Here is a 53,365-nt window from a genome sequence, read left to right on the forward strand (position 1 = left end):
GGCCCCCTTTTATGCCCAATTGCTTGCTTAAGCCACGAGTTTCGTCACTATCCAACTTCCAGCCCAACCATGTCCGTATGTTCTTCTCCTTTATAAACTGGATGGGGGATGGTCCACTTGTTCTTGTCGCCAACGTTGTTGTCGTCTAGTCACGTCTGCTGCTGACAAGCGTCTGTTGTGCACAGCGCTCCCCATATCGAATGTCCTCGGCTCCCAGGAATGAGCCGCCCACTACTTATGTACCAGCCCAGCGCCCCGAACTCCCCCTCCGCAGGCAGGCTGCACTGCATGGCGCATTTTGCGACGCCATTGTCCTGCTGTAGGTACTATTTTTGTGTCGCACAATTTACTGCACTTCCTGGCTATGGCAAACAACAAAAAACAACGTACACCGGGGACAGAAGGAGCTCTGCAGGGCCAAAGGGGCCGAAGGACGCGCGCATTGTCTCGATAATTACCCATGTCCCCTGGTGCGGCGACGAGGCTAGCGACTCCCAACTCCCAGCTCCCAACTCCCGACTGCTGACTGCTGACCCTTGGCCCCGTTTTCTATCTATCAACAACTTCTCGAACAAAAGTTGGGCACGTTCGCCACAGACGGAGCGACAGGACGAGAGGTGGTTAGGGGAACAGTCCACCGAACTTTCCAGCTAGGACATGTCAAAAATACACTCATTGGGTCCACTTAAAAACGCTTAAAGACAGTACAGGTTGGGATTTGAAAATGTTGAGACATTCAAGGGCTGCGACAACTCGAGTAGTTTCTCTTTAAATTGCTGGCAGTAACTTCTGGACAATAATTTTGACTAGAATCAATTGAAGTGGTTTTAAGAGATTTAGCTTGTAACTAGGAGGTTCCATCTTACCGTACACCTAAAGACGACATTGTGACTTTCGATTACATACTTCCATGTATATTTGGTTACTTAAGTCCTGACACCTTATAGTCATTTAATATACCGAATATAAGCAACTTGCTAAATTTGTTGGTTATCTAAGCAGTCATATGCTTAGACATCGTCGGACCTGAATACTGAATGATGTTCGTCCATGAAAGAGGCTTAAAAAATGCCTTCAAAGTCCCCTCATAAGGGATTTTAATGTACATTCCATACATACTATATATATATGTTTAATATTTTTGCGTAGAAAAGGCAATTTAAGCCTGTTTGTGTGCTGGCATTTGTCTGTTGTCTCCATATCAAAATCATAAGCCGATTATAAAGGCAATTTCTATATCATACGTTGTTCAAATATTTTGTAAGATTGTGTGTATATTTATATTGCTGTTGTTGTTGTTGTTGTTATTATGAGTCTGCTTTCACATTCGAACTTTGGCTTCTGTCAATTTTTATTTTTATTATTTTTTTGCGATTTGGGCTGTGCAACCAATTTATACGCCAGCACCCCAGTTGCCATCATGCTCAGTCTCCTGCCTTGTTAACATGCTAAATACTATATAATTCCTCTTTATTGGGAGACGGCAACCTGTTATGTATGTGAAAAATGCAAACATTTCCCATGCATATCAATTTTTCAGTTTTAATAGTCACTCAATGAAAATTTGATATTCCGGAAAAGGCTGAAATTAGAGACATTCAAAATATTAAACCTAAGGGTTTGAATGCTCTATATTTCTTTAGATTTATGATTTAAGTAGATGAACAATGTAAGCACCATACAATGTATTGTATTCATAATTAGAATTACCTTAAGAAAAGCCAGAAAGCTCCTTTTGCGGAAAACTGCTGAAGGAATTTTGCCGTTGGCCATGTCAATGGCGCACAAAATATGCAGCTCGGACTGATAAGGAGCGAGAGTTCCAAAAAGACGAGACCACGAAGCCAGGACCAGGACCAGGACCAGGACTAAAACGAGCGCCAGGACCAAGACCATTTATAACAAAGAGAGCTGACAGGGAGTGTGCTGAGCAGAGGAGCGTCCTCCTCCCGCTACTATTGTGATGCAAGAATTAATGCACCAGACGTGTCGCTGCAGGGAGGAAAGGGGTGAATAGGGCCTCCTGTCACACACAAAGGACACTCGCTGCCGAGGAGAGGAGGAGTGGGGAAGCGGCTCACACAAAACAAACGATGTGGTTGCAAATTAGTAGTAAACCACCAACTACATCAAGCGTGAGAGATCCAGGGCTACACTGGCTCGACTCCCCGGGGGAAAATGGAATAAGTCAGCCCAACCACTCGGTCGGGGAAAAGAGCCACGCCCACGCTCCCAGGACTTTGCACAAATAGAATTATTCCGTGCGTCCTGCAGGCGGATGCATGACAGACAGGAGACGAGCCGGAGCTGCAGCACAAAGTTCCCAAGCCGGTTATATGGCCAATCGTGGTACACTCTTTCCCAAAGATCCTCTTTATAGAGTACAACCTGCAGGGTACAAGAGCAACTAAGAGACAGGAGAAGAAATTTCTGACTCCTTAAAATTCAAATAATATTGAGCACCATCCAATTTGATTTAGCAATTCTTTTATCGACTACATGGGTCCGATATATCAAGCAGTATAGCTTTTACGAAAGATTTTCAATATATCCTTTCATAATATTTGACTTTAAGAAAAGTTTTCTATATTTTAAGCCAAGTTAAATTGTCTTTGCGAAGGATTCCACATCTAGAGTATCTGCTGGTGCATCTGAAATCTTGTTCTTCCTCTCCCAGCATCGCTTTCTCTGGCGAGATATTGTTGCCTTAGCAACTCGTGAAGTGAGATGGTTGCTGCTGCTGCTGCTGCTGCCTTCAGTGCTGCGTTTACTGGGCAGTTGTTAGTGGGCAGGATAACGTGTGACAAGGCCGCAGGAACGCTGCCTCCCTGCATCCTAGGGGAGTGGAGTGGAGGGGCAGGAGTGTTCGGAGCAGGAAGTACCGGATGTCACCGGATGTGGAGCTGGCCGTGTGTGTGTGTGTGAGTCTCATGTCGTGTGACTTTGGTCATGGTTATGACTCCTGACTCCGTCTCAGGTGTGCCCCTTGACTGTGTCCTTCCACCTTTCCCTTCTGTGTAGGTGAACCTTTGGACCAATCCCCCCCGACAATTGTTCCTTTGTTTAGCGGCGCTGTCAGTTAAATGTCAACAGGATGTGTGAAACTATAGTAATTTGTTAACTAAGAGTCTATTGCCTCGGCTGCTTAAGATTGTCATATCGTCCTGAAGACTGCATCCGAATTATTATATGCAGCCTCCTCTGATTAAGGTACAACAATTGGCATATTATGGTTATATTAAACCCTTGAATTGAATACATATCAACTCTAAACTAAGTTAAGGTCTCGATCCCAACATATATTCAAGAGTTTCAATGAAGTCTACTCGATTTAGCGTTAAATTTAGGCACAGGACTCGAAATATTACATTGTGCCTCCCATGGATTTCCTCCATATTCGCGACATATACACACTTTGCAGCCGGGAAGCTATTAGCACGACTCAAAGCAATAATTAATTAATTATAGGAAATGAAATGCCGCAAAGTTTCTCACCTAGCGAGTGAATTTCCAAAATTCCAATTTCCCACGCCACGCAAAAATGTTGGGCACATTGCCAAGTGCCACCTGTGTATATCCCTTCCCGATTCCCTCGCTTTCTCTATTATTTTGTCAAATGTATATTTATTACCGGAAATGTAAAACAACATTGTTGAGGCCTGTGCCGCAGGAGTGGAGCTGGTGGGGCAACCGGTGGAGATACGTGAATGGCGACCGAAATGACAGCGGTGGCAACAGATGCCAAATAAGTTGGGTTGGAAGCGAGGTTTGGCACTGGGATGGCTGCTCTGCAATGGACAATTTTAATGGGAAATGATTTTAATTGATTTTTCGCTCGACATTTTGTTATTACAACTTAAATGAGATTTCTGACTCTGAGCGAATGATTGTCCTGGCGTTGTATGGTTTAAAATATTAAAAAGAGGAAAAATAAGGAGCAGTTCCATTACTCTATATATTTTTATTAAATATTATTAATCGGGTTCTTTTCTGTCAGTTTGATGAAAGAATCATTTCGTTTATTAATCTGTTTTAAATATTGTTTAATCAAAATTATATGCTACGTATTTTTCACATTATTTCCCATTACCAAATATTACTGAAAAGGAACCATCAGGGTTGTGTGCTGTGAGGATTAGCCTTGGCGGAATTTTAGGAGAGGCGTCCTCCTGCGTTTCCGTGTTATGGTTATTTGTTCAAACAGATGCTGCAGTTAGTGGTTGTTATTGTTGCTTCCGTAATTTGTTCAAATGTGGTCGCCATCGATTTTTGTTGAGAAATGTATTCTATGGCACGATTTGAGAGCAGCATAGCTTTATCCTGTCATTTCGAATCGTTGAGGATCTTAAGGAAATATTTACCAAGGCTGGGGGAAATTAAGTTGATTAGTTTTATAAAATAAAAGTAAAAACATTTTCTACATAGTATATATTTATTTTTGTTTGCTTTTCTAATGCTCGACCTAATCAGTAAACGGCACCAGTTGAAAAGTAAGCCTTTATATACTGGTTTTTGGCTAAAATATCTCGCCAAAACCACAACCACCTCTGGAGCGGAATAAAAACAACTGAACATATGCAAATTATATGTAATTAAAATGTAAAAAGTTAGAATAAATGAACCGCCACTGCCGAAAGTGGTTTATGCACCTCACACAAGCCACTTTCCATGCTAAATTTCGGTGCGACCGCAGTATATATTTATAAACATTTATCCGAATTTAACGCGCAGCCTGCTGTGCTCTACGCAGTTAAATATATATGTACGTGTATGTGTGCGGAATGATATCGTCATTTTGGCCAGGGGCTGCACATCCGCTTGCGGCGGACCACAAACGCTGCGGCTGCTTGGGCGATACGCCCACAACAGCATCCACTCCAGATCCTGACGCCACCCGTGGCTTAACCAACCGATTGCCTTTTGTTGCAGGTTCGCGTCAACAAGCAAGCTGAAATGTCAATGACCATCGACCGTCACATTTATCAAGCCATCAAAGCCCTGATTTTTACCGACATCTCGGTCTCTCTTTTGTTTATTTCGTAATTAAAAGTGAGGACCCTCCAGCCCAGCACTTGATCTGGCTTAAAATGTTAAAAGATTCGTGTGTAATAATAAATTAACTCATTTATCTAGGAAGGCTGTCCGTGTTGCCAAGCAAAAATTTATTTGAATATTTAATTATTATTATATTTAATCAATCATTTCTTATCTTAAAACTTTAGGCCTTGTAATTATAAAACATTATTAAAGATGCGTCACGAAATCAGAAGTTATTTAGAGTTGAAGATGCAATTATCACGTTTATATTGGTTTGGTTTTTGGTTTATACATTTTTAAAATTGATATATGAATCCAAATATTTGTAGATTTTCACAGAATTTAGGCAAAATATATGCTCTTATTTACATAGGTATTAGAACTAGAAATGTTTATGATTTGTTTCCATTTTAACTTTATATGTGAGCCATTAAGTATTTTTTTTTTTTCAACCCGAAAGTTTATCTATCCTCTAAGACTTTTATAGAAAATTTTCTATGTTAAATCAATTTAAAGAATAATTAATTTTTGCTAAAAATACCAAAGATTTAATGTATAAATAATATTCCTATGGAAATACCTTTATAGCTTGACATCAGATATTTGTTGTAAGCCTTTTTGGTACTTTGAAAAAGACAATCAGCGCATTAACAACAACCGAATGCAGTCCTCAATACATATACATAGAAACAAGTGCTGCAAGTTTTGTGTGCTTTGGGCACTATGGAAATTCAATTACTTTATTTTGCTGGTCTTCATCCGATTTTCGCCACCACCCCCCATATGTTTGTATGCCATGTGCCAGCCGCAAAACAAACTCGGCCAGCAGTCCTGCATCCCCGTATCCGTGCATCCCCGTATCCCAACCCAGGCACAGTTGCAACAGCACCTGTCAGTTGCTCTAAACACCAAACATTTTCAAGTTTCCTTTTTTTACACGCTCGCGAAATTACGTTGAAATTTTCACCCGGCGCTGAAAGAAACGGCAAAGGCAGAGTAGAGGGCGGCGGGCGGAGAGCGTGTTGGAAAAAAAGAGTGTTTGAGAACAGGAAAAATGGCGGTGTGCAGACAGGAAAAAGGAAACCCATCTCTGGCCCATTTCGAAACTTATGCCCATTGCACACATTTGCGGCTCTTCGCATGAGCGCGCAACTTTTTCTTTCTGAGAACTCCCCAAGAACTCCCAAATTTTTTGCTCTGTCCCTTTTCTGGCGGTCTGTCGGGTTTCTCCTTTGGTCCATTTCTATGGCGGTTCGCTTTTAGCTGGAAATCTTTTTTGGCGTATCCAGTGTTATCTGTGAGCTGCAACAGAGCTAGACTTGGAGATGAGCGCGTGAGATCAAGGGGTTCTTCACTTGATTATTAATATTTAATATATTAGTTTAAACTATCTAGAAATTTACTATAAGTAATACTGCAAATTGTATGAATTGTAGATAATATTAAAAAATAATCATTTTCGGATTAAAGATTAATAGGGATATTAATTTATATTAACAGAGATGACAGACAGACAAATAATATAAATTATTTTTATCCTTTGTCATCTGATCATTATTAGAGCAATTTCAGAACAATTTTATTTTATTTATATTAATTTAATTTTTAAATCAATTTATTTACCTATTCCTCCGTGTTGACACCTAATTCAAATACCATTTGGTGTAATTTCTAATTTCCATCCTATATGGAGAACTTTCTGCTAATAAAACTTAAACTAAACTCGTACATTGCCTGAGCAGAGTTGAGAATGCACTTGTGGGAGCTTGTCTTTCAATTACTCACTCAATGCCATCCCTAATTGGGGACTAGTTTCGGGGCCAGAGAGGAGGACCTCGTACTCCCAGTATGTTGCGGGCTGTTTGGCAAGAAAGACAAATGCGTTTGTGAGCATAGGCAAGAAATGCGGTTTCTGGGGAAGGAGGATGCCCGCTGACTGGCTTCTGTCGGTGTTTTTAGCTTTTAGTTAAATAGAACTCTATTCGGTATCTGGGCCTGTGTGTGCATTTGTGCTGCATTTTGCTACAGTTTTCGGCACTTGGACTGATTGGCAAAATGTCAGCCCTAAAACAAGTGGGTAAGAAAAGTGTGATATTCGAAAATCGTTTCGTTTTGGTGAAAATCGGTTTGCCTCATTTCATTAGGTGCGTCATGATTTCGAAACTTTCATTCGAGATATGCATGTTTTTCTAAAGGATTGACTTACGAAAGATGTCCATTTATTTTATACTTTTTATAGCCTTGCAGCCAAAATTCTGGAACCTAAAAGCAATGGTTAAAAACAAACTTGAATTTCTTATAGAGTTGAAAGTCAGAGATTTAAAGTCCAGAATTAATGTAAATAAGCGAAATACCAACTTCAATCTTTGTTACAAAAAGCACTGCATACTTGTTGGCGGAAAAGAAAAAGAAACGAATTAGGCCCTATCTCGTCAGAAGATGCATTTCACTTATCTTTGACAAAAAGAACGAAAATAAAAAGTAAAGCAAGTTCTATCCGCATTTTAAACAGCTACAAAACTTAATTATGTAGCATTTACAGTATGAAATAAACCTCCTGTTGCCTTTCGGGATAATTACGGAACACGAAACAACAACACAAAGGCGGCAAAGAAACAAAAATGTCGCCCAACAACAACAAATAACTGCAACTACTTAGCAACATTATACACTTCCGTGCCAGCATCAGGATCTGAAAAACCAACCCAAAACGTAATTATTGTTGCGGTAAATGCCAAACCCCCACTTCTGCTCAACCACAGACCAGGCTTTTTTCATTTCTTTATAAAAAAAAAAAGTAAAAAAGAAATATTTCAACTGATAGAATGTTGAATACCCAGCAATATAATTTCATCTTATTTGAATGTGTTTGTCTTTATATTATTTAAATTATACCTTCTTAAAAACAATTCTATAAATTATATTTTATATTACTTTCGTTATTTTATTAATTCATTTTGAAGGATGTGTCAATGTTACCAGAAACCTGTAATCCTTAATTTCACATTCTAGGTAATAGATAACTGAACAATATCACATTAATAGCATTACAGCGGTTTTAGGTATAGCGCGTATAGCGTATTCTCTCGAACTTTATAGCATAGTTCCTTGTTTAACAGCACTCAGTTGATCTTTAACATCCTTAAATAAATAAACAATTAATAAGTTTAAATATTTAGTTTATTATTATTATATTAATATACAAATGGAAACGCAGGCCAATTAGTCTGAACTTGACAATTTGGATCCTGTGCTCCCCATATACCCTTAGATAGATTATAAGTGAGGGGTAAAGAGAGAGTCGGAAAAACAAGCGGACTGTGGGGGTGCGACAGAGGGCGAGAGAGAGGACGCGAAAGAGAGGTGTATATGGCGGCGTGTCGCGAAAATTAATCCATTTGCTGTGACAATGACTTTTATGCGGTTTCCAGCAACGCGGCGCCGGCCACCGCCATCCGGAATCAGCGGCCTGGAAGCTACCACTGCCGGACAGTTGGCCAAGTCAAGCCGCAGGCCGAATGCGGGCCGGGGTGAGTGGGACCCCAAAAAGAAAAAAAAACTGCTGGCCGCTCCACAATGCTGCTGCGACATGTAAATATTTGGTGACATTTATAAAAAATGCTCTCGGACAGCCGCGAGCTTCCCATTTTGACCGAGCGCGAAGCCTTATCAAAGCAATTATCTCTAAGATGCCTCGTCGTCGAGTTTAACGCCCGTCTTCCTCTCCTGGCCCTAACGGCACAGTGGGCCTTAACCTTCTTGAATCAGGAGCTTTGGTTTTAAGAGAGAGCAAGTGGGTTAATATATTTCAATGTTTATAATAATTATAAAAATAATTTGAAATAGAAATCTTTAGGTTTTGGAAATCACTAAAAAAAGTATAAATGTCAAATAAGATACTAAACTCAAAATTATTTTGTGCTTAGTTTCTTAAGGAAATTTCTTAAACAGATTTAAAACCTTAGTGGGTTTTGTAACATCCCAATACATTCGCATATTTACCACTGTGCCTCGTTGACAATGAGAGAGACCGGCGTCTGCCAAAGCGACCCTTCTCCTTCCTAGTCCGGTCCGCTTCCATTGTTTGATTTGGAACAGTAACAGAGACAAAGTACATAACATTTTTCTTGATTTTCCCTATCTCTTTTCCAGCCACCATTTTTGCGGCGGATTTAGCAAATGCCGAAAATTGTCAAATGTTGCGGTCAATTTGTGAGGTCAAAACGAAGTGAAGCGAAACGAGGTGATTTGATGGGTGGATAAGAATAGCTATCTTTTTTTTATATTTTTTTTTTTTATATAATTGTATAAGCTCTAGACTGCATTTTGGAATTAATCTAGGTGATAAGCGAGCTAAACAAAATAAAATTTATAGAACAATTAGAAGATGAGATAACTGAAAAGTCCTTTGACTTGAATGTTTAAATAAATGTATTCCTCAAAATAAATAAATGTATAGTTTAATGTTTTATGTGAATTCATACTTATCAAGTTTATTGGCAGACTTAGGATTAATACAAGATCTTTCGGACTTTATTTACATTGTACCTGGTTCTTTTGGTGGCTGGATCAACCGAAAATATTCTGCTTGATGGCAGCCCAAATACCCTTTCCCCGCTTCGGGGTCAGATCGTTCTCAATTTCCTTGTTGTACTGCTCACGGAGCAGAGGGTCTGTGGGCCCCCAGTTTTTCTTGGGAGTAAAAGCGCCTCGAATTTTCTGGCCCAGAGACTGACCTGGGTCCCGGATAATGGCCACAATCATCCAAATCGGCAATTGCAGTATGCCAAACGCAGTGATCGTCCAGCCAATACCTGTAAGGGAGCACCATCAGCTTGTATTATTTTGGAAATTCTTCTAAACTCACCATACGCCCAATTGGGGTAGACAATGTTGTTGTAGGTCAGAGGCTCGTAAGTCGCATAGAAGTATATCAGAATAACGGTCATGATCAGCGGCGTGATTATGCTCCAGCACAGTCTCCAGTAGAGGCCGACCTTGCGGCCCAGCATGAACTCGATGTCCTTGCACAGGCGATCTGTGCCGTAGATCCATCCAAGCGTGTACAGTTCGGCAATGCCCAGAACCAATGCTATCATCGATGCACCAAAAAAGTCCACCAAGGTCAGCATGTATTGGCCGCCCTTAAAGAAAAGGAATCAAAAAAGAAACTTATTATAGGGAGTCTTGAAAAGGTCTAGGAAAACGGAAGAATTATATCGTTAAATATACCTTGAATCCTTCAAATTGTATTCGTAATATCTTACCGGCGTAATGTACATTAGTCCAATCACAAAGCTGACGACCGCAATCAGCAGTGAGCACTGCCACTGCTTGAAGTTGGGGAATCGATCCCGGATAGCGGTCACCGAGCAAGAGGTCATGGCTATATTCGATCCGATGCCCAACACAAAGAGCATAAGGAAGAACAACACCGAAAAGATCTGGGGCAGCTGCTTGAACTTGGCGATGGCATCGGGATACGAGATGAAGGCCAGTCCGGCGCCGCCCTTCACCACGCTGCCGATGTCGTCGGTGCCGATTTCGTGGGCCAGGTGGCCGAGGATTCCGAATATCGTAAACCCAGCAAGCAGGGAGGTCATCGTGTCCAGGGCCGTCACGATCGAAGCATCACGGTGCACATTGTGACCGAACTTGTTGAAGGAGGAGTACATGATGATGTTGCCGAAGCAGACGGACAGCGAGTAGAAGCACTGGGTCACAGCAGCGTACCAGACCTTCGGATCCAGGATCTTGCCCCACTGCGGCTTGATGAAGTAGTAGATGCCGTCCAGGGAACCCGGCAGGGTCACGGCTCGCACTAAAAGGACGCCCATAATCACGTATGGGAAAATGGCGAGGAAGTATGAGGCCTTTCCCGAACTCTTGACCCCACGCCGAATGATCAGGAAAACGCAGGCCCAGGCGACAAAGAGTCCGATGACTAGCTCCCAGTTGGGCAGACCGATGCCATCCTCGATGTTGGGGGTCTCGTGCAATACCTCCTTGCTAGAACGATTGAACAGTACCAAATTAGCAGACTTAAAGCCAGGTTCAAGCCACCACCAATAAAAATGAGTTAGGTAAAACCATCACCGATTTCATCATCATGCGGCTGTGACACCTTCCCATAAATTTCCTGCCTGAAAGGAGCTCTTAATTTTGAAACTCTCGGAAGTAAACTTAAGCTCAAGAGAACATTTTAAAACCAAAACTGAAAAATCTGCATACATTTAGCGTCACACCCGCACAATTCCAGAAACTTAGCACTTACACAAAGTACCACTCCGAACTGGTGATCAGCCGATCGTTTTGTGATTTTACTGAGGAATTTTGCGGACGCTGATTTTCGCTTTCCACTTGAGACCAATTGGTTGCATCGGGGGCTGAGTTTATGCAGTTGCTACCCCATTCCTCCCGGCATGCGGCCCAGGGTAGGGGGTTTTGGAATGACTCAAAGAAATATCGACCAATAATCGCTACCAGGGCGGCGTAGTAAGTGTTGAGCATAAACACCTGGAAGGCCTGACCGGCTCCAACACCTTTTAATTTCATTAAAGTTAGGTAAATAGTTAGGTAAATAATAGGTTAACACAAATTAAATGAGAAAGCGTAATGAGTTGTGGGTTGATTAGGATAATAATAAAGATTCTTGGTAGATACAAAGTAAATATGTTAGTGGGGTGATGAATAAAATTGAACTAACGTTTTGTAGTAGTTGGTGAAGATCGGGAAGCAATTAAACATGCGATTAAGTCACTGGATGAAACAATTTGATGAAATAACATTAAACTTTAAAATTTATGAAACTCTTTTGCATGTTGCGAATGGGAGAATAGAATCAATCCCTCCTTGAGAGCGAAATGCAGATGGGGTACGGATTTAAAGTGCACGGTTTGTAAAGACTGTACTAGTATGTTATTTTTTTGGAATCACATTTATTGCCAAGTGATTTCAGGTTTAAGTTGAAGGTTTTACATTGTTGTGATTGAGTGATTCCATCTGCGGCAATGGAAACTCCTCGGCAATTGACTGCCCATACTGACAATTGAATGGAACCGAACTCGGCTCTGTTTGGCTGTTGCAATCGCATCGGTCTATTGCAGTGCCACACAATTGATGGCAATATAGGCGCCATAATTGCCGGGAGAGGGATGCGGGTGCTCATTCAATTAGTAGAGCAATAAAGCGGACGTTCTTTGTTGTACTGGCCATAAACTTGAGTTCGCGCCGGGATTGTGCGATAAGATTACCCACTGTGCATACACACACCACCCACACACATGCACAAAATACCGAAAAAAACCGAAAACACCGAAAACATGCCGCTGCAACACCACTATAACCCACAATGACACAGGTCCCGGTCCAACCACAGGGAGGGAGGACGGGTACGGGTACAAGCCACTTACAGAAAATACAACTCGGCGGAGGCCACCGGCTTCTGCTCGGCCAGCCTCTCCATATCCACGGGGCTGGCCAACAGGGAGGTGTTGCCCAGGCTGGAGGCCACGCAGTGGGACTGCCACTCCGGCCGGCACTCGGACCAGGGCAGCGGCGAGCGGAACGACTCGAACAGGTAGCGCAGGGTTATGCCCATTATGGCCACATAGTAGGTGGTCACCATGGATATAGATATCACCTGGCCGATTCCGACGCCTACAGATGCGGTTGCGTTCATGGGATATACGTATGAGACACGCAGGTCGGTTGATGAACAGAATGACGATGTACTTTCTGCCGTTCGCTGTTGCCATGCTCTTGGCTGAATGGGATAATACGGTTTTATTGGGCCCCTAACTGATCGCTTTCAACGTTCTATCTTTACAGTGGCATGCACATTGCATAAACTGATTTTTGGGGAATTGTTAAGAGCCGAGTTTCTGTTTTTTTTGCTCATCAAAAATATATTAACACATTTAATTTGGATAAATTCAAAGGACAGTTATTACTTAAGTAGTCACTTTAAATATAATATTTTATATATAATATTTTATTCAGTCCTTCACACTTTAAAAGAGCATGGCAACCGAGAACCTAGTGCAGTGTTCTTGCAACCACTTACCTTTCATGGCAGGACACAAATCGAACACCTTTACCGAGCCGCGGCTGGAGAACTGGCCAATTACCATTTCCAGATAGTAAATCGGTTTGCCAATCAGGAACAGCACAATGAGATATGGAATGAGAAAGGCGCCGCCGCCATTGTCGAGGGCGGTGAAAGGGAAGCGCCACACGTTACCCAGGCCCACGGACATGGCAATGCAGGACATCAGGAACTCCACGCCCTTGCCCCAGGTGGCCCGTTCCTCTGGCAATTTGCTTGACTCCAGATCGTCGATATTATCCCGTGGTGCTGCAGTATTGCTGGCCTACGGAACGATGATTAGTTGACTCATGGATTATTTGCCGCATTCTCGTACCGAAATGTCCATTGTGCTGGCGGTGCTGCGTCCATCGTCGCCCACAAAGGCTGGATTTCGATGATTCCTGTGGGATGCGTCCATTATGGCCTGGAAAATGTCAGCAAAGCGTTCTATTACCGAGGAATTGTGGAGCAGAACTAATAGACACTTTTTGGCAGTGCTTTGTTGAAGCTGTATAACTGACAATCAGAGACGTCCAACGGATCTTGAAGATAAGAAATGATGTCACTATCACGAGCCAGATAAGCCAAAGTGGCTAGACTGATCTAGAGAGAGATGGATGCCCTTTAAATACTCAAATTATGGTAATTATGTCAGGCGTCATGTTTTTATAATTATTCACTTCAAAAAGGCGTCAAAATATGGGAATATTTTGGGCCAAAAATGTATATACAAAATGTAAAACTGCTTGATAATCTTCAATAATATTTAAGTCTTTTAATGAGCTGAATAAGTTTTCATACTGTCTTTTTACTTTTGTAAAATTCTTTGTTTTGTAATTAAAATAATAACATACAAAAATGTACGATATTTTATAGCCAAAACTCTTTCCATAAACAGATTGCAATCGAAAACACACGTGTTGTTGGTTTTCTAAGATAAGGTTGCATCTTAAATGACTATGACACAATGCCAATAAATGATATAATAAACTTATTAACAGTTTACACTTTTATAATATCAGGAAAATCAGGGAAGTCTAGTTTTTTTTTATTAAATTAGAGATAAAGATGTTTAAGCACTTAACACATTGTTGGTTTTATTTATTTAGCTCAGTTGTTAATTTCTGTGGGCGATAAAACAGTTTAGCCGTGAATGTGTTAAATAACTTAATATTTACTCTATGCATGTTTACATTTTTCTTGGTAAGTCATATACGAACGTATGTCGGAGTTGTGGGAACCGGTTGGTATAAGCGCAAAATATTGACACGTCTCGTTTGGATTAATTTAGAATTATTAATTGAAGGGGAGGAGCACGTTTCTCAATTGCAATGTTATTGTCAATTCAATTTCAATTAATTGCCTATACCAAAACCATGATTCATAATATTCAAAATAATTCGAAATGTGCACTCTTTCGACGTAAAGAATTTATTGATAATTTCTGTGAAAATAAGTTGAGAGAAAACATATTTTAAAGCAACAACTCTGATGTGTTACTGATTTTAAAAATAGCTTCTTCTGTAAAACTGAAGGCCCTTAGAAACCGAGAGTATGAACTGCCTTCTACCGACGACTGGGTTTCCAATTGTCTCAAGCTTGAAACAAAAAAGTGAATCCCCCATCCATCACTGTGATTACAAACAAGATGGGATTACCTGAAATAAGTAGGTATACAAGTGGCTCGGATCCGTAATGAAATATTTGCATTCAGTTTTTTTTTGTTTCTCTTATTAGCAAACTGGTTTTCAGATCTAGTAAGAAATTCTGGGTTCTTTTGAGCAGACGTTGAAACAAACAAATGATTTCCCCATAAGATGACTCACAAATAAAATTATATTCCCCCGGCTATTTTTCAGTTCTTCTAGTGGAATAAAGAGAATGTCGTTAGTGACGTCAGGAATACCAGTCAGCCGAGATGAGTTTTAAGCAGTTTCAACTAGTTTTCATTTGGGTTTTGAAGATTTTGAGATAAATCAAATATAATTAAAAGATTGGCTTAGTCCGGCTTATACTTTAATTTTTATATTTCAATTACTTAGTGGATAGAGTAATCATTAAGTCTAACCACAGTCTGCAAATAAGTTATAAATAAATAAACCTATTCAAATTTACTTCGTTCGAACAACAAACACTTCAGTTTACTACCGTCAGGGCATTAGCATGCAAAAACGTGTTTTCATATGGCCAACTTGTTGCGCTCGCTGCCAAAACAAATAGACGGTAACGATCGTGGACAAATCACGAATATGTCCATATATATGGTATGCATCAAAGTTTATTAGTTTGATGCCCACGTTGCGTATACGTCATTAAGCGTTAGGGGGGAAAGGTCAACTTGTCGAGTTTCCCATACTATATTTCGATGATTTAACCAATGAATGGGATCATTGCGTTTACATGCATATAAATAATTTAACTTCCGCAGAAAAAATGTATTTCGTTTTTTAAACCATTTGTTTTTAATACCACTAATTACAATTACTTTATTTTGACTTTAATGTGTCTCCCTGCAAATGTCTAATCAGCATCAGAGATCGAGTGGCTTCGTTTCTGTATAAATGCCTTTAACAATACCGTTTACCTAACAAAGGAAATATCGCATTCAAAAGTTTTTAAAGTGATTGCCAAGTACTTGATTATGAGAAAATATTAATTTAAAGAGTATTTGATGACTCTGTCATTTATTGGCCTTCGGTTAACATTCCGGCTTAAGATAAATTTGAAACTGAGTTGTTCATTAAGGCTTTGACTTGAATACTTTGACTTGAATAAAAAAAAGCATGGCCATGATTTATATAAATAAAACACAAGAACTTAAGCTATAGCTTTGGGAAGCCAAAGTTTTTAATTTGTTATTAATTAACCAAGATAAAACAAATAAAATAAATGAATGAACTATTTTAAGATGAAAAGGAAATCCATATCCTTGGACAGCTTTAGTAGAGCTTTACCTTCTGTTGTTCTATCAAGTTATAAGGGTCAATTCCGCAGGATCTATTCAGACCGTTTTTTGCACACCTTCCCTTCGGTTCACTTCACTTCGCGGCAATTGAGTTTGTGGCGATTTGTAGACTTTTGTTTTGTTTTGGTCGACGATGCAGGTAGGTTATGGTAAGGTAACATGCGGCTAAAACTGCTTTGAACCGGCTGTAAGCGTAGTTTTTCAATTAAAACTCTACGCCCAGACAAGGCTGCGTATTTTCAAATGCTAATGTTTTGATATTATTGTTGGGGTAACCCGACGACTTGACTGTTGCGCATCTGCACACGCGATTTTGGTAAAGTTTCCGAACCGAAATAAGCCGAGAGCCTCCAAGAAACCCGTTATTATTGCATTAGGCTTTTGGCAACTGGTCGCTGAGCGCGCGTTTACCGAGCTCACGTGAGCCAAAAAGTTGAAAGAAATAAATCCAAAACGAGACCTAAAAGCCAAGAAACCAAGCAGCCAAAACGCCAAAAAGCCAGGCCGAGTGACAGTAGCCAACTGAATGAGCCAGGGCAAGGTTTCGATGGTTTTATTGTGAACTTGACTCTAGAGCCGTCGGCGTTTGCAGCCATATAACCATATAGCTGGCTGGCTATATAGGTGAAAGCTCGGCCTGCTGTTTGACAGCCATTGGGTTGTGTTATACGCTAACGATCTTCTTAGCAGCTAGTCAAAGTCTCAGCTAAATGATCGAAAATGTCGTAGGTTTATGCATTGGCTTTAACCAAATGAAAATATATTTTCATCTCAAAATCGGGTTAGAGTAGAGTCAGTTGCTCTCCTCCTATAGGTTAATAGTTAAATTTTCTTAAAGTACCATTGTCCAAAGCCTGAGCTAGCCGCCTTGGGTTTTCTTGGAGCTCCAGGCTATGCACTTACACTTTTCTCATTACACCCAGACTCACATAAACACGGAGCCATTGTTCTTATTCGGGCAGTAGGAGCAAAGGCAGCTCAGCAGCTAAGCAAAACAACACAAATTGTTATGATAAAAGTTTTTATCAAGTTTTCGTTTCGTTTTTGTGTGTCGTCATCGTCTTGGTCTACGTCTAGCTCTCTCGTTGATTTTCTCCATAAGATAAGGGAAGACCAGGCAAGTGCGATGGAAGGGTAAGTTCTCCATTGGCTGCACTAGGAAAAATATTATAAAAATGTATGATATATAAAATATATTATAGATCAAGGCTGCAAGTTTTACATAATCAGTATCCAATACTGATCTACTTCAGCTTAAACCACATTCAATTTCTTACATAATCAAATTATATTATTTTTCAAAGTGCATCTAGAAAATGCATAAAATAAAGCCCCCGGGGTATTTGGTCCAGCAAAGGTGGTGTGGGGTGGTTTGTCTCATAAAATGTTAACTACTTGCAAAAATACTGCTAACTGGTAAAACTTTAAGCCAAAAATCATTAAGTCTGCACAGAGAATTTCACCGAGGCCGGAAGGAAGCGAAGGAGTGAGACGCAGGCCAAGGGATCGGAGGAAAGAAGTTTGCTTGTTTTATGCTACAAAATTGGTTGCATGGCCATTTTGTGGCTCATACCGAGTCTCACTGTGGGACTTTCCACACGCCCTTTTCTGATGCAACGTCCACTGTTCTCGTGTTGGTCTCGGTTTTGCCATTATGACTGGGGCCTTGGGGGTGACAAAACTGAGCCATATCCAAACTGGTCAGTCCGCAGAGCTCATTCGATGGTGCGTTGCTATGTGTAAGCACATTTCTCTGCATCTTCCCCAACCTCTCACTCTCTCTCTCTCTCTCTGGTGCACAACTTTTTAATTGCAATTAAAAACTAAGCAAAAGTCTTGGCTAAGAAAATGCTCAATCTCTGGCTTAGATGTTGTGGTTCCTTCAAAATTAAAAGAAGGGAGCTGGAGCGGAGACTGTGAGCGAAACCCATATAGTTGGAAATTTGTATTTTAACAATATTTTAAATATTCAAAGGCTAGACTAGGGATTTCAGGTGTTCCTGAACTAGTCCGCAGTTCCTGTCCCAATTTTTCGACTTCCTTTTTCCGCCAGAAGCTGCAGTGGCCAGAGAACCATCAAAGGCTCCTTTGACTTTTGCGGCAAGGCCAGTAATCATTTCGGTCCCGCCAAATGTCTCTATCCGCTCGCCTCTGGCTACTCACATGTTATGTGGAAGGTAATCTCCTTTATTACTGCGGCAACTTTGACGGAGGAGCTGCGGCGAGTTCCTGAGCATAAAACGGGATTTCCAGAGGCTAGTTGGGACTCGGGTCCGTGGGCGTTTACAGCTTTTGCATTACAAACTGTGAGCATTAGCCAAATTTTTATTTGTTGTGTTAGAGAGCCATAAAAAAAGTTTCCCGCAAATTACACATCGGTCTAATCTCATAAATGTTCCAGGCTGAGCACTAATTGAATACGACACTCATTAGGTGCAATAGCTTCTTTAAACAAAAACTAACACATCAAGAGGAGAAGTAAAAGAAGGCGATCTTTCATTTATTATTAAATTTAAATTCAAAAATACAGAAGATTATTTCCTTTCACGAATATAAGCAACATTCTGTAATAATAAATTATGCATTTCTACTCGCATCATTAGTCAGTCACTTGCAACTGTTTGGCCGCAAATCGGAGAAGCCAGAAGCTCTCAAAGAAACAGTAGAAGTGGAGTAGCTCCTGCCACTGAAAGGGGCAACTAAAAAGCCGCCATTTTTCTGGCTTGTTTGACAATTGTTGCGGTCGGAGCATGGAACATGGAGCTCGGAACATGGCCGCCATTCATCGTCCGTTCGTGCGGAGCAGCAGCCGGATGCAGCAGCAGATGTTGAACGTGACCATGACAACGATTCCACTTCATACACTGCAGCGTTTCAGAAATTTTGAAAGGGTTCTTTGGGTCCTCGAAAATGAATTTTTTATATTTTAAAATCGAATATAAAATAATAAACTTTTTAAGATATTATTTCTATTTATATGACGACTTTGAATTGTAATTTAATTATTATATTTACTTATTATTTTCTCTCAGTGCCTTATTGGATTCGCAACGGGATCCTGACCAGCGTCCCCGACCACTAATGCCGTGCTAGTTGTTATAGCTGTTGTTCGACTCAAAGAGGCATGCAATGCAAGTTGTTATAGTTAGCTGACTCTTGTGGTGCGTGCAGCTCGCAACTTTTCCGCCGCGTGTCAGATGAGCTCAGGACTCCCAAGAAGGGCGACTTTTCATCACAAAAATCGCTGTATACACACCTTAAATTTGCTTATCTGAGGGCGGGGCAACCCCCAAAAGTTGAAAGGATTCCCTCAGACAAAGCAATCGTTTTTTTTTTTGTTGGAGCAGAGCCCTTTTTAAGTTTCATTTTCATTTAATTGTTTTCGGCACGTTGAGTGTGAAAATTGAAATGTGTCTGAAGGCGTTGGAGCTGTCAAGGGTTAAGGCGCGAGGTAGAATCCGAGCTCGCTTCGGTGCATCGCCAGACGACGACTTTTGTCTTCTACAGCCTTTGATGGGGCTCGCCTAATTAGCATCGGGCCAAGGCAAATTGCTTGTTAATTAAATAACGTCAAAACATGAAAAGGATTTCACCTTTTTTTCCTTTCTCTCCCGAAAAACGGTTCAAGTGGCATCGAACCCATTGACAGGCACTCAAGGTTTCAAATGGAAAGGAAAAATTGTCAAATGTTATTATATTATTTTTAAATTGACTGAACTTTATTTTCACTTATTTTCATTTATTTTTAGTACGGAATTTACCTTCTAAAAATATATTGAAGAGAATTTGAGAAATTCAGCAGCCAAAATTAAAGACAACACGGAATCCGCGGACTGTTAAGAGAATAATTGTTGAACGCCAAGCACAAGGAAAGAAAAAAATATCTAAATAAAAACAGTATTTAGCCAGCTAAAAAAGGATCTCGTGAACTTCTCAAATGAAAATACTATAAACTTGGAGAATGCCAAAGGCTCTGTATGCTATTTTCATGTCTAAGGATTAAAAAAAAAATGTAATATTAAATGCATAAAATCTTAAAGGTCCGTGCTTTTTAATTAAGCAACGAAATCCGTAAAATTTGTTCCTCTCCTACTTGTATCAAGTCTTAATTTTTTCCAGCAATAATCTTCATTGAAGAACGCACTAAGAACCCTGCACTTGAAGCATACTTTCCCCAAGTCCGAGTTGAGGAAACCTCTCCCACGAATATACCAACTGAAGAAGTTCCCAATGGCGTCTGCCCCTCTGTCCCAAAGCCAATAAACTGCATAACCCGACTGTAAACTGCTTTCGATTGCGCCATGGAGTGGCTCAGTGTTTTGCCCGGACTGTGAGGGCAATTTTATGTCAGCTGCAGTGCAATATGCAAAAGGAGGCGGTGGCCCCGAATTTCGGATTTCCAAAGCGTCCATTGTCGCGGGTCATTAGGGACACGCGATGCCTGCAACTAGTGCGAGGAAATCGTAAAATCGAAACCATAAAGAGTGCGGGCCCAGAGGAAGAGGTCCGGAGTCGAGCCAACTGCGAAATTTAAGCCACAATTGATGGGCAGGAAAATGTTTAGGAATGGCGGATGGTAGAGCAGGCCAATCGTTGGCCAAACATTGCATTCGTAATTTTTGAATGGCATGAAACTATAAACAATTATGAGGAAAATGACCAAATTTAAAGTAAATTTGATTATTTTTATGATTTAATTTTTTAACATATTTTAAATCTCTTTCTTTGATAATTCTACTAATTGCTCTTTGAAGCTGCAAACTAAGATTTTTCAAAGGGAGATTAGAGTAAACAAGTGCACAAATTAGCATTTTAAATTAAACCTAATAATGTTTATTAAGCGTATTTTGATAGATTTGGGGCACTTCTTACAGAAGCATGTTGTTGCAACGCACACCCGCTATCATGGGGCGCTCCTTGGGTCCGGCGATGTACTTTTCCCACACTTGGACAAACTCGCTTTGCTTTTGAGAGTACATCGCCGCCTGCTTGCAGAGCTCCTTGCTAAAGTTGTTATCCGAGCAGAAAACGGGCCCTCCGATGTGGATGTGGCTATTTGTGATATAGATATTCTGGATCTGCTGGGTTGAGCTGGACAAAACTGGACAGGACTTTGGTTTCCCATAAAGAGGCTGCGCCGATTCAGCTAAGAAGCCCGTTCCCTGCCTAACCATCATCGATTCTTCGGAATGCTCCAAAGTCTGCTCCAAGTTCTCATCCGCGGATTGAACACTTTCCTGGCTACTGGAACTTTTGATCACCCTTAGCTCGTGCAGTAACTCGCTCATCTCCAAACAGTGAGTTTGGAGAACGCTTAGCTGCTCTTTCATAGCTGCATTCTCTTCCACCATCACTTGAGTTTGTTGAGAAGGATGAAGTTTCTGCTCTACGGCAGAATCATCCGCGTGGTCAGACTTCATCGTTTTGCGGCCCTTTATGTAATCCTTGGCCTTTCTCTCGGCCAATTGAAAAAGCTTGGACAGACCAAAGGTTAGTATGAGTATTACCCAGAAGCTTTTTGCAAATTCAAAGGAATCGCTAAAAGAACTTGGAACTGAGGGCTTGTGGCTTACGTCTGGCTCAAATGTAATCTTGGGTAGTTCTGAAAATAATAACGACAATAGAAAACTACTGTTTAGCTTTGTGACAATTGATTGATCAGTTCGTTTTATAATACAAATAATTAAAGAACGTCTATTAGTATCATCCAACTTACCTGTGTAGAGTTCTACGCGATAATCTTTGGCAGCGCGTTTCTGGATCTCAACCGCATGCTGCAGACAAAGCACAGCCCAGGATGAAAGGGCCATTGCAAAAAGGAACAGAAAACTAATGTTTTCAAACATGTTTTCCCAAAAATTTTATTGGTCTTTACTATAACGTGTGCCGAGTCGTTTGGAGAATGTGGAAACGAATAACAAGTTCAAGAGAATGTTGAAGTTAAACATCTAAGCTGCTCTGATTGTTTGAAAATAGAATGATTTTGGGAAACCTGAATTGACAGAATAATTAATTTGAATTATTTTTACGATTTTAAAAGTGTCAAAAAGAAGGCACCCGATGAAGTTAAATTAGACTACCGAATGCAGAGTTATTTGGTCAATCTTCATTCATTCGAAATTCATAATAAAGAAAAATAAAGCAGTTGTATTTTTATAAATCATTTGAGGTAAACCAAGTCCACTACTACTGCTCCCTGAAAACCAACTACCGGCAGAGACTGATCCCAGTTTCCTTGGCTTGACTGCGTGATTACGTATTTCAAGTTTACCGAGTGTATTGTGAGATGCCTGGGCTGCCTCATATTTCCTCACCTTTCTGCTGGGCCAGCATCTGTCGCTGTCGTTGCCATGAGCGCCCTGATGATGCTATTGCTGTTTGTGTGTGAAGCAGCAGGTGCATGGATCTAAACGTTGCCCCGTTCAGTTTCCTAATGCGAGTATGAATGTGTGGGCGAGTGTGCATGAAACTCAATTCAAAAATACTTAACAAACATTTATTTGAATTTTTACCATTCCGTCCCTTTTCATTCTTCGCAGCTTCAAATGCGTTGCTCTCGCAGTTGTTGTAATAAAAATGCAAATAACTCGAACTCGAATGGGTTTGGTTGGTCGTATGCAAAGTGCCAAAAGCTAGAAAAATCCCTCCCCCGTTCCGAGTGCGCCTGCGCTCCTGCGTATTTTCAGTTTCGTTCACGAACATGAACATAATTTTAATGCCAATTCAATTTAATGGTTCATTTCATATGAAAATTGTAAAAAGTCATTGCTGCTCTGGCCGAAAAAATGACTGAGGAAACCCGTTCAGAGCTCCTTCGAATATTTTGTAGCTGTTGTTGCCTGGCACTCTGGCATTTGTCATGCGTGATTTTTAGGTTGGTAGCTCAGGGAGCAAAAAGCAAGGGCTTCGGGACGTAGTTTTCACAATTGTGTTGATGCAGCTGCGGGCAACAAAGCAATTTTGCCATATATGTACTTGATTTTATTTATTTTATTTTCAAATATATATTCTTTGTGCCTTTGCTGGGACGGAAAGTATGCAATATTAAATGTACTGTGGAAAAATCTTAACTAAACATATTTTATCTTAAAGGAAATTTTAAGAAATATTGCTATTAAATCCTAAACCATCCAGTGTCTCGGAAAGATCATGGTTCCCCTTTCCCCATCACGTATAAAATATGCAAAATTGTATTTGCATTTTGATTTCACCAAGCCATACATACTATACGTGACACGTTCCTTCATCAATCTATTATAGATAAGGATATTTATGATTGAAAAGAAAACCCACTTCCATCATTCTTTTCCAGTTGCAGTTTTCAATTTCTTTTTAACACTTGTTTGACTTCAATTTCAAATAATATACAATTATCCTAAAGGCGCTGTCAGTTCCAACAGTTATTACAATTGTTGGAGAGGATTCGCTTATAATAGTGTTATTGAGGCTTATAATTCATAATTATAAAATATTTATAAAATAATACTTAACTAAAAACCCAAAAAATCTAATAACATGTCAACACTTGAAGGCATCACTTAATTTTCTTTGAGTGACTCCGGAAACGCTAAGCAAAGGACATTCTTGGGTTGAGTTTTTCAATTTGATGCAGCCAAACAAACGACTTTCACAAGTAGACGGGGCATACACGCATATTTTCGTAAACTTTTCTTTTTTTACGATATGGTTCAGAGTGTCCTGGTTTCAGGAAGCCAGAATCGTTGCAGGCATTGCAGGGTTTTCTTAGCAATTTGCGTGCCGCATTCTTTTTGCTTTTTTGATGCAAAGCTGAGAGGTAAAAACTGGGATTTCAAAAACCTGGACCTCAAAAAATATTGAGGTTGTGTCTACGTATCAGGTACTAGATTAGCTAGTCATTGAAATTTGGCTAGTAAAAATAATACCACCTTTATTCTAATTTTTAGTTGAATTCCCTTGAAATGAATTTTTATTTTATTCCCAAATTCTGCTGCCTTCATCCAACTCTTTGGACCAGAAACACATTGCTCCGCTACTCCATTGCGGCCTTAAAACTTTAAATGGCTCTAAGTAGGAAATGCCTGGGAAATATGCGCCAAGCTAATGGATTTTTTTTCTTTGGGTTTTTCTTTTTTTTGGTGGAGGTCGGATTGGGAGCTCGTTGTTGGACTAATGGAAGCGTCGACGACGACCTTAAAAATGTAAATAAACGTTTCTCTCGTTTTGTTGTTCACGGGTTGGCTACCTTGCGCTTAACCCCTTGAAGCATCCAGCACACACATACACTTATTCAGATACCCCGGGGCCGCGGGCAGAGGGTCCTGTTTGGCCGCTTTTAATGCCGCGTAAATTTTGCAGGATAATCCAATAAAGAGATTTTCGTTGTGGCTGTTGCCGTGGGGTGCACACAAAAAAACGTTAAAGAACAAAACAAAAACCCAGACATTTTCAATGCGACACCAAGAGCTTTAAAAAACGATGCGTCTGTGTGAGTGAAAACAATTGTTGTGACCCTCGGCGGCGGAATGCATAAATTCTATATGTGAATGAATCACAGCTTCGTTTTGGTTTTAATTTACCTCCCAGACATTGACCTGATTACAAATTTCATAAATTTCTCTTCTATTCATTTAACTAGGTTAAAAATGGCCAATTAAAGGATACATTTTATTTTAAAAACATCATTTTTCTAAGCCTTATTGGCTTATAACATTCATGTTTATCATACTATTGTACTAGAATTTATTTATGAAATAAAGTCTTTAATCAATTACTATAAATGCACACTACAGAATAATTCAATTTGTTTGAAAAGGCCCGCAAGTGGACTTCACTTCCACTCAAAATCCTCAATGGCACAGAACTGCTTTAAAATCAACACGAGTGGATTTTTTAAAACATTCACCAATGAACACACTCCACAAATATATACATACGAGTAATAAAAAGAGCATGAAATAACAAAAACAGCCGTTCACACACACACACAAATTGTTTTCAACAACAAAAACCCACTGGAGCGTGAGTACGTCAATATTCATATTACTCATACGCACAGTTGAGCAAACAACCAACTACGCTCAGCGCAAGACAAAGAGATGCCAAGGTTGCTATATTATTTTTTTTTTTGTTCTCACAGTTTCATTATAGAAGCTAATTTATTGGAAAAAATTTTAAATCAATTTGTAGAAGAGGCGACAAAGAAAAATCAACAGGAAAATGCAAATTTGAAGTTTGTTTGGAATTTCTAGTATGCTACATCATTCAAATTTTATAAATAAACTAATTTTAGTTACATTCTAATAATTGCATGTATGTGTACCTTGAAAATGTCGCCGGTCACTTCTAAATAAAGTCAAACGCCATGGACGAAATTGCTACTGGTTTTCCCATTTCATTTCTGGTTAAAGTCTTACATTTGCCAGTTACCAAGGCAAAACAAATAGCAAGCGGAGCGTGTTGCGCAAAATTCCTTGCCTTACTCCAAGGGGAAAGCGAAAGAAATCAATAAATTTCAAAGGAAATAATTAAGCAAGTAATTGACTTGGATTTCTTTTAGGAATTCCTCCATAAATCTCCACCAGCTAAGCTAGCACACAGTATACCGATCCTGAATGCGAGAAGGGTGGCATCCTCGTCGTCATCTCCTCCTTGTTAGTTATATGGTGTTTGGGAAAGCAGGCCAAGAAGGATTTCCAGATTAAGCATGTGTTGGGATTGAAGCTGCGTTTCAAAAATGTAAGCAAGTGTGTGAAAAATTGTCTTTGAATTGATAGAATTTTAGTTATATGAGCTTACTTAATTTATTTATAGGTATAAGTGTTTGTATATTTAATACATAATATATACAAAATTCTTAAAATTGTAAAATACTTTTTTACCATCATGGGATCAGGGTTTGGTGTTAAAATACAATATCGCAATTACTAAACTCATAAATAACCCAATTTCCTTACCCATCTTAACCCAAATTAAATATATAATAAGACAAGAGAGTTATCCTTCAGTTTTTCCTTTCATGATCCGCACTGTACTTACCCCAATGTGTGGGTTCGTATGTAACAAAATGCAATCGCATCTTGGGTGTGCGGCGGAAATAAGGACGGCAGCATCTATTTTACAATTTCAACACGAGTGGAATGCGCCACACTTACACTTGCTGCTGCTGGCATTCCTTGCTCCAGCTCCGAGGATACGGGATACATATGGGCGGGGAACTTTAGATATAAATAGACGGAGCCAGATCCAATGCCAAAGTCGTCTGCCGAAATTAAAGCCAAAGGCATCTGGGCAAATATGTTTGCCTGGTCAAAGCCGAAAGCCATGGAATATTTGCTCACTTTTGTCAGCCGGCGTGCGGGAGTCACAGCTCCGGACAAGTGTTGATTGCTTGGTCAGAAAGAATTTCCGTTTAACTCCCTAAAAAGATTTCACATTCTCAAATCGAGTGTGCTTTGTTTACGGCAATTAAGCCTTTTATAATATCATTTAGATATGGTTAGATTTACAAGCACTTTAAGCCAGTATTTTTATTTTAATTCTTAAAATTATTGAAGCGTCACAGTTATTGGATTTGTTAATTGTAAATTTAATTGAGCTCACACGATTTTCCGTGGACCGTGGCCAACCCTCATCAGATACCCTCGCCCTCGCCATTTCTGTCAAATTGTAATTTATACTGGAGAGAGCACAGACAGCGACAGCGACAACGACAACGCTGGCGACTGGAGCTTAACTTTTACAATGCATCAATAAATTACATTATCCTTAATTTCCCGCGTTTTTCCGGTCAACACAGCACAAGCGACACTTAACCCGCCCGCAGCTCTGTCCATTGCCGCCCGCTGAGCCAGCAATACGCAACTATCACGGCGTGGCGTGGGTTAAGGCTGCGGGGGTTAACTACTTATATGTATAACCAAGAGGAGGCGGAGAAGAAGCGTTCAAGAAAAGTGCAATAATTGTGGAAAGTAAGTTGCGTTAAAGCAGATGCGCAGAAAATTCGGAAAAGAAGCTACTTATTAAATTTAATTTTAAGCAAGGGAAAATTCCAAGCCAATTTTCGACAGTTTTATTAAAATAATCGATGAACCCAGTTACTTGAAATATTTTAAAAAGCTTCTACAAGTAGAGACTGTTTATATTGAATAAGTCTGTAGCTAATCACCCGTTTAAACACCTAGAGATGCGCAGAATAGTTTGCAAGCTTACATCGAAAATTCTAGAACAGCGATTCTGCCTCGACGATTGCGCGATTATCTGATATTGAATGAGTTTTGGGGCAGTGCCCCGAGCACTTAGCACATAATTACATTGAGTAGTTCGAGTGCATGTGCGCGTATTTCTATGGAGCTCAGCACATAATAGGTGCGGGTAGAACAGGGCGAGTTATGGACCGAGTAGTAAACCTTAATTAAGCCACGCTATGTTGCATTTATCAGATGTTGTGTGCTGGCCGACGCATATTGAATATTTGACCAATCGAACTCCCATCTAACTCTCCGACAACGCCGTTCCAATAAAGGATGATTTTGGGCTAATGAGTTTATGTTTGCCAACCAGCTTTTACTTAGGGGATACACACTGAACCTAAGCTTTTTGAGTAGGTGAATATATATTTTCTCGAAGATACTACAATACCTGTCATAAAATATTCAAAATTTAATAAAAAGTGTGCCAGCAAAAAGTACACAATGCAATCATTCCTACAATCGGAACACTGCTCTCAAGAGTCTTATTTTGAATATAGTTGCAAGTTGCAACTTAACATTTACGACTCTTTTAAATCCCGCCCAAAGGGAACTGACAACGGTCTGATTGTGTCCTTTGTCCTTGTGAATTTGAGTATTTTATTTTAATGCCGACAACGAAGTCAAAAACAACTTGTTATCGATGTCTGTCACTGTGTCATGCTTTCTTGCGAAAGGGTCTTTAAGGACATTCGCTGTCATTGTTGCGGGATTGCTCGGCTCGTTGTCCTTGCCCGGCCGTTGCCATTCGTCTACTTCACGCATGGTTGACTTTTCGGGTTAAATTAATTAAGCGTGTGCGTTTTTATTGATGACTGAATCCTTGACATAGCCTCCGTTTGTTCTTTTATGAAACGATTACGTATTTTCCCATTTCCACAGAAATTAGATAACGAAACAAATAAGTGTATCTCTATAAAAATGGGTGGGTTAATAACTCGAATAAGTCAAACCCAACAAAGCCACACCGAACTGAAAATTTCGAAATTAAAACCACCGCATAGCAGGCAGGCAGGCAGGCAGAAAGGGCAGAGGGAACTGCGCCGGCGTTTGTTTTTTGCACTTCGTATATTTTGACTGCAGCAGAAGTTTGGCATAAAATTTACTAATTTTATAATGTGGCAGGCAGACATTTATTTCGACGCTAATTACAAACATTTAAACTTTTAATTAGTTTTCAAACAAGCAGCGCAAAAATGCAAAACGAACGCGTCGAATGCGTGGAAGAAGAAAACTCTCCGTCGGCAAGGAAAACTCTACGATATATAAACGCAAGTGAAGCTTGTTTACTGGAGATCTCTGAACTTATTATTGTTGTTTTCTGATGGTATGCTAATTTTAGCTTATTTCTATTGAAAATACAGAGACAAGTCACTGCGTCGTCGATGGCCAGAGCAAGACATACAAATAAAGGGGAAGATAATGGAAATAAAAATAAGCATGAAAATGCCATAAACAAATCCCAGCACTGATTGCCACTCAAACGAGAATGGAAATTGGCTACAAGCAAATGGCCATAAGCAGCTACAAAAATGCTTGGGGGAGTTCAAGGCGAAAAACATAGTAAAATGGTATTTAGAGAGAGTGAAACTAGGAAAAACTTTGAGTAAATTAAAGTCAAAAGCCATATAACAATGCGATACAATTTTCCTATTTCCCTCTATTCTTAGACCGTTACTCGTATTTCTTTTATAAATAGAGGTAAAAGAAACTTATATTTCAAAGTCTGGAATGCTTTGCCTTTCCCTCTCCCTAAAATGAATTTCCCTCTTTTATCATTGTCACTCTTCGATTCAGTTTTGTCAAATTAATAAAATTGAATTCTGTTCCAAAGTCCTAAATTTAATATCCCCCAAGTTCATTACAAATGCTTGTCAATTACACGAGTAAGTAGAAGGGAATCCGCCCACACACAAAATCTGAAATGGAATGGACATGAATAAATTATGGGAATATTTGGTGGCACCACCTGGCCACAGATTCCCTTGGCCAGAAGTCATAAAAGTATTAATGCCGTTTTAAGTACTTCCGCAGCGAAAACTAAACATACTATACACATTCGTACTACATATGTGCATAAGGGAGTATGTACAGTTGAACGAGATAGCGAAAAATGCAAAGCGCACTAATTCTAACTGCAGCATAAATTAAAGCTCTCATGAATAATAATTCAAGACAGTTGGGCAAGGGAAATAACCACCAGAAGCAACAACAACAACAACAACAAGAGCAGCATCAGAGAAGCAGAAGCAGAACCTCACCCTCCCACCAGCAATAATAGCAGGAAAAGCAGGAAAAACAGACGATGAGCGTCAGAAAGCCACTTGAGTAAATGCGTTAGCGTTGTGTTCCCAATATATATTCCGCCATCAAAACACGAGGATTTTATTCGTTGTAATTATAACAATATACTAAGAAACAAATTCCTTTTGATAGGCATTCTGATGGGACCTTGAACTGCATAAGAAATTGTTAAGAATTTATATAGTAGACTCAATATGGAAGTCATGTATTCATTATAAAAAGAAATAACTAATTGTTTATGCCAATCTCACAACTAAACCCCAGCAATTATAAAACAAATAACTTAAAATTTTTAATATTTTTATTTTTTATATTTTTCCAAAAGCAATTTGCTAGTTGACATCGTTTCTGGGAACAGCGCTTGCTCCTGCTGCTCTGCTTGTGTCGCAAAAAGCCAACCAAATTTTATAGCTGTTGTCATTATTTCATGTGCAGTGCCATATAGTCACGCTCCCACCTCAACCCCCGGCCAGCCATATGGCCCCTCTGGCCAGACGCCCACACACGTTGATCATACGCAGTGTTGTGCTTAAAAATTTCAAATGCATGGCACTTTGGTTCAGAGGCAGCACCACCAGCAACAGCAGCAGCAGCCAGGCATCTCGTGCTCACTCAGACAGCAACTACAAAAACATTAACAACACCAACAAGGACTATTTTCATGTGTCTGCTGCTGCTGCTGTTGTTGTTGTTGCCAGTGGGCTTCTGTTGGTTTTTCTATGCGATTTTCATATTTATTTATATGTTTTTACGCTGGCTAAACTACAAGTACAAGTGCACACTTGGCTGACACGGAAAACGGGTGCCGGGTCGGATCGGGCGCTTGAAATTGCCCTCAGACAGTAGACTCCCCCTGCTTGCCACCCAAAATCCGGCTCTCTTGATCGTCTGTGCATTAATTTAAATGTAGTGTTTGGCGAGCCAATTTAATGGCGAGTCATTAGTTGTTGTCTGCAGGCGGTTGGGCTTTCAGGCAAAAAAAAATACATAAAAAAGGATTAGTTTACATAAAGAAATGACTCTCTTCTGAAAGTCTAAACTGAGATGCTTGGCAAGTGTGACGAATATATTGTGTTCAAACTTATTTAAAGGCTTATGGCAATTAGACTTAAGTAAGGGCGGTTTAATAACCCCAATCATCTCTTTGGTCTCGCAACCAGCTTCAAAGTTAATCATACGCCGCTTAAAATTACAAATCACCGACATCACCAGGCTTTGCCATGCTGAACGGCTGCAGGGATAATAACAGAGAGCCTTTTGGCTCAGAATTAAATTTCCCCCTTTCCTCTGCAAAAGTGTTTTTAACTGTGAACATTTAACGGTAATTATTGCAACACTGTGGCACATTTTAAGTGCTTTCGCGGCAAACTCCTTACCCGACTCGACTCGGCCAAGTTGATGGTCAACACCTGGACAGCAGCCAATGGCCACCTGGGCTGCATAAATTTCCGGCTCAGCGTTTTACTTAATCCCGTCTATTTTGCAAAAGGATTATCAAGGCAACTTTTTAATTCGCCAGCCCAAGTAGCCTCTGCAACATCGTCGCCGTCTGTCGTGATGTCAGCAGTTTTCTGCGGTGGCCTTTTAATGAGCCTCCACTTTAGTCCTTCCCGTCCTGCGCCGTCCTGCGCCGTCCTGCGCCGTCCGCATCACGATTTTCAGGTAGCATCATCAAGGAGCTTTTAATGCCAATTGAGGGCCCATTTGATGCGTGGCCAACTGAGCGTGCACGGGAACTTGCCAACTTTTGCCACCAGGCGCGAAGATAATAATTTGAAATGATGGATTAAAGTAGCTGTTAAATTGAAGGAGGTAAGGCACACGGAGAGGAGACTTTGGGAGTTCTCGGAAATAGAAAAATGGGAATACTATATTTTTTATTCTAAATAAATTCTCATTTATTTTTCACTTAACTCTTGGACAAAGTTCTATATTAATTTTAAACCTTAGCTTTAAGTAATACCAAATTATGTTATGATTTTTCTCACTGTCTCCAGACATTTGGAATTTTTTCGCCTTAAAGTGAACTTATTCCTTTTGGTATTTTATTCCTTGGGCAAAATCAAATATTGCAAATATGTACCATTCGCAGATGGCAAACAAATAAATCTTTTAATTGTTGAATTCTTTTCAAAAAGCTTATTGGATTTGGTTATAACCACCACATTCCGAGTACAAACTTGCAAATGCTTACTCACATATCAGGAATTGCTCAGAAATTGGCAGCAGCCCGAATTCCTCTCTGTACACAGCATTATTCAATATGATGGACTTAAGTAGCCGTTAAATTGAAGTGGGTAAAAAGGGGAAAGATAAATGTTTGCTTACTTCGGCGAGAGTGTGTGTGCGGCTTAAGCTTAATACGGCATTCAATCAATTCCTGCGTCACAGGACCGAACCGCATACGGCCTTGCGGGCCGCCTTATCCTGTCGATGTCCCGCCGTTTCAATATTGTCGTTTGCATTTGCCAGAGAGGCTGAGAGGAGAGCGGGAAACGGACGAGTCATTATCCTTTCACGCAAGGCAAAACGTTGCTTCGACTCCTCCGTTTCACATTTTTTCGTTTGGGCATTTATTTATTTATTTATTGTCATGCTTGTTTATTGTTTTGCTTTTGATTGGCTTCGGCTTTGGGCCCTATTCTCAAACAATGCCTTGAACGAATAAAGTTTATTAGCTTTGTATTGAAATGAGTGGGCTGGGAGCTCGAAGATAAGTTTGAAGACTGTTTCGATAATATTTTGCAGTCAAAACAAAACAAGGCTGAGTTAAGGCTTGTTTTAACATAAAATTCGGGATGATTACAGTCTATTTGGAGATAAAATTGGTTAAATTTCCAGTTAAAGGTAAAGGTTCAGTTTGTTAATTTGTTCTTCCAAAAATCGACCTGTAAATTTATGAAAATCAACAGTGTTAAAACCCAAATTAATGCCACCCGTCTCATTCATTTTGTTGGATCCTCTTAAACTTCCTGTAATTATCTGCAAGGACTTTTTTGTTTTACGGGAATTACAACAACACACATCCATGTACAATGGGGCGTAATACGAAAATGGAACAAATATGTATTTATATTCGGAAATCACATATTTCCGGTGAGCTCTCTGTCGGTCGACGTGCCATTAATGAGCAGCAAAATTAAATTTCACTCTCGAAATTACTCAAAAAGGATGAAAAAATATTTTCTGCACACAAAAAGACTTGTTAATGCTCTCGGTAAAGGGATCTATATTTTTTCTTCTGGTAAAGTCAGCTTTAGAGAGCCATCGTAGACCATTAAAAGTATTTATATAATTTATCAGGAGATACATTTAAAAAATGAGAATAATACCTTATTTTTTCAAAAGATATATAATTAAAATCCTTGTCAGGCTCAGGAGCTTTATTTTATTTTTTATAGAACATTCTACTTATATCGTTGCACTTATTCATACTTTTTCTTTTTAACTTTTCAGTCTACTTTATTTTTCAGTTATTTAACTTGTGGATATACCCTTGCTTCCCTTTATATTAAGTGGAATTTATGCAAAATATTACAGGAACAACAAAATTGGGCATTGTGCGTACGTGAGCGGATGTATGTGTGTTTATTTATTTTCCAATGGCATAATATAAAATATCCTGTTGTCGGCTCTCACATGCCTATTGTCATAAATAACCCATTTTGAAGGTGTGTTTGTGCGGGTGTTATGGGTGGGCTGGGAGCATTTTTGTGACTGGCTTAAATTTGTTGCGTTATTTGCGTCATTTCCGAGGCAAATCAAAAAAAAGGGGAAAATACCAAGGCCAGACAGTGCAAAGCAAAAAAAGAAAAAATGGTATGATGAAAGGAGCTACAATGTGTGGGTGGATTGTGCAAAGTGTGTGCTTAATCAGCCAATCAATTTTATATACATATTTTAACACTTGAAGGGGTTGGTAAAGAACGAAATTCCAATGCCGCTTCAGCCCCCCGGGCAGCAGAAAAATGCGTATAGAAACATTCCATGAAAAACACAATACATCAATTGATATAAATGCATTCTAATATTTAAAGTAACTTTTCGATTTGAAGGTTTTTTCTTTAAACCGAAATTATATAGTACAACAAAATAGAATGCTCTATAGTCCGACTTGCATAGCTTAGCTATGTAACAAAATATTTTAATATAAAATTGTACCCTGTCTGACATCAAGTTTATTAACCTAATCCTTATTTGCAAAACAGTTTACTATTTATCCACCTTTGTATATGGAGATTCGCCTGCACATATGGAATACAAAAAAGCACATCCCCATAAAGTCGCCTTGCTTAGTGGCATGTCGAAGGGACCCTATGGGACCTGCTAAAGTGCAGCCACTTAGCAGGGCTCTGTGGCTGCAGCTGGCCTCGCCTAAAACATCGAACGTTAACGTATTTATGGCTGCACTCAGCCTGACAGCCGCCAACTGCATTGGCGTACTGAGGGAGAGGGTGGTGGCTATAGCATTTAAAGGCAAACATAACTTAAAGGGATCGTCTTAAATTTGTGGAGCCAACAGTATGCCAAGGGGGGAGGGGCAATTATACCAGCTTCCTGCTCTCGGAGCCAACATGGCGAAAATGTATTTGTTTTCCTCTTTTTTTTTAAGCATTTCGTAACATTTCCGCCTTTTTGCATTCAATTTAATTTAACATAAACATTTATATGCTTATATTATTATCCGAGGCACACGCAGCAGCGCAGCTGCTGTTGTGCACTGTGCAGAAGCGTTTCATGCTTGAAATGCGCATACGTAGCGTATACGTAATATGAAATTTTGTAACGGACTGAAGGGGTTAATTCAGTTAAGGGGTGCCAGCGGGGCGGGCACGGGGGCGTGCATGTTTATGGGGGAAAAAAGTATTCACTACAAATTTTGTGTGCACACCACTTGCAACAACAACAACAACAACAGTCGAACGAGGACGGGAACAACAACAACTTAAATCTTAAGTAGCTCAACTTGTTTATTTATCGATGCAGAAGTTAATGCGGGGCAGAGCGGCCTGAGGGGGGTCGTTTTGTTGCTTGAAAAATGCAGCAATGAGTCAACTCATTGTTGCTAGCGAGGGCCCCAGCATTATTTACAGTCGTAATTGCTAGCGACATTCCTAGGCGAGTCACAGAACGCTTAAATATTTAAGGAAAAGGAGTGAGTTCTGTAAAAAAAGCAACTATATTCAATTAAAAGCGGAATCAATAGCTTTAAAAAATGTAATTGTTTGGTATCGAAATAAACCGTGAGTGAAGATCCATAAACGCGACCTAGAAACTAAAATGTAGAGCTTTAATTTGGGAATCGGGAGAGGCTTTTTCCAGAATGTGAAAAAGAGCCTTTTAAGATATGTATATTAAGATAGGCTACATATGACCAGATATGGAAACAGGACATACAGACCAACTGAAGCTGCAGCATGCACTAGAAATGGTTTTAAATTTTCCAAGCACGTTCTAGCGACATAAACAACAAAACACGACTCTGTTATTTGTCCTCTGATATGCACAATGAAATAAAATATCATTTTTTAATATCTCTCTCGTTTGTGCTATTGTCTAGTGTCTTCTGAAACCAAGAATTTATCTTTGAATAAATTGCCTTTCATGGATGACAATACCCTTGTAATATTTTTTAATTTTCCCCTGTCTTTAAAATAGTTTATAGTTTTAATATATCAAAACAATTGAAGTAGTATTAATATATTTATTTTGTTACAGTATAAATACATAAATTAATCTATAAAACACCCTTTGATGAGCTAGTGTCCAAAATAAGTTTGCCAAACCTGCGCGCCAAGCGTGTTCTCAAACGATACACTCCATACTGAAATATAGAACAAACAACCAGAAGAACCAACACTATGCTTGAAACTACAGCAGCTTTTGCGGGCTTAGAATAATTCAGGAATTTATAAATGGTGGTACGTCCCTTACTGAAATTAGAATCGAAATAAAAATAAAGAAAATAAATTCAAAGAACTGTTCTTACAAGTCTACCCCGCCCGCCAAATAATAGATGATCGTGAATCCCAAATAGATCAAGCAAAAGCCTACTGGGTAAACAAAGTGCAGAAGTCGGGCTGGCTGAGCCACCACAAAATTATCGACTGTGAGGACGATAAGCGGCAAGGCATGGGTCCAGATATTGTAGAGGATGGAGACACATGTCGGATTTTTTCGTACCCGAGCGCTTGGATATATGAGTGCCCAATAGGCAAACGTCACCACATGTTCTGTGCACAGGGTAATCCAGAAGCAGGCCCAATAGCACTTGATCGCCCAACTCGAGGGAACTGAAAGAGAAATACCATAAAAGTGAATATCGTTCAGTTATTTGAAGAACCAGGTTACCCCACGACTCCTTCTGGCAGTGATATACTGTCTGTAGAATAGCAGAGTAAGCACTGGTAAACGCGCACATGAAAAAGCACCAATTCGTTAGGTAGATGAAACAATGGCCTCTCTGAAAGTGTATCACCGTATAAGAGACGGACCCGGATCCAAAAAAGACGCCCAGAAGGCAGCGGTAAACCAAAAAGATGTGCGACTTGGGCTCTGACTGCCACTGAAAGATTGGAAAGCACTTGATAAAAGCATCGTGAAGAGTTCAATTTACTAACCTGGGATCGCAGAAAATGGAAGGGCGAATCGTGCTGAAGGCCAAATCGCTTACCATGGAACTCTTCCCTCAGACTCAAGGGCTCTTGCGAATGGTTGTAACCTTCCATACAACAGATTTGTATTAGATTTGTGAAAATTTCACTCCCCTGTATCCCCAATAAGTCAACGTCAAAATGACTCTTCGCTCATGGCCTGCATCGGCACCGACTGGACTCCTTATCTTTTCGGGCACACGGCCCGCCTGCATAATTAACAGATATGTGTACGCGACTCGGCGGGGGATTCCCCATTGCGCACATGTCGCTGGCGCGGTCGTCCGTGTTTCCCATTCAAAGATTAAGGTGGCTGAAAGCAAGCTGAAGAGCAGGATGTCATCCGGAGCCAGGCAGACTCTTTTAATTGGGAAACACTTCGCTGGGCTGTAGACGGCAATTAAAAAGCTATTAAAAGTGAAAACAAAGTAGCGAAGATACTGTGAGATGGGACATTTTCAGACTGAAAATATAAATTAACGTAATAAAGTAAGCCAAAACCATTTTAATTTGCTAAATAATGTGGATCTTTTGTTTACCTTGAGTTAAATTATACTGCGGCTCTTTATCAAAATTAGTTGGCAAAGTCTTATTCGGCATAGCGACATAAGTCCGCCGCCATAAGTTCGCCCAGTACATTTGGTCCGCGAAATTATGGCGTTTTTTTCCGGCGATCTTATGTCGCCGAAAAGCGTCATAAGTTCGCGCGAAATTATGGCGTTCAAAAATTACTTGCGGCGGACTTATGACTCTTCAAAGCGCCATAAGTTCGCCAAAGAAAAAACGACATAATTTCGCCAGCCGCGATCTTATGTCGCCAAAAAGCGTCATAAGTTCGCGCGAAATTATGGCGTTCAAAAATTACTTGCGGCGGACTTATGACGCTTCAAAGCGCCATAAGTTCGCCACAGAAAAAACGACATAATTTCGCCAGCCGCGATCTTATGTCGCCGAAAAGCGTCATAAGATCGCGCGAATTTATGTATGTATACATACATATGTTCATACATTTATTTCATTTGTTTGTACATTGTAAATATGTACAACCTGTAAAAATACAAAAAATACCAAAATTTTAGTTTTCTGGCCGATTTTTATATGAAAACACTGCTATGTAAACATTGTATTATGAAAAATTTGTTTTGGACTTAAAGTTTTTTTTGTGTACATATATGTACATATATATAAAACTTTAAATCCAAAAAAAAACCTAAATATAAATTTTCATAATACAATGTTTACATAGCAGTATTTTAATATAAAAATCGGCCAGAAAACTAAAATTTTGGTATTTTTTTATATTTTTAAGAGCATTTTTATATTTAATTTTTCGAATGAAAAACAAACGAAATGATTTCCCTCTTTCTAAAAAATCTTCTCTAATAAGTTGCTTTTCAAGAAAATATAAAGTTATTTATACGAAAACGTAAGGTAAAAACATAGAAAATCTTGTACCGTTCGCGATGTAACGTTACAAATCGGTTTATAATATAATATATATCATAATATGTAATATTTTGAATTGAAGTGTACTGAATTTGTATTATAATGAAATAATGGGAAAAAATATGACCATTTTCTTAAATGTTTTTTTGCACGATCGATGCATTTGACCAGTACTAATTGTATTATAAAAGGCAAGCTTTAGGGAATTGTCACATTTAAATTATTTGCAGAAAACAATGCATCGCAAACGGTACAGAAAACATAAGTCTTGTTTGACTTCAGCCTGAAAAACTAAAATCACAATAAAATACTGTTGCTTTCCATTCATGAAAGTTATTTTTATTTTATAGGGTCTTCCCACACATCGTCAAAGCAAAGGTTTAGCAGTGCCGAATTTACCCAAATGGACCGCCGTTAGAACACATTAAAATCTAACCACGGTTTGTTTGGCGATAGTTAGGCGATAGTTTTTCGGTGCAACTCTGAAAATTTGACCATCACTACGAAAGTGTATACACACTTGGCGAGGAACAAATGAAATATGGAATTTAAAATGTGGCGCCAAAGCTACAAGCATGCCCAAAATAGTTGTTAGCGTTTTTTCTGTATATTCTTGCCCCAATATGTCCCCAATTGTTACTATTTAATATAAACCGCCGGCCTCTATCTTATTTTAAAGATTTTGGATGCCTATACCACCTATAGACACTCTTCGGGGAATTTGCTGTTTATTAAAGAAAAATCATTAGAAAAACTAAAATTCCTTGTCATTTAATTCATTTAAATTTAGTGCAGATAAATTCTGACGCAATCTGTGCCTTTTGCTGATGTACAACAGCCAAAATAGTTGGTAAATGCTCTATTTCAAATTTGCAACTGCCAATTCGACAGTCTTTGTTTACGTTTTCATGAGCCGTAGCTGATCGATCAGCTGTTCGGATGGTGAATGTGCTTTGACGGTGTGTGGGAACACGAGTTTCACATTTGTGAAAAATCCCAAACGTTCCTCACAAATGTGCTGTGTGGGAAGACAGTATTAGAAGCTAATTTCAGATTTGTAACGTTACATCGCGAACGGTACAAGATTTTTATATGTTTTTACCTCACGTTTTTGTATGAATAACTTCATATTTTTTTGAAAAGCAACTTATTGTGTACTTAATAGATATCAAAGAGAAATTGTTGTAGAAAACATTTTGTTTGTTTTACATGCAAAAACTGAAATATAAAAATCACTTAAAAATACCATAAAATACCAAAATTTTCGTTTTCTGGCCGATATAATGGTTATTGATGTATGTACATACATGTTCATACATACATACGTACATCCAAATTGCGAAATGATGTATTTTTTCCTATGGCGAACTTATGGCGCTTTGAAGCGTCATAAGTCCGCCGCAAGTAATTTTTAAACGCCATAATTTCGCGCGAACTTATGACGCTTTTCGGCGACATAAGATCGCGGCTGGCGAAATTATGTCGTTTTTTCTGTGGCGAACTTATGGCGCTTTGAAGCGTCATAAGTCCGCCGCAAGTAATTTTTGAACGCCATAATTTCGGGCATAGCGACATAAGTCCGCCGCCATAAGTTCGCCCAGTACATTTGGTCCGCGAAATTATGGCGTTTTTTTCCGGCGATCTTATGTCGCCGAAAAGCGTCATAAGTTCGCGCGAAATTATGGCGTTCAAAAATTACTTGCGGCGGACTTATGACTCTTCAAAGCGCCATAAGTTCGCCAAAGAAAAAACGACATAATTTCGCCAGCCGCGATCTTATGTCGCCAAAAAGCGTCATAAGTTCGCGCGAAATTATGGCGTTCAAAAATTACTTGCGGCGGACTTATGACGCTTCAAAGCGCCATAAGTTCGCCACAGAAAAAACGACATAATTTCGCCAGCCGCGATCTTATGTCGCCGAAAAGCGTCATAAGATCGCGCGAATTTATGTATGTATACATACATATGTTCATACATTTATTTCATTTGTTTGTACATTGTAAATATGTACAACCTGTAAAAATACAAAAAATACCAAAATTTTAGTTTTCTGGCCGATTTTTATATGAAAACACTGCTATGTAAACATTGTATTATGAAAAATTTGTTTTGGACTTAAAGTTTTTTTTGTGTACATATATGTACATATATATAAAACTTTAAATCCAAAAAAAAACCTAAATATAAATTTTCATAATACAATGTTTACATAGCAGTATTTTAATATAAAAATCGGCCAGAAAACTAAAATTTTGGTATTTTTTTATATTTTTAAGAGCATTTTTATATTTAATTTTTCGAATGAAAAACAAACGAAATGATTTCCCTCTTTCTAAAAAATCTTCTCTAATAAGTTGCTTTTCAAGAAAATATAAAGTTATTTATACGAAAACGTAAGGTAAAAACATAGAAAATCTTGTACCGTTCGCGATGTAACGTTACAAATCGGTTTATAATATAATATATATCATAATATGTAATATTTTGAATTGAAGTGTACTGAATTTGTATTATAATGAAATAATGGGAAAAAATATGACCATTTTCTTAAATGTTTTTTTGCACGATCGATGCATTTGACCAGTACTAATTGTATTATAAAAGGCAAGCTTTAGGGAATTGTCACATTTAAATTATTTGCAGAAAACAATGCATCGCAAACGGTACAGAAAACATAAGTCTTGTTTGACTTCAGCCTGAAAAACTAAAATCACAATAAAATACTGTTGCTTTCCATTCATGAAAGTTATTTTTATTTTATAGGGTCTTCCCACACATCGTCAAAGCAAAGGTTTAGCAGTGCCGAATTTACCCAAATGGACCGCCGTTAGAACACATTAAAATCTAACCACGGTTTGTTTGGCGATAGTTAGGCGATAGTTTTTCGGTGCAACTCTGAAAATTTGACCATCACTACGAAAGTGTATACACACTTGGCGAGGAACAAATGAAATATGGAATTTAAAATGTGGCGCCAAAGCTACAAGCATGCCCAAAATAGTTGTTAGCGTTTTTTCTGTATATTCTTGCCCCAATATGTCCCCAATTGTTACTATTTAATATAAACCGCCGGCCTCTATCTTATTTTAAAGATTTTGGATGCCTATACCACCTATAGACACTCTTCGGGGAATTTGCTGTTTATTAAAGAAAAATCATTAGAAAAACTAAAATTCCTTGTCATTTAATTCATTTAAATTTAGTGCAGATAAATTCTGACGCAATCTGTGCCTTTTGCTGATGTACAACAGCCAAAATAGTTGGTAAATGCTCTATTTCAAATTTGCAACTGCCAATTCGACAGTCTTTGTTTACGTTTTCATGAGCCGTAGCTGATCGATCAGCTGTTCGGATGGTGAATGTGCTTTGACGGTGTGTGGGAACACGAGTTTCACATTTGTGAAAAATCCCAAACGTTCCTCACAAATGTGCTGTGTGGGAAGACAGTATTAGAAGCTAATTTCAGATTTGTAACGTTACATCGCGAACGGTACAAGATTTTTATATGTTTTTACCTCACGTTTTTGTATGAATAACTTCATATTTTTTTGAAAAGCAACTTATTGTGTACTTAATAGATATCAAAGAGAAATTGTTGTAGAAAACATTTTGTTTGTTTTACATGCAAAAACTGAAATATAAAAATCACTTAAAAATACCATAAAATACCAAAATTTTCGTTTTCTGGCCGATATAATGGTTATTGATGTATGTACATACATGTTCATACATACATACGTACATCCAAATTGCGAAATGATGTATTTTTTCCTATGGCGAACTTATGGCGCTTTGAAGCGTCATAAGTCCGCCGCAAGTAATTTTTAAACGCCATAATTTCGCGCGAACTTATGACGCTTTTCGGCGACATAAGATCGCGGCTGGCGAAATTATGTCGTTTTTTCTGTGGCGAACTTATGGCGCTTTGAAGCGTCATAAGTCCGCCGCAAGTAATTTTTGAACGCCATAATTTCGCGCGAACTTATGACGCTTTTCGGCGACATAAGATCGCGGCTGGCGAAATTATGTCGTTTTTTCTGTGGCGAACTTATGGCGCTTTCAAGCGTCATAAGATCGCGCGAAATTATGTCGTTTTAAAACGGCGAACTTATGGCGGCGGACTTATGTCGTTACCCCATAATTTCGCGCGAACTTATGACGCTTTTCGGCGACATAAGATCGCGGCTGGCGAAATTATGTCGTTTTTTCTGTGGCGAACTTATGGCGCTTTCAAGCGTCATAAGATCGCGCGAAATTATGTCGTTTTAAAACGGCGAACTTATGGCGGCGGACTTATGTCGTTACCCCGTCTTATTCTTAATAATCTATATTAACTAAACCGATAGAAAGCACTATTTTAATTTTAACCCAAATTTGTAGGTCATAGACCACAGTGCAGACTTACTATTCCAATTTCAACGAAGTGACTTTGACTTTCTTGTGAGTTTTTTCTTAGAAGTGCGTGTTTGTTGTTTGTGTGGTAAGACTTGTGTATGTCTGTGTGGCTAAGTATTTGGCACCCCTGAGGCCGCCTTTGGGGAAAATCTTTTTCTTTCTGGCCCAGACTCTATTTTTTTCAGCTCGTCTGGCATCTTTTCCCCACTGGCCACAGTCTGCAAAAATCACGTCGAGAAAAATATCTACTTACAAAAAGAGCTAACGCCCATACTCACCTTGCGGCCATTTGAAATGCAAATTTTCTTTGCTACATCAAATCCTTCGAATTTTCCTTTACACTCCCAAGTGTTGCATTTTTGGTTGGTTTTTCTTATTCCTAGTTTTGGTACATATGTACATCCAATTGATTAGTTGATTTGAGCGTCAATCAAAGTTGTGTGGGGAAAAATGTGAGATGATATTCGAACTTCACAAGAAAAATCATTATAATTAATATTGTAAAGCAACCCATGTAGATCTGGATCTGTATACCGATATATTAACGATTCAAGCATTATATTTAAATATATAACATTTCGCTATATATAAAACTATACAGAATTTAAGCTCTTTTTGTGTATATATCACATCAAACTGTTCCTTTCGATATACACACACCGCTCTACTTGGAAAATGAATTTTCCAAACTCCGGCACATTGGCATGCCCTACTTTCTCCGCCCAATCCCCCCGTCAATGGAGTCAAACTCTTTGGCAGCTTGCCATCAAGGTGCGCTTTAAAAGTGCGTGCCGTCGAGCCACCCCGAACACGGCTAGGCGGGACACGGCGCTTGTGTGTGTCAAGGGTTAAGTGTTTTAAAGTGAGCCGCTATTCAGGCCATTTCTATGTTATCGCAATTTACCAACCACTGCTGACGCCCGGGGCGGCGATACCCCACGTGTCATTATCTTAATTTAAGGCAGCCCCTGCTCCACCCGCCACCTCCCGCTCCACCCGTTGATGGAGCTTCTTTCAGTTCCCATATCTCTTACTTGAATACACAATTATGTGTGTGTGGCACGGATGGGATGGGTGTGCATGCGGGGTGGCTTAAAATTAAATTTCTCATGCTTAGAGTTCCTGGGAACTGTATCGTTGCTCATTATTATATAGACACGTGGAAGGGGGAGGAGGGCTCGTTACTGTGCGGCTACGTTGCGACTTGAGATTCGAAGAGGGCTCTCCAGTTCTAGTACATCACTCAAGCGGGGTAAACTAACTTTGTGATAAAGTGCACCAAAGTGCAGTGGGTTGGAAAACTGCATAATATAAGGAGAGAAACTTATATGAGGGGTCAAATCATGTTGGTATCTGCATATGGAGATTCCCAATTAAGATAGTTTTCCATGTTTCAATTAAATCCGACTTTATCAAACTTGTATTTGACTGAAAAAAGATAATGGAATCTATATATCTGCAAAGAGCATAAATACTATTTCCGTTTCAAAAGGGGAATCACCGCTTTCCTATGCCCCGTAGGTCTATACTAACTTTTTGCTTTGTTTTGATGTTATTAGACTCATGGGAACTTCACCTGCAATTTGCGATCTCTCCTTCTTGGCACCGCAGCTTGTATATATTTTATATATTTAGTGTGCACTTCACATAGAGTTGGCGCATAAAAGGAGCTCTAAATGGGTGGCCGAGTGTGTACCAGATACAGTGAAGGTGGCATAATGAGTGCAGGGGTTGTTGCTTTATAAATAGACATCGAAGTGGTTTTGCATTTGCATATAAAATGTTGAAGATTTTAATGCAATTTAAACATGGAACATTGTTTCATCGCTAGTATATAGAATGGTTACGCCTTTACTTAATTGTTTTCTAATTTTTAAAGTTTATTTAAGCTTCTGTCATCGTAAATAAGTATAAATTATTCATATTTCAATTTTAAATCGAAAATTACTCCATATATGCCAGTTTACCACTTGAACTAATGTTTTTTGATTGAGACACGAAACATTCAAAGAAAGCCCATCTGTTCACTATATTCCCCCACAACTGTACTTGTTGATTTTCACAGAATTTCGCTTTTGAAATTTGCACAATTTAATTATAACCAAAGAAGGCGTAAACATAGCAGCCACGCTCTTTTGGCAATGCTCTTTTCCGGTTCTACGCATCGAGAATGCATCTGGCTGGGAATGCATATTGAAAATGTGCATAAGCGCTGCCGTTGCAAGGGAAGCAGGGTGGTGACAATGCCGTCTGCTGGGTATTTACGCAATCCCCACACCCATGCCCGCCCACAATCAATTATGCAATATGAAAAGCCAAGGCTTGTCCGAGCCATAACGAAAAATCGAAAAGCATTTGCGGCAATTTCTCAATTCGAGGCGAAACCGAAGGCAGCTGGCATGAGGTAGCCAGGGCCAGGGGCAATGAAGGGGGTAGGCTGGGGACAGGACATCGGAAACGGAGCCGGTGCCGGTGCCGGAGCCGGAGCCCCCCGGGCTACGTCGACGTCTGCATTGCGCCATGCAAACTCGAGCTGCGGCAGCCACATCTCATTTTTTCCATTTTGTATTATTGACAAAGAGAGGACTGCCGACTGCCGCTTTTCATTGAATATTTTTGGCCCAGGACGAGGGTCTGGAGAGGCCTCAGAGCCGGAGTCATGGCATCCAGACTGGGACGGAGCGTGTCCGGAGTTTGTGCCAGAGGCCAGCAAACAGTTTGCGCCAACAACAATGCCGAGTAGACTCGCAACTTGCAACTCGCAACTCGAGACTCGACATTCTGCTGACCTCAATATTTGTTCAACTTTTCAGCAGCAATTTTGTTATGCGATTTTCGCCCTCTACCCCGTGCCCTGTGCCGTCATAAATGCCTGCAGTTTGGCAGTTTTGTGCAGTGAAAGTGATTTTCGGTTAGAGCCCAGTTCAGATGGTTTATTGCTTTGATTTGCTGCTGCTGCTGCTTGCCTGAGCCCCAGCTATATCCTGGCAAATCGAATTCCCTTGATCAAACAACGATCCACAGGCCAACCTGGGGGGAACATTGACGAATTAGAGGCGAGGGTTGCTACTGCTACGGACTCACCCACATACGCGACAAGAGGCGACACCCCAGGAGCATCTGGCACACGGGACCCAGGCCCAGGATCGTGAGGAGGCGCAAAGCATTGACATTGGCCTGGCCGCTGACCATCAGGAACTGGCAAATGGCCGAGGTGAAGCAGACGAACATCACAAAGTTGGAGACCAGCACGAGAGTGCTAATGAAGCCCAGCTTGCAGCGCTGCAATGGAATCGAAAGAGGACTCTGGGCGATAAAAAGGACACTGCGGCCTGCTTACGGGCACAATGAGGGCCATATTAAATGACAACAGCAGGGCCAAATGGTGTCTGAAGAGAGTCTCAAAGAACTGCCAGGTGGAGGACCGCAGCACCTGGTGCCAGTTATCCGGATTGGCCTCCGACTGCACAGGTTCCTCGAATACCAAAGGCACGTAATAGAAGGTGTTCACCGGCCCCGAAGAGCCCATCGAAACTGCAGATTAAAAGTTAGTAAAGGAAAATATCTGTGGAACAGAATTTACGTTGGGCCAGGTGCTTGAACATATTGATCACATAGTAGAGCAGGAAGTTGTGCAGGACGAGCAGCAAGGCATCCTTCTTGAGGGGCGGAATAGATCTCTATTCAAGGGAAGATCGAAGCATTAAACACTGGAGGGAATGATTAAAATGCGTCTTACACAAAGCAGGTAAATCTGGTAAAGGTAAATAATGCAAGTGACAATTAGCTGGTGTACATCAGCCATCGGTTCCAGGCAAAAAATTTCTAGAATTTCGAGCACGATTTCCGAAACTAAAAAGGCCTTGACACTAAAATGATTGCAGAGAATACAATATATTTACCGAAATTCATACTAACTTAAGCCATGAACCTTAATTAATTCCCGCAGCTCCATTTAATACATTTGCTTAACATTATGCTTAAGCTATCTTTGTGCTACATGCACTCTCTGTGGCTTGTTTGACCCCAATACATATCCTTATTTACCGTATCCTTGGCATTTCCATTCATTAAGAACTAACAATAACCTTTCATACGAGCCGAGCTGCCCCAATTATAATTAAGAGAGTCTGGCCGCAGGTTTTCTCTGACAAGCTCGCCGGCTAATGGCTTACAATTACCAATTAACAGATTATTCCGTTGACCAGTGCACTTGACTCGAATGGAGACGTCAGAGTAAAGTCCAAAACAATATAATTGAATTTAAATTTCCAGCCTGTCCAAATAACGTAAAGCATTTCTCCGCATTTTAAGTGACTGTCCGTCAGGCAAAGCGGCCACAAGCATCATCTACGGCAGCGGCAATAAGAGTTGCGAAAACAAGGACATCCTCAGGCGACTGCAATTGCATTTTCACATATTGTGCAAACAATAAACATTGTTAATTAATTTACTTCAACTCGAGCGGCTTCTGCACTCCCGCTCAGTCCACTGATAAGACTCACTTTAAGCCTCTCTGCACATAATCAGCGGCCTGTATACACACACACTCGGGTTGCACAAGGGCTTCCGAGTGATTCCTATTCATTAAAACTTGTGAATATTTAAGCAAAATAATTCTAGGAATATGGAACGATTCAAACTATGTTTTTGTTTCATATTAAAATGCAAATGTGTTCCTACTTTCCACAAACGATTCCCAGTTCTGTGAGAAGTAAACCACATCATCATCATCGAAATCGAGTTGAAATTGTTTTGCGGAACGCATTCTGCGCTTCCATGGAAATCACTTATTAACGCTTACATGATACTGCGCTTACTTCGGGCTTTTGATAACTTGTGGCATATTTCAGCAGCAGCAGCAACAGCAGCGACTATAATGCCTCATGCCGGCCGTATCATTATAAATAATGACTCTGATTAAATATGATGTAATCCCTTGAAATGGCTGCCGGTTGGGCCATTTTTAAAATGCTGCAAACTTAATTAAACATTAATCATAGGAGCAAGTGGTGGGTGGTGGCGGCGCAGGACGCCATCGTTCGATAAGTTGACTCGAGTGTGGCACAGACAAGTGCATTAATTAACGGCCAGTTGTCCCTGGTAACTGATCATAAAGGATTTGGGCTATTAATCGAACGATTTTCGGATCAATATTCCCGGGCTGCGCACTCATAACATATCTCATGCAGTGTACCTTTTTATTTTTAGTAATTTGCTCCTTCGGGCCATTTAAGAACAACTGTCACGTACGTCGGGGTGGCCCCAAACCCCCAAACACACGCGCACACTTACCATTTCATCAAAGGAAATCGAGCTTGAATTGATTTTGCACACATAAGCCGTCCTCCCAGGCTCCTTGGAAATATACCTTGGTCCTAATGTGTGTCATTTGGCCGGCAGTTATCTTCAGGCCAAATGCACAAAGGGCGATAATTTTCCTTCCATTCCCATTTTTTTGGGCAAAGAAAAAAATTCAAGGAGACCCGAGAACTCAAGGGAGGTGATTTCTTTTTGATTTTCCTTTCTTGTTAGCTAAGTGAATTTGTATTTGCCATTGCATTTAGACAATGTCGATTAAATTTATTCGATTGGGGACTCCATTTGGTGGCACATATTCCGTTTTATTTGATTTTTCTTTTAGTTAGTTAGTCAACCGCAACTGAGAGTATCGAGGATTCGAATCCTTCACAAGTATAAAGTTCTTCTATTCCAAAAAATTTCGAGGTCAACTGTAATTTTGCAGAACGAGTTCCTTAGCTTGAGTTACAGAGCTAACTGATTGCTTCAAAAGTATCAAAGGTTTTTATGCTTCTCTCCGAATAATCTTCAGAAATGTATGATATCCTGGGTCCACAGTGCAGTATGTTTCCATTGGCCTCATCGTCCATCACCGAAAGCAACAAGTTCCAACGGAAATAACCAAGGATCCCATTTCAGTTCGCATTCATTTCAATTTCAACGGAAAGGCAACCAAACCCATCACACAAAAAAATAAAACCCAGCGAAAACTGAGACTCATTTACACATTTATGTGGGAAAACGTCAACTCTCTGAGTAATTTATGCACACAAAGGCATTTAAATGCGTTTTCTTTCGGTTTTTTTAAGCAAACCGCTTCGGCTCGTCCCAGTGTCTGGGCTAACTTTCGTTTTTCGGCGCGGCCGTGTCCCTCTGAGTAAGAGAAATGAGGTGTAATGGGTGCCAAAAGTCAAGGACTGAGGGAGCCGGAGACTGGAGGCCAGGACACCAGGACACCATACCACCAGACAATTTATGAGGGCTTTGGGAATTGTTTCGAAAATTGACAAATTATGGTCATAAGTGCTACGATTAGTCCATTTTTTGTCCCTTTCTTTATATTTTTTTGGGAGCTGTCTCCTCAGAACCACAAAATGCATTATACGCATTTACAGATACGGCATTCGTTTCGCTGCGGGCACTGCGTGTTATTAATAATTCAATTTAGCCGTCTCACAACTGGCGCCGGGTCATGGAACCCGGCAAGGCATCGAGCACGCAACGGCGCGCCGTTACCTTTCGAAGTCCCCCCATTACCATTCCCATTTCCCATTTACCGGCTACCCGTCCCATTTCCATGGCGGAGAGCTCATTATATATTCATGCAAGTTAAGTGCGAAAGCTCATATAGTGGAATAATAAATTGAATTTCGCCCACGAGCTTGTACAACTGCATAAACAGCTACACGTGCTCGGCAAAAGATACAAATGTATCTACACATCGAAATAGTACTGAGTGTCCCTCGAGCTGTGCTCACGCGATAGCAGAAAGGTTTTGGCCCAGTTTGGAGTTTTCTGAACTCTGTTCGATTCTTTTTGGGATTGAATTCAAAAGAGATAGATAGTTTTCCCATTAAAATAATTTGTCATACAAATACTTCATAATTTTTGCTTTATCTTTATGATTTATTGTTCTTGGCACCCATTAAAGAATTTTACAAAATTTTATAAGGCCATCTTTGTTTTATTTTAGTGATTAACCAAAGTAGCCCCCAAAATTTCCCCCTCCAAAGGATTGCTGTTGCTGCTGCTGTAGCATATCCTCGTATCCTCCTGGAAGGCCTCCTGGAAAGCCTGCAAACGCTTCCTGCTGCTGCTGACCAAAGCCACCTCCAAACCCATAGGATGCCTGCTGCTGTTGCTGCTGCTCAAATCCTCCAAATCCAAACTGGGGACGAGCCGAGACAATGCCCAAAATAAGAACCAAACAGAAAATCTGAAAATGGTATGGAAATTATTTAAAAATTATGTTTATGCTTTTAGGGAATTAAATCTTACGGAAATTTTCATTTTAAATATTTGTTAAAGATGTTTCTTCGAATGCACTTGAGAGACTGAGCTCCTTTTCAGGGCGACTTTCCTCTTATAGTTTGGAATCGACTATCTGCCCATATTTGGGCAGAAGGTTTTCTACCTAAAAGCAGAGTTTCTGGGAAATTATATTTTCAAGCATAAACCAAGATTTGAATATGAAAGACAGGTAGGCGTAAATAATTTTCAGGAATTCCTTGGGATATAAAATACCTAGAAAATATACATAGCTAACATGGAGCGTCACATGTTAACTGAAAAATATTTCGTTGACAGATTAAATAAAAAAGAATCATATATATAATAAAGAAAATACAAATATAGTTTTGGCATTATCACCTTTGAGCTTCCTTTCAGTTTCTGTGGCATTTGTATGCAAGATGACCGTCATTAGCTACAATCCATTAAGATCGTCCTGAAGGTAAACAAGGTGAGGCGGTAACTACCTGCCAGAGAAGCCGCAGTACTGTGTCATGTCCGAAAGTTACTTAATCAGTGAGGAGCCCGAAGACTGCGGCCGGGACCAGAACTAGAACCAGAACTCTCTCCATATCCACATGTACGGGGCAAGGGGTCAGGGCCTAGAGCTGCAACAAAGCCCATAATTAATATCACTTTACAGTTGCAAACTGCCACACAACAACCGACAGTTTAGTCACCATGTGTGCGGTGCTTCGCCGAGACCAAGGGGTATTACGAACTATGTAATTGTGAAGGAACAAATTAGTTCAGAGGGGCTTTGCGAATTGTGGGAGTCGTAATCTTAATTATTTTTAAAGCAAAATAACCAAGATAACGGCGCCCTCTTTAGCCGATTTATTGTCGAAAATCTAAATCGTTTCCAGTTCCAAAAATATTAATTTCGCATTGTTTAGTCTATGAATTAATTCTGATTTATATCCAGCTGTGTGCTGCCAAACCGCACTTCCTACGTCCTTTCCTCTGCCTTTCGTTCCCTCCCCTCCTAGCTGGATCCTTTTATGTGCCCCATTTGTGGCTGCCGTTGCCGTTGCATGCAGACTTCGAATCCATCTTGTGGATTATTTGCAGGAGGCGGAGGTGTGGGCCTGAGTGCCAATTATATGGCATATAAATAGCATTACGCTCGGGCTGGCAGGAGATTTGTTGAGCTATTTGATAGCCCTGCTGAGAGATGACAACTCCAGGAGAATCTCCCAAAGATAGCTGCTCCTTTAAGGCAGCCAGTTAGCTTTAAGTTGGTAATTATTTCCTCCAGTCACTATCTATTGTGAGAGTTACTTGCAGGGCTACATTGAATCACTGCAGCAGCTACAGCAGCAAAAAGCGTTTTGATTAAGCATTCGAAAACGGGCAAAGTGCAGAGGAAAGCCAACATGGAGCAGGTTAGACCCTGGATCGACAGGAGCAGAGGGCGTCGAGTGATTATCATTAGCCGCCAGAGTAGTTGCCATTTAGCACGCACAACGAGATGCACGCCAGCAACATCAGCAGCAGCAGCAGCAACATTACCACCAGCAGCAGCAGCAACAGCAGCAGCAGTTGCAACAATGTTTGAGTAATTGTTTGCCGTTGCTGCAGCATCAACAGCAGCAGAGATGGCAGATACAACAAAATTTGCATACAAACACAGCCCTCCTTAACCCTCCATGGCCCACTGGGCTGCCGGCTGCTGGCTGCCTGCCGCACACGTAACTGAACGGTGGCAACAACTGCAGCAGTAATTGCAACAAACAATTAGCGTCACTTGGATTTATGTTCACGAGCGGCTGCCTCGACATTTTCGGCCGCAATGACAGTGCCGTCCCACGGACAACAGCGGCCCTACCCTTGCCCCTGTCCCTACCTACCCCCTTGTGCCTGTCATCGGAGGGAAAGTTGATCAATCAAGCCGTGTAATTTATTTACGATTCGTCCAGCGAAAAAGAACAGAAAGTCAATTGGTGACTCAGATTTGTAGCAGACCGAACTGGCAATTAAAACGCTTCATAGCAGGAAAAGCTGAAAAGAATCTATCAAAAGGAAACCTTTAACACCCCGAAAATATTATAAAAATTGTCAGAATTATAATAAACTTTCCATAACTGAATTTTTTTAATTGCAAAACTGATTATATATCGATGTTGCCACTGGCAAAATGCTGCTTTTTTTCGAGTGCAAGCCCGATCTTCCAGCCAGACGAGTCGCAATGATTTATGTAATTGCCCTCGCTACTAGCAAGTGTTGCAGCATGTAAATGACGTCATTACAAGGCCGGGGGCGTGGCAAGGTGGTCGCCTGTCGACAGGCTGCCCCCAGCATTAGTTTAGCGCCAGATTGGAGGGCATATCCATCCGACATCTAGACAAACTTGCGGGCCGACTCAAAGGCGTTGCCGGCGAGTTTCCGCTCCGACTTGCAACACTTTTGCGCAACACGCCCACGCCACAACCTTCCGCTTGACTTTGACTTAGTGCCTCTCCTCGGTACCACTTGCTAAAAAGGGAATTTAAATTCACGCGATTTCAGACACAAACAAAATAACAAAAGACAATGAAATGGGGAGAAGTATTCTAAAGCCAATTGAAGAGGAAAAGCTTGAAAATTAAACCAAAATCATTTTAAAAACATGCGTTTTTTAATCGGCATAGACTGGCTAAAAGCCTGGGAAGAAGACTGAAATCAGAACACTGTCACAAAAGGATATAACATTTAGTAAGTTTACAATGAAAGGTCAAGGTTCTTGATAACTATTCCATACATTATTCCAATCTAACGCTTTTACATACACTAACCAAAAGGTAAAGGCTAAGACGCTTATTCCCACTGCGATGGGAACCATAATGTTAGATTTGATCGGCGGATACGCATCCTGGAACACATCCTTACGCTCCGCCAATCCGCCCTCGGGTCTAAGTCTGCCCCTTCGGCTGCATAAATTATGTGAAACATTTTATATTCCCACTACTACTGCTCCCAAGCCATACTCTTTTGCGGCTTATTAAAATTTCTAGCCGCCGGGCTAACAAGCTCCCAGTTTTGGATACACTTTTGGGACGAACGACTGCCGGAGCCGATTGTTTGGACATGTGTGAGGTTTTCTATTATCTGTAAAATGTTATGATTTATTATGTGCGGGCTCGAGTTGATGGTGCGGCCATAAATTGCGACCCTTTGGAGTCGTTGCCTTTGGCTTTGGCTTTTGCGCTGCCTGTGCCTTTGCCTTTGCCTCATCTCTGGCCTCCGCGCCATCCTTTGCCAGCAGCAGCTAAGTCAATTAATTGGCCTTAGATTTATTAGTTTTTTCCCCGCCGGTGGCTCTAGCCCCTCGCCCCACACGCCGGCAGCATAGGTGCCGTGATTTATTGTTGCAGGCTTGCGAACAACAAAGGAGAATTCCTTGACTTTGACTTTGGCACGCACGCAGGATGGGGCCAGGATGTCCAGGCGACATTCCGGGAGGTGTGGCATTTGCATATAAATAGATATGTCAGCCAAAATATGAACCACATGAGTTGGGTGCTCCACGGCGTCTACTTTGTTGTTGTCAGCTCGCGGCGTTGCGTGTCACGATAAACTCGAATTTCAAGTTCTCCCTCGGACATTTTCCATTAAATTAGCCTTAGTGTCAAATGCTGACACCCTACCTGATGGCCGAAAAGGTCCTCGTTGTCGCCTAATGTATCGCTCTGAATTATTAACTGGGTCAAAGCGGAAATGTATCTATGTATGTGGAATATTACGTAGCCGACATGTGGCCATTAGTAACAATTTACATTTGGAGATGAATAATGAAATATTTTATGTGTAGTTACATGGTTTTTATATACCCATATGAAAAGTACAAAGATAATCTAAGAACCACATGGTTTTAAAATTTCTATAAAGTCACCTTTGGGAGCTTGCCAGTTCCCCAGAATGCAGCATGGCAAATCTTCCCAACTGAATAAAAAATGGA

The 53,365-nt window shown here is 40.1% G+C and overlaps 5 protein-coding genes and 1 long non-coding RNA gene across 8 annotated transcripts; 1 reads left to right on the top strand and 5 right to left on the bottom strand.

Moving 5' to 3' along the window:
- Nucleotides 1-9,496: 9,496 nt before the first annotated feature.
- Nucleotides 9,497-16,599, bottom strand: LOC108072544 (sodium-dependent nutrient amino acid transporter 1). Of its 2 annotated transcripts, XM_017163721.2 has the most exons (7): nucleotides 16,081-16,599; nucleotides 13,461-13,550; nucleotides 13,103-13,409; nucleotides 11,312-11,579; nucleotides 10,305-11,046; nucleotides 9,905-10,181; nucleotides 9,497-9,851 (listed from the first exon to the last, which is right to left on the bottom strand). In XM_017163721.2, the coding sequence occupies exons 2-7, from the start codon at nucleotides 13,542-13,544 to the stop codon at nucleotides 9,607-9,609; spliced, it is 1,923 nt and encodes a 640-aa protein (XP_017019210.1). In that variant the 5' UTR covers nucleotides 13,545-13,550; nucleotides 16,081-16,599; the 3' UTR covers nucleotides 9,497-9,606. The 2 variants fall into 2 exon arrangements, with proteins under 2 accessions (XP_017019210.1, XP_017019218.1); XM_017163729.2 differs by lacking the exons at nucleotides 11,312-11,579; nucleotides 16,081-16,599 and adding an exon at nucleotides 12,450-12,696 and having other exon boundaries at nucleotides 13,461-13,609.
- A 2,840-nt stretch (nucleotides 16,600-19,439) lies between these two features.
- Nucleotides 19,440-20,130, top strand: LOC121502431 (uncharacterized). The gene is made up of 2 exons (XR_005990997.2): nucleotides 19,440-19,779; nucleotides 19,841-20,130. It is a non-coding gene; the product is annotated as an uncharacterized lncRNA (long non-coding RNA).
- Nucleotides 20,131-20,895: 765 nt separating this feature from the next.
- Nucleotides 20,896-22,037, bottom strand: LOC108072513 (uncharacterized). The gene is made up of 2 exons (XM_017163687.3): nucleotides 21,808-22,037; nucleotides 20,896-21,693 (listed from the first exon to the last, which is right to left on the bottom strand). Exons 1-2 carry the CDS (start codon nucleotides 21,935-21,937, stop codon nucleotides 20,960-20,962), a joined length of 864 nt encoding a protein of 287 aa, XP_017019176.1. The 5' UTR covers nucleotides 21,938-22,037; the 3' UTR covers nucleotides 20,896-20,959.
- A 13,276-nt stretch (nucleotides 22,038-35,313) lies between these two features.
- On the bottom strand, nucleotides 35,314-36,429 carry LOC108072502 (protein rolling stone). Of its 2 annotated transcripts, XM_070287819.1 has the most exons (5): nucleotides 36,244-36,422; nucleotides 36,102-36,188; nucleotides 35,975-36,027; nucleotides 35,613-35,916; nucleotides 35,314-35,556 (listed from the first exon to the last, which is right to left on the bottom strand). In XM_070287819.1, the coding sequence occupies exons 1-5, from the start codon at nucleotides 36,297-36,299 to the stop codon at nucleotides 35,361-35,363; spliced, it is 696 nt and encodes a 231-aa protein (XP_070143920.1). In that variant the 5' UTR covers nucleotides 36,300-36,422; the 3' UTR covers nucleotides 35,314-35,360. The 2 variants fall into 2 exon arrangements, with proteins under 2 accessions (XP_070143920.1, XP_017019165.1); XM_017163676.3 differs by having other exon boundaries at nucleotides 35,975-36,188; nucleotides 36,244-36,429.
- An 8,606-nt stretch (nucleotides 36,430-45,035) lies between these two features.
- Nucleotides 45,036-46,016, bottom strand: LOC108085238 (uncharacterized). The gene is made up of 5 exons (XM_017181777.3): nucleotides 45,857-46,016; nucleotides 45,701-45,797; nucleotides 45,458-45,651; nucleotides 45,202-45,399; nucleotides 45,036-45,147 (listed from the first exon to the last, which is right to left on the bottom strand). The coding sequence occupies exons 1-5, from the start codon at nucleotides 45,920-45,922 to the stop codon at nucleotides 45,124-45,126; spliced, it is 579 nt and encodes a 192-aa protein (XP_017037266.1). The 5' UTR covers nucleotides 45,923-46,016; the 3' UTR covers nucleotides 45,036-45,123.
- A 3,082-nt stretch (nucleotides 46,017-49,098) lies between these two features.
- Nucleotides 49,099-49,920, bottom strand: LOC108085239 (uncharacterized). Its single transcript, XM_017181778.3, has 3 exons — nucleotides 49,789-49,920; nucleotides 49,417-49,703; nucleotides 49,099-49,354 (listed from the first exon to the last, which is right to left on the bottom strand). The coding sequence occupies exons 2-3, from the start codon at nucleotides 49,426-49,428 to the stop codon at nucleotides 49,115-49,117; spliced, it is 252 nt and encodes an 83-aa protein (XP_017037267.1). The 5' UTR covers nucleotides 49,429-49,703; nucleotides 49,789-49,920; the 3' UTR covers nucleotides 49,099-49,114.
- Nucleotides 49,921-53,365: the final 3,445 nt, after the last annotated feature.

This window comes from Drosophila kikkawai, chromosome 2L (assembly GCF_030179895.1).
Source record: "Drosophila kikkawai strain 14028-0561.14 chromosome 2L, DkikHiC1v2, whole genome shotgun sequence".
Taxonomy (NCBI): domain Eukaryota; kingdom Metazoa; phylum Arthropoda; class Insecta; order Diptera; family Drosophilidae; genus Drosophila; species Drosophila kikkawai.

Coding starts and splice junctions, on each gene's coding strand:
- LOC108072544 (XM_017163721.2), bottom strand. CDS start 13,544: ATGGACGCATCCCACAGGAATCATCGAAATCCAGCCTTTGTGGGCGAC. Junction 13,410..13,460: donor CCAGCACAATGGACATTTCG/GTACGAGAATGC, acceptor ATCGTTCCGTAG/GCCAGCAATACTGCAGCACC. Junction 10,182..10,304: donor GACTAATGTACATTACGCCG/GTAAGATATTAC, acceptor CTTTTCTTTAAG/GGCGGCCAATACATGCTGAC.
- LOC108072513 (XM_017163687.3), bottom strand. CDS start 21,937: ATGTTTGAAAACATTAGTTTTCTGTTCCTTTTTGCAATGGCCCTTTCA. Junction 21,694..21,807: donor TCGCGTAGAACTCTACACAG/GTAAGTTGGATG, acceptor TATTATTTTCAG/AACTACCCAAGATTACATTT.
- LOC108072502 (XM_017163676.3), bottom strand. CDS start 36,351: ATGGAAGGTTACAACCATTCGCAAGAGCCCTTGAGTCTGAGGGAAGAG. Junction 36,189..36,243: donor TCCATTTTCTGCGATCCCAG/GTTAGTAAATTG, acceptor CCAATCTTTCAG/TGGCAGTCAGAGCCCAAGTC. Junction 35,557..35,612: donor TTGGCGGGCGGGGTAGACTT/GTAAGAACAGTT, acceptor TTCTAATTTCAG/TAAGGGACGTACCACCATTT.
- LOC108085238 (XM_017181777.3), bottom strand. CDS start 45,922: ATGGCTGATGTACACCAGCTAATTGTCACTTGCATTATTTACCTTTAC. Junction 45,400..45,457: donor ATATGGCCCTCATTGTGCCC/GTAAGCAGGCCG, acceptor ATTCCATTGCAG/CGCTGCAAGCTGGGCTTCAT. Junction 45,148..45,201: donor GCCTCTTGTCGCGTATGTGG/GTGAGTCCGTAG, acceptor TGTTCCCCCCAG/GTTGGCCTGTGGATCGTTGT.